The 50,988-nt window shown below is 38.9% G+C and overlaps 1 protein-coding gene across 2 annotated transcripts; it reads right to left on the bottom strand.

Annotated features, from left to right (window-relative positions):
* Positions 1-23,662: 23,662 nt before the first annotated feature.
* ANP32E (acidic nuclear phosphoprotein 32 family member E) lies at positions 23,663-38,067 on the bottom strand. 2 transcript variants are annotated; one of them, XM_027534717.1, is made up of 7 exons: positions 37,684-38,063; positions 34,569-34,718; positions 33,968-34,090; positions 33,076-33,241; positions 31,840-32,012; positions 27,204-27,261; positions 23,663-26,329 (listed from the first exon to the last, which is right to left on the bottom strand). In XM_027534717.1, exons 1-7 carry the CDS (start codon positions 37,735-37,737, stop codon positions 26,259-26,261), a joined length of 795 nt encoding a protein of 264 aa, XP_027390518.1. In that variant the 5' UTR covers positions 37,738-38,063; the 3' UTR covers positions 23,663-26,258. The 2 variants fall into 2 exon arrangements, with proteins under 2 accessions (XP_027390518.1, XP_027390522.1); XM_027534721.1 differs by lacking the exons at positions 23,663-26,329; positions 27,204-27,261; positions 33,076-33,241 and having other exon boundaries at positions 31,857-32,012; positions 37,684-38,067.
* Between the last annotated feature and the right edge of the window lie 12,921 nt (positions 38,068-50,988).

The raw sequence follows: 50,988 nt of genomic DNA, 5'->3' as shown, positions 1-50,988 counted from the left end.
TTAAGAGTTATTTTGTAGAACTTTATTCAGTTGCGTAGAAAGTCTTAGTTAAATTCTGTAATGTGCAATTATTTTAAAGCATTTAGAAGCTTTTTCTAAAAAGCAAATTACTCTGGAAATTCATTTACATATTCATTGTTAATTGCATAGCATTTTCAACTCCTCAGTGAAGGAAAATATTTCCTTAGGTTTTGATTTAAAGGAACTGTGGTGGGCAGAATAATCGTCCCACCTCTTCTCAGAAGTCCATGCCCTAACCCTCAGAACCTGTGAACATGCTACCTTACCTGGAAAAAGGGATTTTTCTGGTGGTGATCACATGAACAATTTTGAGATGGGAAGCATATCCTAGATTATCTGTCTTGGCCAAATGCAATTGCAAAGGTCCTTATAAGTGAAAGAAGGAGACAGCAAAGTCCGAAGAAATACATGATGGCAGGGGAGGTCTCAGTGAGGCAATAGCTGGCTTTGAAGATGAAGAGCTACGTGCTGAGGAAAGCGGGCCACGTCTAGAAGCTGAAAAAGACAAGAAATGGACTCCCCCCCTAGGGCCTCCAGAAGGAACACAGCCCTGCCCACACCTTGGTTTTATTCCCATAAGACCCCCTTCAGGCTTCTGACCTCTAGAACGATAAGAAAAGTTATTTGCGTTTTATAAAGTGACTAAGTTTGTGGTAATTTGTTGTAGCAGCACTAAGAAACTAACACAGGAATATTTCATTACTTTTTTAGTACTTTCAATATCTTGTTACTTCAGAGTTTCAGCACTTGAGGAATTCCCTCTCATATTACTACCATGTTTATCATTTTTAAAGTTATAGGTGCTCTTTCTCTGGTTGCTAATAACTATCATATTTTACTAAACTATACTTGCTATTTACTTTTAATAGGCCTAAATCAGCCAAAATGTGTATTCCTTGGTTTGAAATGTACGAAATTACTTTAGCTTGTGCTAAGTCACTTCAGTCGTGTCCAACTGTTCGACGCTATAGACTGTAGCCTGCCACGCTCCTCTGTCCTTGGGATTCTCCAAGCAAGAGAACTGGGAGTGGGTAACCCAGAAATCAAACGCACACTGGCAGGCAGGTTCTTTACCACTAGCACCACCTGCTGCTGCTGCTAAGTCACTTCAGTCCTGTCCGACTCTGTGCGACCCCATAGACGGCAGCCCACCAGGCTCCCCCGTCCCTGGGATTCTCCAGGCAAGAACACTGGAGTGGGTTGCCATTGCCTTCTCCAATGCAGGAAAGTGAAAAGTGAAAGGGAAGTCGCTCAGTCGTGTCCAACTCCTAGCGACCCCGTGGACTGCAGCCCCCCAGGCTCCTCCGTCCATGGGATTTTCCAGGCAGGAGTACTGGAGTGGGGTGCCATTGCCTTCTCCAGTGACACCTGGGAAGCGGAATTTTAGCTTAGCACTTGTAGTTTAGGAAAGCAAGCTTCAGAAATTCTCTTGCTTCATCTCCTCCTGTCAGGTTTCGGTATCATCTGGCCTTTCAACTTCAACCAACAGTCATTTAATATATTGACTTTTTAAAATAGTGTCTACAGAGTAAATTAATTATTACAGAATATTTTCATTATTTTCAGCTGGCATCAATTTGAGCATCAAGGTGTCCTTTGTACTAAGCAGTTTAATCTGAATTGGCAATATATGGATGACATATGTATAGTAACTTATAGATTTCATTGTAGTTCTCCTGTGTGGAATGTTTGATACTATTTTTCTCCTTCTTTGATGTGGTAAAATGCTTCTAGAGAAATTTATGCTTTATGTCTGAATAACAAGTAAACTGTGAGTTTAAGGGAAAATATTTCAAGAAAAGTAAACTCTAGCCATTTTTACCTATACTTGAAATTTTTCCTTTCTTGTACTTCTGTAATGAGGAACTGATAACTAAGGGGATTCTAAAAATCTAAACAGGCATTATAAGCTGCTGTAAAAAGTGGAAGATGCAAAGATAATTCGTGCCTTCCAGGAGTTTTCGCTTTGGTAGGGGCAGGAAGAATGATGATAAGAGACCATCAGCCATATCATGGAGGAGCTCTAGACAAGCAACCCAAGGATGTGGTCAGAGAAAGACTGTATCCCAGGGATCCATAAAAGAAAATTCCCTGATGATGGACAGGATCTTAGTGAGTAGAAATGAGGGATGTTCCAGGCAAAGGGGAAAGTTTGACCAAAACTAGAGAGATGGTATATTGTTTTCCAAGGGGTGGTGTAACAAGGTACCACAAATAAAGTGACTTAACATAACAAAAATCTATTCTCCCTTAGTTCTGAAAGCTAAATGTAAAAAGTCAAGGTGTTATCAGTGCCATGCTCTCTCTAAAGGCTTTAGAGGAGAATTTTTCTGGCCTCTTCCTAGTCTCTCGTGGTTGCCTGAAATCCTTGGCTTACTGGACATCAGTCCAGTCTCTTCCTCCATCATCACATTCTCCTGTGTGTGTCTCTCTTGAAGGTCTTCCCTGGGTGTCTGTGTCTCTTCTCCTATTCTTCTAAGATTTATCAGTCATATTGGATTAGGGCCCACCCTAATCGAGGATGACCTCATCTTAACTTGATTACATCTACAAAGACTCTATTTTTAAATAAGGTCACACTCACAGGTACTGCAAGTTTGAACTTGGACATGTTTTTCAGGGGACACAATTCAATCCACAATATGTGGTAATGAGAAGTTCAGTGTGGCTAGAAAGTAGACTATACCTTGGGGAAGAATGAAAATAACCCAGTAAAGAGTTGTAGAAGACTTTGATGAGTAAGCAGTAGGGGTGCCACAGAATTTTTTTCATGATTTCTTTTTTCTTTTTTGGCCATGCCCCATGGTTTCCAGGATCCTAGTTTGCTGCCCAGGGATCAAACTCAGGCCCCAGCAGTGAGAGTCCAGTATCTTAACTACTGGACCATCAGAGAATTCCCCTGCAGAATATTATTAAGTAAAAGAGTACTACTAAAAAAGTAAAAAAAGATTAAAAAAAAAAAGTATTAGCAATGAAATGATCCATTTGGGGAAATTAATTTGTCATGATTATGTAAAAGTCATGATAGAAAAAGAAAAAATAACAGGCAAAGTCAGAGAGCTACTTTAGGAAAAGAGTGTCTTTGTAATGCCTCAACTAAAATGGTCTCATATGGTTTATAAAGAATAGGACATACAAGAGAGACTGGTTATAGGAGATAAGAAATAAGGTAAGGCAATTTGGGAACTAGGAGACTAGTGTACAATTATTATCATTATTATGTTAATTGTATCACACTTTAACACCAATTCTTTAACAACAGCTGGGTGTCCTACAATTCAACTCTTGACACTATACTAGAGTTAATGCAGACCCCACATGTTGAGGGCAAAGTCCTTCCCAAGACTACCCCTACTTTAGACACCAGCCACAAATGTCAGGGGTCCCCCAGCCACTTGGCATCTGCCCAGCTCACTACAAATTCTCAGGTTTCTCACAGCCCCTTGGGTTTGATAGACAACTTGCTAGATTAACTCACTGAATTCTCTGAAACCACTGTACTTACAGTTTTATTATTAAAAATACAATTCAGGAATAGCTAAATGGAAGAGAAACCTAGGGCAAGGTCTATGGTGGGGGAGCAGAGGAGGGGAACACAAGAGTTTCCATCCCTTCTCCTTACGTAATCCAGTACATCACCATACTGACACATTAATGTGTTTATGATTCAGGAAGCTCCACTGAGCCTCAGGTCCAGAATATTTATTGGGGTTTCACTGAGTAAGTATGATTGACTAAATCACTGTCCACATGACTGAATCCAATTTCCAGTTGTCTGCCCTCCTAGGAGCTTGGGGCTGGGGGTTAGGGCAGTGGGGCTGAAAGTTCTAATCCTTTAATCATACACTAGGTCTTTCTGGTGTGGCCAGTCCCTCACTTGAAGTTATCTAAAGACCCAATAAGAGTCACTTCATTAGCATAAATTTAGGTATGGTAGAAATGGGCTTGTAATGAATAACATATTTTGGAAATTCCAAGTTTTTGAAGCTTGTGCCAGGAACTGGAGACAAAGAGTGGATATATTGCTTATTATACACATACTAACGTGCTGTGCTTTAGTCACTCAGTCATGTCCGACTCTTTGTGACCCCATGGATTGGACTATAGCCCGCCAGGCTCCTCTGTCCATGGGATTCTCCAGGCAAGAATACTGGAGTGGGTTGCATGCCCTCCTCCAGGGGACCTTCCCAACCCAGGGATCGAACCCTCGTCACCCAAATTACAGGTGGATTCTTTACCATCTGAGCCACCAGGGAAACCCAAGCATACTAGAGTGGGTAACCTATCCTGTCTACAGGGAATCTTCTTGACCCAGGAATCAAACCAGGCTCTCCTGCATTGCAGGCAGATTCTTTACCAGCTAAGCTACCAGGGAAGCCCATGTGTATTAATAACTAATATTTAGTAAGGCCTTGATATGGGGCTTCCTTGGTGGCTCAGATGGTAAACAATCTGCCTGCAATGCAGGAGACTGGGGTTCGATCCCTTGGTCGAGAAGATCCCCTGGAGAAGGGAACGGCAACCCACTCCAGTATTCTTACCTGGGAAATACCATGCACAGAAGAGCCTGGCAGATTACAGTCACAAAGAGTCGGACACAACTGAGCGATTAACACTTTCACTTGATAGGCAACAGGTTCGTTTTTCTGACAAAGTCTTATTTTATCATCTCCATTATACAGTTGAGAAAATTAAGCCCCAGACTTGACTGGTGGCCCAGTAGATAAGAATCCACCTGCCAATGCAGGGGACACGGGTTTGATCCCTGGTCCAGGAAGATTCCACATAGAACACTAAGTCTGTGTGCTACAAAGACTAAGCCTAGAACCTGTGCTCTGCAACAGGAGAAGCCACCGCGAGGAGAAGCATGAGCACTGCAACAGAAGAGCCCCTGCTCTCCAAGACTAGAGAAAGCCTGCACGCAGCAGCGAAGACCCAGCACAACCAAAGTAAATATACAATTTTTAAAAAAGAAAATGAAGGCTCAAGGATCATAAGACCAGTAAACAGTAAAGATTTGAAGCCAGGTCAGCTTACTCTAGAGCCTGTTCTAGTAACCACAACGCATACTTCATAAGTGTTCTTGGGCAAATCACTCTACCTCTCCAGACTATCAGTAAGATGAAGAGGCTGTGATTACCAATGTTCCTTTCAATTCCAATGTTTCCTTTTTTCATTTAAATTGTTTCCAAGTATCGTAATATTCTACTTATGAGTAAAGAATAATTTACTATTACTCTGCTACTGGATGTTTAGGTTGCTTCCAGTTTTTCCTTAGTATAATTAACCCTGCAATGAGCATCCTAATGTACTCACTATTCGTTTTGCAGATTATTTCCTTAGAATAACTTCTTAGAAATAATCCTATCTAAATATATTTCAATAATAAGGGTTTTTTTAAAAATTGTGTTAATCTAAGGAAAATTTAAATTATCATTTTAATATACCTGCTTTTAAAAACAGTATTTTGCTATAATAGAAATCTAATAAGAAAAATATAGCACCTTTTTAAACTTTATTTCATTAAAAATTTTATCACTAATTTTTAAATATCAGGTCTATATTTTATCTTCACAAAATTACATTTGTTAATAATAACAATTCAAAAGAAAAGAAAGTAACACATTTTACTTACACCTGATTACTTTTAAATTGTAATATCTTATGCACTGATGTATCCTTAGGGCTTGGAACATAGACATCAATACTTATTGAATGAATAAATTAGTCTTGCTCTTTTTGTTTATTCTTTTAGAACAACTTTATAAAATATTTTCAGTTCCCCAAAAAAGCTCCATAGGGAATTTAAATGAGAATTATATTGAGCTTTAAGTGGATTTAAGATGGCCTGAAAATTTTCAAAATGTTTAGGGCTTCCATCAAAAACTTAGCATGCCTCTTCTTTCATTCAGTGGTAAAAAACTAAAGATATTTCTGTTAAAGGGAATACCCTTTAATAGAAACATCCATAAACATCCTTTCTATTAGGAACACCCAATATTTTTTCTCTCTGCTAATAATTTGATAGTTTGAATTATATAGGTCAAACACATTCTTCAATAAAATCATGCCTATGAATTTCATTTGTTGATATAATGACTGAGATCTTTTTCATTACATTTCCTACCTGATTACTGCTAGAATAGTAGAATGATTTTTTTCCTGAGCTACTTTATTAATTCAAATGTTCAGTTCACATAAAAATTCCATCATCTATTTCCCTCTAGGATTTAAACCACTTATTCATTTACTATCTTATTGCATTGGTCTAAAATTTCAAAACAATTTTCAGTTACAGTGACTGAGAGACTAAATATGCAAGTGCATAATGGCCAGACCATATAATAAATAGAACCTTGACCCACAAGCTGCAGCCACTTGCCCAGGAAACCATCTCCTTATTTACAATAAACAACCCAGGAAGCCAGCCTGTTATGTCAGACTTGGAGTAAGCCAAGCTGCTATCTATAGCAACAATCCAAGAAGCTAAACAATAAATTCTGTAATAACTGGCTCAAAATGGCCAGGATTTGATTAATAACTGACAGTTTCCTTCATTTTGTTTCCCACTTCTGATGTGGGACCAACCATAGAAAGCCAAATATGCACTCCTAACCAATCACAAAGGATGCCCCATTTGCAGTTGGTCTGTCCACAAGTTTCTCCATGCAAATAGCCTCCAACTGGGGCACACCTGAAGCCTTCCCTGTATCCACTATGAAGCATTCCCATTTCTGCACCTGACTTTGAGTCATTGACAAAACTCAGGTAACCCAGGCTAACTCCTTTGCTATAGCAAATTCAGAAAAAAATAGCCTTTGCTTTTCTCAATTGGTTGGTCTTCATATATTTGCACAGGCAATATCAGGTTTCCTTAATTTTGCTCCTCATCTTAATGGAAACATCCTTAATTTTTTTGCCATTAGGAATAATACCATTGGTGGGACTTCTCTGGTGGTCCAGTGGTTAAGAATCTGTCTTCCAATGCAGGGGATGTGGGTTTGACCCCTGGTTGGGGAACTAAGATCCCACATGCCACATTGCACAGCCAAAAAAAGAATAATACTGCTATTTTTAAAATTAATAAACAACTACAAATTAAGACAACATTGTAAATCAACTATACTTCAATTTAAAAAGAAAGAAAGAATACTACTGTTATTTTGAAAAAGACTTTTATCGTTTGAGGTAGCCTTCTAGTCCATTCCTAATAAGTACTTAAAATAGAATATTTACTTTTATCAAATATCTTCTCAACATCTGAAAAGATCTTGTATTTTTAAAAAACTTTTTCAAAGTTTTAAAATTAGATTTTTATTGTTGAACCGTCCTCGAGTTTCTGAGATAATAATTTCTCGGTTCAGTTCACTCACTCAGTCATGTCCAACTCTTTGCAACCCCATGGACTGCAGCAAGCAGGCTTCCCTCCATCACCAACTCCTGGAGCTTACTCAAACTCAAGTCCATTGAAACAGTGATGTCATCCAACCATCTCATTCTTTGTCATCCGCTTCTTCTACCTTCAATATTTCCCAGCATCAGGGTCTTTTCCAGTAAATTAGTCCTTCACATCAGGTGGCCAAAATATTAGAGTTTTAGCTTCAGCATCAGTCCTTCCAATGAACATTCAGGACTGATTTCCTCCTTGCAGTCCAAGGGACTCTCAAGAGTCTTCTTCAACACCACAGTTCAAAAGCATCAATTCTTCAGCGCTCAGCTTTCTTTATGGTCCAACTCTCACATCCATACATGACTACTGGAAAAACCATAGCTTTGACTAAACAGACCTTTGTTGGCAAAGTAATGTCTCTGCTTTTTAATATGCTGTCTAGGTTGGTCATAACTTTTCTTCCAAAGAGCAAGCAATTTTAATTTCAGGGCTGCAGTTTCCATCTGCAGTGATTTTGGAGACCAAAATAATAAAGTCTGTCACTGTTTACATTACTTCCCCACCTTTTTGCCATGAAGTGATGGGACTGGATGCCATGATGTTAGATTTCTGAATATTGAGTTTTAAGCCAAGTTTTTCACCCTCCTCATTCACTTTCATCAAGAGGCTCTTCAGTTCCTCTTTGCTTTCTGCCATAAGGGTGGTGTCATCTGCATATCTGAGGTTATTGATATTTCTCCCTGCAATCTTGATTCCAGCTTGTGCTTCATCCAGCCCAGCATTTCTCATGATGTACTCTGCACAGAAGTTAAATAAGCGGGGTGACAATATACAGCCTTGATGTACTCCTTTTACTATTTTTCTATTTACAATAGAACCAGTCTATTGTTCCATGTCTGGTTCTAACTGTTGCTTCTTGACCTGCATACAGATGTCTCAGGAGGCAGGTAAGATGGTCTGGTATTCTCATCTCTTTCAGAATTTTCCACAGTGTGTTGTGATCCACACAGTCAAAGGCTTTGGCGTAGTCAATAAAGCAGAAGTAGATGTTTTTCTGGAACTCTCTTGCTTTTTCCATGATCCAATGGATGTTGGCAATTTGATCTCTGGTTCCTCTGCCTTTTCTAAAACCAGCTTGAACATCTGGAAGTTACAGTTCACGTACTGTTGAAGCCTGGCTTGGAGAATTTTGAGCATTACTTTACTAGCGTGTGAGATGAGTGCAATTTGCGGTAGTTTGAGCATTCTTTGGCATTGTCTTTCTTTGGAATTGGAATGAAAATGGACCTTTTCCAGTCCTGTGGCCCCTGCTGAGTTTTCCAGATTTGCTGGCATATTGAGTGCAGCACTTTCACAGCATCATCTTTTGGGATTTGAAATAGTTCAACTGGAATTCCATCGCATCCACTAGCTTTGTTCATAGTGATGCTTCCTAAGGCCCACTTGACTTCAAATTCCAGGATGTCTGGCTCTAGGTGAGTGATCACACTATTGTGGTTATCTGGGTCATGAAGATCTTTTTGTATAGTTCTTCTGTGTATTCTTGCCACCTCTTCTTAATATCTTCTACTTCTGTTAGGTCCATACCATTTCTGCCCTTTATTGTGCCCATCTTTGCCTGAAATGTTCCCTTGGTATCTCTAATTTTCTTAAAGAGATCTCTAGTCTTTCCCATTCTATTGCTTGCCTCTATTTCTTTGCACCGATCACTGAGGAAGGCTTTATTATCTCTCCTTGCTATTCTTTGAAACTCTGTATTCAAATGGGTATATTTTTTCTTTTCTCCTTTGCCTTTCACGTCTTTTCTTTTCTGAGCTATTTGTAAGGCCTCCTCGGACAGTCATTTTGCCTTTTTGCATTTCTTTTTCTTGGGGATGGTCTTGATCATTGCCTCTTGTACAATGTCACAAACGTCCGTCCATAGTTCTCCAGGCACTCTGTCTATCAGATCTAATCCCTTGAATCTATTTGTCACTTCCACTGTATAATCGTAAGGGATTTGATTTAGGTCATATCTGAATGGTCCAATGGTTTTCCTTACTTTCTTCAATTTAAGTCTGAATTTGGCAATAAGGAGTTCATGATCTGAGCCACAGTCAGCTCCCCATCTCATTTTTGCTGACTGTATAGAGCTTCTCCATCTTTCGCTGCAAAGAATATAATCAATATGATTTTGGTATTGACGATCTGGTGATGTCCATGTATAGAGTCTTCTCTTGTGTTATTGGAAGAGGGTGTTTGTTATGACCAGTTCGTTCTCTTGGCAAAACTCTGTTAGCCTTTGACCTGCTTCGTTTTGTACTCCAAGGCCCAATTTGCCTATTACTCCAGGTATCTCTTGACTTCCTACTTTTGCATTGCAGTCCCCTATAATGAAAAGGACATCATTTTGGGGTGTTAAATCTAGAAGGTCTTGTAGGTCTTCATAGAACCGTTCAACTTCAGCTTCTTCAGAATTACTGGTCGGGGCATAGACTTGGATTACCATGATATTGAATGGTTTGCCTTGGAAACAAACAGAGATCATTCTGTCATTTTTGAGATTGCATCCAAGTACTGCATTTCGGATTCTTTTGTTGATAATGATGGCTACTCCATTTCTTCGAAGGGATTCTTGCCCACAGCAGTAGATATAATGGTCATCTGAGTTAAATTCACCTACTGCCGTCCATTTTAGTTTGCTGATTCCTAAAATGTCAATGTTCACTCTTGCCATCTCCTGTTTGACCACTTCCAATTTGCCTTGATTCATGGACCTGACATTCCAGGTTCCTATGCAATACTGCTCTTTGCAGCATCACACTTTTTCCATCACCAGTCACATCCACAACTGGGTGTTGTTTTTGCTTTGGCTCCATCTCTTCATTCTTTCTGGAGGTATTTCTCCACTGATATCCAGTAGCATATTGGACACCTACTGACCTGGAGAGTTCATCTTTCAGTGTCCTATCTTTTTGCCTTTTCATACTGTTCATGGGGTTCTCAAGGCAAGAATACTGAAGTGGTTTGCCATTCCCTTCTCCAGTGGACCACGTTTCGTCAGAACTCTCCACAATTTCTCAATTGTAATTATTCTTTCAATTTACTGTAATATTTACTTGCTTGTCTTTTTATTTAAGATTTGAAGTCTGTATTTGTAGACAAGGCTTATTTTTAGTATTCAGTGTTAATCTTACTAGTTTTATTTTCGAATGGATAATTTTATTTTCAGACTGAGAGGGCATCTTTTAGGTATTTTAAAAAGATGAACCAGAATGTTGGCAGTCACTTACAATTATAAAGGAACAATAACCAAATGCCTCACCTTTAAGATTATAACAACATGGAACTTCCCTGCGGTCCAAGTGGTTCAGACTCCGTGCTGCCACTGCATGGGCTGGATCTCTGGACTGGGTACTAAGATCCCACATGCTGAGTAACCAGAAAAGAAGTAAAAAAAAACAGAGTATACAGCAATTCAGCGTATCCAAAAGTAAGGTGAAAATAAACCTACTTGTAAATATCTGCTTAATAAAATAGAAAACCATTATTTTAAGCATTGTCTTTATTTGCAAATTCTCAACTATAGAGAACCATAGCACTCAAGCGAGAGAGAGAAAATTCTATTGATATTAGAGACAAAATTGAGGCTTTTGAGAAAAATGAAGAGTAAATATACATAATGATGCTTTCTTTTAATGCTAATTGGTTCCTGTATTAAATGACAGTATATGTTTTACATATCAAATTCATATATGTTTAAAATCTGACTTCATGAATTTTAATATCCTCATGTGAATGATATTAATATTTTAAAATAATTAGATATAAGTAAAATATTACACTTAAGAATTTAATATATGCTAAAAAGGAGATATCAAATATCATCAGCAAAGGGACAGATGTGTTCATAATAAATAGTGCTAGAAAAACTAACAATTTGCGAGCAGAGAGAGACAAAAAAGAGTGTCCAAAGAATGGGCCCAGAGGCTCTCCCAGGGTGATTGATAATGAGCTGACTGGTATCTGGAGGAGCCTCATCTCATCTTCCCCCAAAGTCTCCAAGTGCTGGACAGATAGTGCTTCCAGCAGCTCTTGGAAGAACTGGCACCCAAGGTCAGGTTATATGACACCCAAATTCAGCTCCACTCACAGGCCACTCCCATGTTTGACCACAGAACACCTGGTGCACTCAAGCTAGTACACTACTCTCCTGGATGGTAAGTGCATGGCCCTTGCAGCCTGCTGACCCTTCTGTTTATGAATTCCTGCTTGAACCAAATAATGCTGGCTGATGACTGCCTGAGCCCTTTGCAGAAATGGGTTTAAACCCTGACCTCACATGATGCACTAAAACAAACTCCAGAAAGTAAATAAAATGAGATCAATAAAATAAGTTAACAAAAAATTAAAAGATCAATAAAAATAAATCAAGACAATGAAAAGCTAGAATCAAGTAGAATTAAATGATCTTCAAATCTCTGAAGGGTGAGACAAATTTCTAGGTTTCATAAGAAGACAAATCAAAAATACTAATCAATTTATTATTTACCTACATATGTTAACCATTTATGTTACAACAAAAAGGCAAAGAAGAGGAGAAATATTTTTGTCTAGTATGACAAAAGTTTAAAATCCTTATTACATAAAAATTTATACAATTGATTTTTTAAAATCATCACTGAAGCCTAACTGATAAAGGTTAGAAACCATCTACACAAGAACATGCAACCAGAACCGAAGAAATGCAAATGAAAGCAACAGCAAACACCATTTTACCTACTTTGCCCCCTACTTTTCTGGCAGCTCCTTCTTAGCGTCTTTTGCTCTTCATCTCCTCAATCTCTGTGTGTTGAAGGGCTCTAGGAATTCAATAGTATTTAGACTCATTGCCTAATGATCTCAACCAGTGTCATGGCTTTAAATAGGATCCATTTATCAATTCAAAAAAATGGGTTTTTGAGGGGCTGAGCTGGGTCTCCACCGCTGCACAGGCTTTTCTCTAGCTGCCATGAGCGGGCATTACTCTCTAGTTGTGCTGCACAGGCTTCTCATCCAACAGCGTCTCTTGTGGAGCATGGGCTCTGGGACACAGGCTTCAGTCGTTGCAGCTCCTGGGTTCTAGAACACCAGCTTAGTAGTTGTGGCACACAAGCTTGGTTGCAATGTAGTATGTGGGGTTTTCCCAGACCAGGGATCGAACCAGGGATTCTTTATCACTGAGCCACCAGGAAAGCCCCCAAAAATTTGTATCTCCAACCCAAATTGGGATATCTAGCTGCCTACTTGCCATCTCCACTTGAATTTTTTAACAACAGACTCAAACTTAATGCAAATTCCTCTCTCCCCAAAACCAGCTCCTCCTGTAGCCGTCTTCTCAGTTGAGGACACCATTCTTTCTGTTGCTAAGGCCAAAATCTTGGTACCATCCTGACTCCTCTCTCTTATATGCCACATTTCATCAGTCAACAATTTCTGTCAGCTCCACCTCCAAAATACACCCAGAATTCACTTTACTTTCCCCACCACCATCAGGGGGCTTCCCTGGTGGCTCAGATGGAAAAGAAGAATCCATCTGCAGTGCAGGAAACCCAGGTTCAATCCCTGGGTCAGGAAGATCCCCTACCCACTGGCTACCCACTCCCAGTATTCTTGCCTGGAGAATTCCATGGACTACCTGGGTTACTACATTAACCTCCAGCTGATGTCCTGGCTTCTGTCCTCTATTCTCACAAGAGTAGCCAGAGTGAAACTGCTAAAACCTAAGGCACATGCTCTCACTCCTTTGCTCAGCTCTCCAACAGCTGCCCATTCCCATTCAAAGTAAAATCCAATTCCCATTCAAAATAAAAAAATGTAGGCATGATCTACTCTCTTCTTACCCTACCTCACTCCCTATCTCCATGACTTCATCTAATATTGATATCCCTCTTGTTTACTTGGTTCTACTCACTCGAGCCATGCTCCTACCACAGAGCCTTTGCATGCGCTATTCTTTATCTGAAATACTCTTACGAAGACATCAAATAGCTAACTTTCTAATTTCCTTCTGGTCTTTACTAAAAATTTGCCTTTCTTCTCCTCTTCCCTTTCCTTCCTTTCCTGGCAATTCAGTCTTAAAAATATTCGGGGTCAGGGCAGAATAAGGTACACTGGCCCACAGGGGTGTGCTGAAGCCAAGCAGGACCAAGAGGGCACCCATGCAGAGGGGTGGCCTGGAATAGGGTGTCAGACCTGAGTAGGGTGAAGAGGTGCTTACATGCAGTGGCAGACCCATATAGAGCCTGTATTTAGTCAGAGGGCATCGAAGCAGGGGAAACGGTGACAGCAGAGGAAGAGATTATTTACACACAGAGGGTTTGATCAAATAAGTAAATACACTGACGATAAAGACAGCTAATTTCTCACTAATAGAGTATAGAGGTACAAAGATGGAAAGGGATAAAACTAGAATGAAAACTGAAGTGTTAGACTGAAAGTGAAGTAAACTCATGGTTTCCAATATACAGTATAAATATATTTATAGAAAGATAAATATATGTGCATATTGCTTATATGTATATACACAAATATTCTCAGTCCATTGAGAGTACCTGGAAGAAGGAAAATGCCACTAGCAATGAGCATACCTAGCATGCAGAGCATGGCTGCAAAATAGCATTCCCATGGGCTCCTTGGAGAAATGCCTGGTTCCAGAGTTGGGGCAGGAAAGTACAAGATAAACCTGGAACATCTTGGTATGCCAGAAAGCAAAGTGTTCAGAGAATGATGGTGACATGATGAAAGACAGAAGCTTAACTTGAAGTGTTCCAATGGGAAAGTCTAAGAACCATTTGACCACCAAAATAATGATACTAACTCATTGACTAAAACAGGAAACTATGAGCTCATATCCATTCAGTTAGTCACTCGGTCGTGTCTGACTCTTTGCGACCCCATGGACTGCAGTATGCCACGCTTCCCTGTCCATCGCCAACTCCCGGAGCCTACTCAAACTCATGTCGATCACGTTGGTGATGCCATCCAACCATCTCATCCTCTGTTGTCCCCTTCTCCTCCTGCCTTCAATCTTTCCCAGCATCAGGTTCTTTTCCAATGAGTCAGTTCTTCATATCAGGTGGCCAAAGTATTGGAGTTTCAGCTTTAGCATCAGTCCTTCCAATGAACATTCAGGACTGATTTCCTTTAGGATGGACTGGTTTGATCTCCTTGCAGTCCAAGGGACTCTCAAGAGTCTTCTCCAAAACCACAGTTCAAAAGCATCATAGATATAGACAAATAAACAAAGCTTGATGAGAAATGTGATCAAGTATGGCCCCCCACAAAATACTTAGTTACAAAAAGAAGAAGCAGAGAAGTTTGGAAGATCTCATCTAAATCAAGTGACAAAGTAAACATTATCGGTAATGGGCTAAATAGAAATTATGTGCCATCTGATAAGATACAACAAGAATACAGCATTGCTTCTGTGATATTCTTGCCAAAAACACATAACCTTAAGTCTAATCATAAGGAAACAGCAGACAAACTTAAATTAAGGGATATTCTACAAAATAAGTGGCCTGAAATTTTCAACAGTGTCAAGGTCATAAAAGTTGAAAAAACACTTAGAAACTATTTCAAACTGAAGGAGTCGAAATAGACAAGATACTAAATGCAACAACTCACAATGTAGAACTGAATCTTTTTGCTATGAAGGCCCTTATTGAGACAGTTGACAAAACTTGATGGGGAGGGCAGTTTGAAGATAAAACAGTATCAATATATCAATGTTAATATTCTTATTTTGATGGTTACGTTTTGGTTATATAAAAGAATGTCTTTGTTTACAGGAAAGATACTCTAAAGTTTTGGGGGTAGGTGGAACATTATATGGGTAAGTTACTGATTTCCAAATGGTTTAGGACAAAAAGATTTTGCTACTATGCTTGCAAGTTTTCTGTAGGTTTGTGATTTAAATTTAAAATATTTTTTAAAATTTTGTCACTTACTTAATGAGAACTTTACTAGCTATTCTAAAATGCTCCCCCGTATGAAACTTCATATTCTCCTTCTTGCTTTATTTCCTTTAGCACATATTCATTTATCTATCCAGCTGATTGTTTCACCCAGGAGGACCTATGACACCAGGAATTTTTGTCTGTTTTATTCACTGTTGTGTCATGAGTGCTTAGAACATTGCTGGGACATAGCGAGTGCTTAAATGGATAAGCCTATTAAGTAAGCGTATGAAGAAAGATATAACCATTACAAGCACAGGTAACGTAAAACTGTTATTCTCATGATCCTATGTAAAAATCCTTTCAGAACTGAAAGTCATAAAAATATTAATAATCCTTTAACCTATAAATTCCACTCTTGGGAATTCATTCTAAGTAACTATTCTAAAATATGGGAAGTAATCGCAGTGTCAAGCTTTTCACCAGAGTGCTATTTATACAAAAAATAATAATAATAAAAGAGAGAGAAATAGATATTCAAAAATATTGGATAAATTATGCCATGCCTGCTTGCATGAATGCTCAGTTGTGGCAGACTCTTTGCGACCTGATGCACTGTAGCCCACCAGACAACTCTGTCTGTGGAAGATTCCAAGCAAGAATACTGGAGTGGGTTGTCTACTCACAGATTAAAATTCGATTTCATTTGAAATTCTAATAATGTGGCAAAATGCTTTTTTATGTATTATTGCATGAAGGGAAAATACAATGTAAATTTACAGCCTATGAGTCAAACTAAATAAAAATATGTATTGTAATAAACAACTATTGCATTGTGGCAAATTTTTTTCTCTTTTCCAAACTGTCAGTGATATGGTTTTAATTTATATTCTTAAAATATACCTATAATAAATTTATTATTTATTTTAAAAAGCACATCATGAATGAAATTAGCTGGATGTAGAGAGTATTAGGGCTTCCCAGGTGGGGCTACTGGTAAAGAACCTGCCTGCCAATGCAGGACATGCAGGACATGCAGGTTCGATCCCTAAGTGAGGAAGGGCATGGGAATTCACTCCAGCATTCCTGCCTGGAGAATCCCATGGGCAGAGGAACCTGGCAGGCCACAGTCCATAGGGTCACAAAGAGCTGTAGATGACTGAAGCAACTTAGCATGTATGCACAGAACGTATTAACCCCATGAAAGAAAGTAACTGCTTGAGTGAAGAAATTAGGGACATACAAATCAAACATTCACTAGTCACACACACAATCTACACACATATTCAAATATGACTAAATATAAAAGAGGTAAAAAAAATTTTAACTTTTTTGAATAAAATATGCTAATATTAATAGAAAAAAGTGATCAAAAGACGAATTTGGCAATATCAGTCTATTACTGCTAGTGCAAAACATGTTTAATACAACAAACTGTAAAACCATCAAAAAAGTATACTCTACCGGATCAGGGTAGGTTCATCATACTTGTCAGGTCAATAAAATATCCCCCAAGACCAACAAGCAGCCCCTGTTCTGATTCTGTGCTCATCAGAGAGTCTTCTGATTATTAACTTGGCCTCCCAGTTAACCTCTTCTAGGAAAGGCATACCCTAGACTTTCACATGCTGCTGCTGAGTCCCTTCAGTCGTGTCCAACTCTGTGCGACCCCATAGACCGCAGCCCACCAGGCTCCCCCGTCCCTGGGATTCCCCAGGCAAGAACACTGGAGTGGGTTGCCATTTCCTTCTCCAATGCATGAAAGTGAAAAGCGAAAGTGAAGTCGCTCAGTCGTGTCCGACCCTCAGCGACTCCGTCCATGGGATTCTCCAGGCAAGAGTACTGGAGTGGGGTGCCATTGCTTTCTCCGTAGACTTTCACATAGCCACATGAAATGTGGCTAATCCAAATTGATACGTGCTGTTAAGTATAAAATCCATCTGAAAATTTGAAGACTGTGTATGAAAAAGAAAGTAAAATAATCTCCGTAATAATTTTATATTGACAACCTATTAAAATTAAATAGCATTTTGGATAAATTGGGTTAAATAAAATATGTTGTAAAAATTAATTTTCCTTGTTTATTTTAATTTTTTTAATATGGCTAAAAAGAACATTTTAAATTACTTCCTGGCTCACATTTGCAGATGTCATTATATTTCTATTGAACAGAATACTGCAGTCAGGGACTTCCCTAGTGGTCCAGCGGTTAAGAATTCACCTAACAAAAGGATAGGGATTCACCCATCCCCTGCCATAGCCCAGTCAGGGGATATGGGTTCGCTCCCTGGTTGGGGAAGATCCCACATGTTGCAGAGCAAATAAGCCCTCGGGCCATAACTAGAGAAAGCCTGCATACAGCAAGACCCAGTGCAGTCCAAAATAAAAATAAATAAATACGAAATATTGCCGTGGACTTCCTGATGTTACAGTGAATAAGAATCCACCTGCCAGTGCAGGGGGGATGGGTTCAGTCCCTGGTGCAGGAAGAGTCCACACGCTGATGAGCAACTAAGCCTGTGTACAACTACTGGAGCCCACACCTAGAGCCTGTAGTCCACAAGAGAAGCCACTGCAGTGAGAAACCCGTGCACCACAATGAAGAGTAGACCCCACTCACCACAACTAGAGAAAGCCCGCATGCAGCAATGAAGACCCAGCACAACCAAAACTAAATACATAAATAAAAAGAATGCTGCAGTCAACATAATTATACAATCTCCATATAAAGCAATAAGCTGATACCTGATTTAGAGGGCTTCCCTTGTGGCTCATCTGGTAAAGAATCCACCTGCAATGCAGGAGACCTGGGTTTGATCCCTGGGTTGGGAAGATCCCCTGGAGATGGGAAAGGTTACCCACTCCAGTATCCTGGCCTGGAGAATTCCATGGACTGTATAGTCCATGGGGTCGCAAAGAATTGGACACAACTGAGTGACTTTTTCACTTTCACTCTGGTTTAGAACATTAGCCTCTTGTGAGCTTTCACACGACACAAGTCTGTCCCTCACTAGCTGGCTGACTTTGACAAAATGAAGCCCTGCTAAACAGAAGATGAGACCTTCACTGAAGTGAGCAAATCTAGGTTCTGGCATCCTCTGAGCTTCCTAGGCGCAAGTCGTCAGCTCCATCATTTCTCTACCTTCCATCATTTCTCTCCTGTTTCATAATCTTGTGTTTAGACTGTGTTTTTCAAGGGGTAGAGTTGTGTATTATTTATCTTTGTTTTCCAAGCACTTATGTGCCTTAAACAAAGATATTAAAAAGTTTGTTAAATGAACATTCTTCCACACCTTATGTCTTTGATCATAGCTACAGGCCTCCTTGCCTTGAAAAGAATTTGTAGATAATCTCCTCACTTCTTCATCTGTTAATTGTAACTAATAAAGTTTGAACACATAGAAACCTGAAAGAAAGTGGTTACATTACAGCCATGAGAACTAATATAAAATATGGAGTTAAAGCTTTACAACAATCACAGCACACTATATTATCAAGGACAGAGCCTTAGAGACCGAGTACGGAATTGATATTTCATCATTATGCAATGACCTACATTATATGACCTCTTATTTGTCCCTGAACTCCAGCAGGCTGATATAAAACAGTGGTGGAAAAAGGAAAGGAGGTTTTTTATGGGATCAGTGTAAAGATTTGGCTACATAACATAGACCAGATGGCAATAACCCCTTTCTCAGCAGGTGACTACTCAATGTCCTATGGGTTGTTAAAAAAAAAAAATTCACTATCAACCTCCTCTGATAATTGTTTCTAAGTACTGCAGCAGCATCAAAACAATGCTGAAAATACACAACATCCCTCAACATAAGGAGAAATAAACAATCTAAAAACTTCTCCTACATATTAATTCCTGACAAAAGGAAAATCCTTTTCTGAGAAATGCTACCCATCAGAAAATCTTGGCTTCTAAAAACTCAAGTATATTCTCATCTTTTATTTCAAATGAAGATGGCCTTTGTTTTACCCAATTTTGTGGTTGTTTTGTAAAAGCCATTGAAAATGCCTGAGAAACTATTGGCATTAGTTTTACTGAAGTTAATTATTTATAGTTGCTACTTTTATATAAGACAAGAACCCATCCTTTAACATTTTTATAAAAATTGTGTACCCAAGAATTCATTTGCTGACACCTTCTATAGCTCCAAAAAAACTTTTCTGGTGTACAAGACAAACTGAAGGAAAAAATCCCTGAAAGGTGACTTACTGATTCCAATAAAAATATTAAAAGTATAAATTTGATGACAATTCCTCTCCAAAAGTTTGAGACACTTCAAACAAACTACAGTTCCATTACTTTAACTAAAAGCCTGCAAACTGACCTTCATAAAAGTTCCCCAATATTTCCCTTCTTCCCTTCTAGGACAGAATAAAAAGATCGTATGTTAGTTACAGCTCTTTATTTTACACGTGGGTTCCGCATCATTTTTCAGTGATTTCCCTCCGGCTAGTTGGTTGCTCTAATATTCTCCAGAATTGATTCGTCCTTAGATACCTACTTCAACTATTAAGGCTCAGATCAATCCAGCAATTCTTGCTTCAAGATAGAGAAAATGGGAATAAGAACCGCAGAGCAGGCTAGCTAGCTACTGAGGAGAAGCAAAGGTTACCACTGAACAAAGGTTATTCAAGTGCAAACTTGAAGCAGAGAGGCACGAACGAGATGGAGAAGCAAAGTGGCCTCGGCTCGAATCGCACCTAACACACCTCAGTTTATAGTCATTAAATTGGATGATATTCGCAAATGTGGGGCTAAGAGCATTCAATATTTGAAAATTAGAAAGGAAACAGAAGCTCTGTTGGCCAGGTGGCGCTAGTGGTAAAAAACCCGCCTGCCATTGCGGGAGACCTAAGACACGAGGGTTCAATCCCTGGGTTGGGAGGATTTCCTAAAGGACGGCACGGCAACCTGATCCATAGGGTCGCACAGAATCGGACACGGCTGAAGCGACTGAGAACGCACAGAAGCTCTGTAAACTCTTAAACGAGAGCTGTAAGATACGAGTGACTAAAGAAAAGGAAGGTCCTAAGGGCCGATGGACGAGCTTCTCTCCTTATCAGAGGGCGGAGGCAGAGGGACCCATTCACAGGGGACCGCTGTCGCCACGCCCCACGCATGCGCAACTCGCTGACTTAAAGCTGAGGGCATGAAGTAGCCCCAGCTTTTCTAGAGGCGCGGGGAGGAGGGCGCAGGGAGGAGGGCGGGGCGAAGGCACGTGACCGGAATGCGGCATTTCTGGGCCAATCGGCGGCGCTTCGGAAAGCGCCCTTGTAGAGCAATGTGGGTAGCCCCGGTTGGGCCGGAGTCCTGACCTCTTTTTAAGTTCCTGGCATTTCGACTTCGCTCTTGAATTTAAGAAACTAGTTTGTCAGAACTCTTTACCATGGGTTTCTTGAATCAAGTCAGGGGCACACTCTAAAGTGATTAGCGCTTTTTATTTCGTTTCCCCTGTAACTAGAGTGTTACTTGTGTAGTTTGAAGTCCTGTTGCTCTCGCCATCACGCTCTACTATTACGACCGCGCGAGATTCCAGAATCGCTGGAGGGTGTCTTGCTGTGAAAAGTCTTCTAGGAAGAGAAAGTCCATGGGCTGCAGTCTATGGGGTCGCAAACAGTCGGAGACGACTGGGCGACTGAACTGAACTGACTGAGGAAAGAAAAACTGCTTTATAGCGCAGTGGTAGAGATTAGGGAAATTAAGGTAAAAATTAAGGCAGAGACTACAACAGATAACCTCAAAGATATACCCTGAGGTTATTTTATTTCAGTATAAACATTGAAGTAAAATCTCCCGCTGATACTAGTATACGATAATCTGCACGGTGTGGTTAGTTCGCCCCAGAGGAGTGTGGCGGGAGACAGGCTTTAGAGAAACTCAGCCTTAAAGCTGGAGTCCGCAAAGTAAGAATGGCATGGGGTAAAAACAAGATGAATGGGGCTGAATTCTAGGGTTCTAATCCATCATGAATTGACTCCTACAGCCCAGGAACCTTCGCAGTGGGGAATCAAGCAGTACTGCAAGAGGATAAAATGCCAAATATGTCAAAACAATTTTAAATTTCCCTACACATATCCCAATATGGACAGCGTGGTAAGAATAAGACACACACCCACCCCACCCCCCTCAAATGTGGAATCCTATTCAGAAAGATTTCACTCATTTCCTACGAATAATAAATCCTCAACACTGCACAATTGAGATTGTTCTTAACTCAATATTTTCAGAAAACGGGGGCGGGTGCACCGCTAAAAACGACCTGCACTGGTTTCTCAGCTGGAGTTGCGCTGTGATGGTACTTGCTTCCCTTGCAGATGCTAGCTTCCTCTGTTGCTGCTGTCATTAGTTTAAAAAATATAAAAGTTGCTCCAACTCCAGTTCGTTCCATAATATTTATAGATTCTTCTACCAACCCCAGTATTCCTCAGACATAGCTAGTCTTTATAAATGGCCTTGAGCTCCATTGAGCACAGTTACTGACTTCTTCGTGCTTAGAAGAGGACTGTGGGAGAAAATGCCTCCTAGTGGAGAAACCCTGTAGCCTCTGTTAATTCTGGAGCTGTGGGAGTGAGTCTATCCAGGAAAAGTTAACAACTAAAATGGAGGGCGCAGGTCATGGCCTTCATCTGCAAGATGGTGCAGTGTGAGCATTGAATAGGAGATTGAGAAATTAGGCAACTATTTATGGGGTCAAAACCACTTCTTGAACAGCTAGAATGAGTTTTCACCAATGTTTTATGCCTAATTTGGTGGCCTGCAGATGTGTAATGGTGGACATGTTCATTTTATAAATAACCAGGTACAATGATGCTTTAACAAAAAAATAATTTGCAAATATTCATAAAATTGAAAGCCATTAACTTGGCTCACTTCTGATTCTTTCTCAAGCAGAACTGCTGTCATGGGATAACCACATGGTCTTACCACACAGAAAGGTGGTGTGTGTGTCCTACTCTGCAACCCCATGGACTGTAGCCTGCCGAGATCCTGTCCGTGGGGTTTTTCCAGGTAAGACTACTGGAGTGGGTTGCCATTTCCTCCTCCAGGGGATCTTCCTGACACAGGGATCCAATCTGTATCTCCTACTTTTGTGGTAAAACCTGTTCTCCATGTTAGGGCTCTTCATTAGACTAGTAACACAAGTAGCTGCCTAAGACCAAATTATCCAAGCCAGGTTCTCAAATCTTAGGCTGATTAGTACATGAAAAAGGAATGCAGTAGTAGAATGCTATTATTAAACAACAGCTGCAAAATAACATTGCATCCAGTACTAGGAAGAACAGAGGGAAAATTTTCAGCCATGGGAAGAATAAATGTCACATGTTCCAAAGCCTCTTTAAAATATAGAACAAGGAATGAAGTTGTGTTTGTTAGTTGCTCAGTCATGCCTGACTCTTTGCAACCCCATGGACTGCACCCCAAGCTCCTCTGTCCATGGGATTTTCCAGGCAAAGATACTGGAGTGGGTTGCCATTTCCTTCTCCAGAGGATCTTACCTACCCAGGGATAGAACCCAGGTCTCCTACACTGCAGGCAGATTCTTTACCAACTGAACTATGAGGGAAGGAATAAACAATACTTAAGTGTTTTGAATCCCATTCTCTCAAAGAATGGCTTCATTATCTAACATCTCCACCAAAAACTAGTGTTATTACTACCATCATCTTTAACCTAGAAGGGATAAGTTTTGAATTGTTTTAAGCCATAAAACCAGAAAATACCATACTAATTTCAATAATCCCTGCAGTTGAAATGTACTTCACTATTTTCCATCTCTCAGGAGGCAGAGTTCCATAATTAAAATACATGAAAACATTACTTAACATTATACTTGTTTCTTGACTTTATCAAATTCCAGAGTTGCCTACAAATGAAACTTTTAAAAAACCACTTATCACAAGAAAACCAAAATGAGAGCAGATAAAGTTTGTTTCAGGTTGGATTTACTCAAACATGCAAGAATTATTTGTATTTATATTATCTAAGGACTCTGAAGATAAACATACAGTACTAATGGAGACTTTAGCCTCATTTTAGAAAACTATTTGCTGTACAAGAGGTTTATAATCACTTTGGGTATCTATAAACAATAGTTACTTCAACTGTAGATATTAAGTTATTACTTCAAATCAAAATACAAAAAGTACTGGCTCAGTTTGCAATCCCTTGGGAAAAGCTAATGAGTTAAACTATTACACTGTATTATCTCATATCACATTCGTGTTTGAATGTTAACTTTCAAGCTGATTCTGTTTTAGGAAAGACCTTCAAAGCCCCAATGGTGATGTTCAAAAAATGAATGTCATACAGTGAAACTAATCAGTAACAACTCTTCAATTTATTTGAAGCAATTCACTTTCAAAAACTTTAAATTACAGCAGTCACAGAAAAAAACAAGGGTCAGAAACAATAAAATAATAATCAGTACTGACTTTTTTTGTTTGTTTTTAACACTGTCATGGCTTTATTCAAAACACAGTTGCACAAAAGTATTAACTTCAAAGTTTTCAAGGAGGGTCTTGAGGAATTTAACACACTATATACATACTGCCATACAAAGAGCATTAAAATAGGACCAAAAACTTCTACAAAATATAAAACCCACCCTTACTTATTTGCATGAAAATATCACCCACAAAGCTAAATAACTCTTAGAAAGTTATTTGGAGGCTCTAAGTGTTGTTTTCAAACCAAAGAACTCTAATTTTGATCATTTCGATTGCACAGTAAGATGACTGATAACAAAGTCAATATATAGATTTAACTTTTAAAGTATCTTATAATCTGGCATATTATGCAATAAGAATTCTTAAAACAGGGTATTATAATTGTTAAAAAGGAGTAAAATGTTAGCCTTTTGGAGATTCCAACCCCCCAACTAAACTTATCCCAACAGTTTTATTTCAGTTATGCAGCTTTTTTAGTTTATCCAGAAATAACTTTGTAATTTTTTACTTTAAAACCCTGTCATACATTTTAAACTAAGAAAGAAGTAATACTATTCTTAGTAATTTAAATGTGTCCCAGTATGAAAGTGTAACCAACTAATTTGCTGATACTTTTTAAAAACTTACACATATTCAAAACAAAGGGGAAAAAATTTTTAGCTAGCCAAAATTAAGAAAGCAATTTCCTTGAACATGGAGCCTCCACAACAACAAAAAAGATGTACTTGCCTACTCATAATATTATATTTAGTAGTTGTATAAGGAAACACACACTCGGTTATCCCAAATGTTTCTATTTTTAATAGACATCTACCTGAAAACAAATCTTAATATTGATTTAGTTTCAAATATTTTCCCAGCTGTCCAGTGTATTCCAATTAAATGCTATAACTGGTAATAATGCTTTAAAACTATACAAAGAATAAAGGTTCTGCTCAGAAAAATTAGAACTACTTTGCAGTGTGTGCATTCTTAAGTCGGTTCAGTCATGTCTGACTCTTTGCAGTCCTATGGATTATAGCCACTCAGGCCCCTCTGTCCCTGGGATTCTCCAGGCAAGAATAATGGAATGGGTTGCCATGCCCTTTTCCAGGGGATCTTCCCAACTCAGGGATCAAACCCGCATCTCTTATGTCTCCTGTACTGGCAAGTGAATTCTTTACCACTAGTGCTACCTGGGAAGCCCATGCTTTGCAAAGTGGTATCTAAATCATTTGGAAAGCTAATCTGATTTGAATGTCTCATTATTACCAGGCAATTGTTCTGACTTTCAGAGAAGGCAATGGCACCCCACTCCAGTACTCCTGCCTGGAAAATCCCATGGATGGAGGAGCCTGGTAGGCTCCAGTCCATGGGGTCGCAAAGAGTCAGACACGACTGAGTGACTTCACTTTCACTTTGAGGAACACAGTGCTGCTTCCAAGAGTCTCCTCTGTTCTTTTCTTTCTCCATCTTCCTAAGTCTGTATATCTTGTCAAGAAAGATTTACAGTAAGCAGAGTCTGTTGCATAAAACTGTATTGATAATAATATCCGTATTTCAGAAAATACTCAGTTTCTTTCACTTAGCTTGTTTAAGACTGACACAGGTCTGAAAAGGTGGTTGAGGTATAAAACAGTCATCCTGGGTGTCCCTATTTCCCAACTGTTTTTTGAGAAGAGGGAAGGGAGTGAAACAAGAAAGGAAGGTGATCATAAGAGAATCACTGAGAGGAAAACAAGAGTGCACACTTAAAATAACAACCGTTGGCAGGCCATGATCTTCAGCTGGAACAAGAAAGGGCTCACCTACATGTCTCTCAACTCAGTATAAGCAATTTTTCCTTGAAAACAAAAATCTTAGTCACCTAGCTTAAAAGGTTTTAGAAGGCTCCACAAATGCCATGAACTATATTGTTGAATAGAACCTTTACTATTCTGCTCCTACTTTCCAAGCTATTCGTGTGACAAAAAAGCACTCAATTACCCTCAGCCCAAAAAAAGGCACTGCCTTCATACTAAAGATCTCCGGGTTGCCTCTAAAAAAATAACCAACTTAGCATTCAAGAGACTATTTTCATTCCAGATTTCAGCCAACTGTGATTTCAGTGAATTTATAAATAACTTTAAAACCCTATGAATGAAATGCACCGTACTATGCCTGTGTAAAAGCGATATTTTAATTATGCTAAAAATGACTAATACAATGAGCTTTAATTAGAAAATTTAAGATTCTAAATAAACTGCTAGGGAATTTCACAATGGGGGGGGGTCAATGAAAATTTTTCTCTACATACAATATGATCATTAACAGACTAGTTAATCTTATTTGGAATGATAAGGCAAAAATAGTAAAACCACACTTTTCCTATAAAAAGTTACAACATTATATTCTGGAGGGATAGCTATCATACAAGAAGAAACAAAGAAGATGTGATCACTCTATTGCACACCCAGGAACATTAGGAAATCTGGTCTTAGAATGATCTAGTCATCTTCTTCCTCTCCATCATCTTCAGCATCTCGTTTCCTCTTTTCCCCTCGAAGACCTTCTTCTTCTGAAAAAATAAAAGGAAAACTGTTCATAATACTTAATTTTAAATGAATATATGTTAGGCTACAAAATTTTGAATCTATCTTAAAGTTAATGGCACAAGAAAATTATAGGTTAGGTTTCCCCTCTGCATTACTTTTAAGTTCAGTATTGAAACAACCTTAATAGACTTAGAAATCCATAAATGATGACAGCTTGCTATGCACCCTTGTGGCCAAATCATGAAGTACAGATCAAGAAACATTAATGGAACTGTTACTAAATTTTTAAATTTCTTGAAAGACCTAGGTAAAGAGAGTGAAGTGAAGTGGAGTGGAGTTACTCAGTCGTGTCTGACTCTTTTCGACCCCGTCGACTGTAGCCTACCAGGCTCCTCCCTCCATGGGATTCTCCAGGCAAGAGTACTGGAGTGGGGTGCCAGTTCCTTCTCCAGGGGATCTTCCTGACCAGGGATCGAAGCCGGGTCTCCCACATTCCAGGCAGACACTTTAACCTCCAAGCCACCAGGGAAGCCCAATGAGAGGGCAAATCTAAAACAGGCATTATCTGGAGTTCAACTGCTCTTCTCTCATAAATAAGGTTTTACCCTCTTCAAAATGAAAGGCTATAAAAAAATAATAAATTGAGCTTATGGTCCCATTATCTCTTCATTCCTGTTTTGAAACAAATGTTATAAGCTGTTTTTTTTTTTTTCTTTTAAATGGAATTAATGAATGTCCTGAGAAAATTCCTCTTTAAAAAGGTTTTATACCTTTCAAGGAATTGTGTGATATGTTACCAATATCAAAGAGATCAGTGATAATTTGAATTATAGACACAGTCTTTAAAACCCATGAATAAAGGCTTTTTAGGATTTTTGAATGGCTAATGTAACTCACCCTCTTCTTCTTCTTCTTCTTCCCCTTCTTCAACATAGTCATCATCATCTTCTTCATCCTTGAGAGTCAAATATTCAGTTTGAATATGACACAAATAAACTTATTTAAAAACAGAAATAGACTCACAGACACAGAAAACAAACTTATGGTTACCAAAGGGGATGAAGGAGGGATAAATTGGGAGTTTGGGATTAGGAGCTATAAACTACTATATACATAAAATAAACAAACAACAAGGTCCTACTGTATAGCACAAGGATCTAATATCCTGCAATAAACCAAAATGGAAAAGATTATGAAAAAGTGTATGTGTGTGTGTGTGTGTATATATATATCTCTGAATCACTTTGTTATATACCAGAAACTAACACAACACTGGAAATCAACTATACTCCAGTTAAAAGAAAAAATTCAGTTTGAGAATAAACAACCCATGACATGGGCTTTTCACCCTGTGATAACAATATATTCCAACAGGAAAAAAATATATGGTCATCCTGTGTTCTAACAACTTCTGCCTAACTTACAGAGGTCTTTTTAAAAGCCTAACTAAATCTAGTTTCTTCATGAAAATAAGTTATGGTTGAGAACAACAATGTTCAAAAGAACTTTCTGCAAAAACGGAAAATGTTCTGTATCTGTGCTGTTCAATGCAGTAACCACTGGTCACACACAGCCAACTGAACATCTGAAATGTGACCAGTGCAAATGAGGAACTGAATTTTATTTTAACTAAATAAGCAAATGTACCCAGTGGCTAACAGACAGAGTAATTATTGACTATTTCAAAGATAGTCTTCTGTTTCATAGACTGAGGAAGGAATCACCTGAATTGTAGCTCCAACACAGTTATACGTATGGAGTAAGTCACTTAATCTCTCTGGACCTCAGTTTTCCAATCAATGAAAGAAGTATTCATCTAGAAAGATCTCTAAGTTCTTTCTACATCTAAAAATCTACATAGCAAAATAGCAAATATCAATAAAAATCACAATAAAATTTGATCTCTAACTTTTGTGGGAGTTTTGGATAACTAAGATTTAAACACAGCCTTCAAACATCATAACCTTTTTTTTTTTTTTTTTAAGCAAATTGGGATAAAACCTCTAAAATGCATTGCACACTTCTACCATTTTATGCTAAACCTTTTCCTTGAATTATCATAGTCACCATTTTGACGGTGAGCAGTATACTAATTAGTATATGTCAATTTCCTCAAAGACTATTAATATATGTAATATGGTTTTCTCCTTTTTAAAGTGACTCTTGGCCTCTACTTTGAGTTGTATCTTTTCCTAACGCCTGCTCTTTTACAGTTACTTACAATGTCAATTTTAATCTGCTATGGATTCAGAAACTAGATCAACAAGCTTACCAAAGAACTGAATATAAAAGAGAAAATAGGTTTAGAGTAACAGCTTGAATATTCTCCCACAAAGAAAACGTCTTTTGTTACTTAGACCTTTTACACTTTTACATTTTAAACATTACTGCCTTGTGCTTGGTTGTGTTCCAGATGGTTAAGTTCTAATATATATTTTTAAAAATGCAATCAATCTAGGGACCCCCTCCAATCTCAAAACAGTGTACACCTCCTTAAAATAGTTTAAAATGGCAAATGTTAAAAACTGCTTGGTAGCTAAGAAAAACTTGGATGACCACCTTTTTCAAAATAACCACAGCTCCATTTGTATCTAGAAATATTAATCAGAACCTATTTTTCCCCCATTTAGCTTGAAGCCCCTGAGAAACTAAACTGCATGACACATATCAGAAACCGTTCTCAGTCAATTCAAACCTTAAAACACGCCATACCAGGACATCCAAGCTACAAAAAGCATAAGCAACTGATGCAGTAGCAAATAAACTAAGCAACTATAGTAAAAATCAGGAAAATGTGTGGGCTTATACTCACATAAAAAAGGAAGAGAAGCGGGTAGAGGAGAGAGGGGAGAGAAGAGTAGGGAAAGGGAGAGGAAAAGGAGAAAGTAAAGAACATTTTTTTAAACACTTCAATCTGCAAGGAATGACAAATGAGGGTATTTAAATATTTATAAATTAAAAAAAAAAAATCAAACCATTTGAAATACTAATCACATGTATTCCATGGTAATTTAGAAAAGCTGAACTTTAAAAAGCAAATTATTTCTCTGGATTTTGTTTTATACAAAACATGATTAATCAATTCATGTTTTTATGCCCTTTTAAAAAATATATCATCTTTTTATGCCTTTAAAAAAATATATATCATCTAGAGACTTCCCTGGTGGTCCTTTGGCTACAACTCAGCGCTTACAAGGCAGGGAGTGTGGAGTTCAGAAAACTAAATCCTGTGTGCTACAATGAAGACCCAGCACAGCTAAACACACACACGCGCACACACACGCGCACGCGCGCGCGCACACACACACACACACAAAATCTATTAGATTACCAGATATTTGCTCTGTAAAGATTATGGTCTTTTCCTAATTAGTGATTTATAAAATGTTTCCTCATTTGTGTTAATACTGTGAATAGTGCAAAAACACGGTAATTCCCAGTTCTCCTAAATCCTCCATCTCCATTTTTAATGAAGTATACTACATATTACTCCTTCTTTATACATATTAATTCCTTACATCTGAAGAGCAGCTGAAATAGAAATAACTCAAACAAAAAAGTAGCTAATCAAATATCATTTCTATTTCCTTCTAATTTTTTTTTTAATCTTACTTTCTGAAGGTTCTCTGGCTCTTAGCTTCTAAAAACAAGACTTCATTTTAAAAAACACCCAAATTACCTCATCATGATCGATAACTTCTGGACTCAGCTACCTGGGTACCACATTGACTTAATGTTGTATATATTATCTTAAAGATGTTTGCTCTATACTTCACCACATCATTTTTAGTTAATATTTCCCAATACTCAACAGAAGGATGAATATAAACATTCAAAGTTAGCTGAAGGTCATTTTTAAATGACTTAATACTATTTAAAGAAGAATTATTGGCACAGAAAGTAAAAGTCAACTGCAAGGACTGGTGGTTTAGTGGTTAGGACTCTACTTCCACTGTAGTAGGGGCATGGGTTTGATCTCTGATCAGGGAACTAAGGTCACACAAATGGAGCAGTGCAGCCAAAGGCAAAAAAAAGTCAAATTACAAAATAACAAGTCTATTATTTTACTAAATAAATTAAAACTTATGGGGAAAATATTCAAGTTGTATGCTGATAAAAACTGAATAGGTTGCCTTTCTCCCTGAATACTTACAAGTTCTATTCTTCATTATTGTAAAGATCCTAACTCACTAAGGCTCCAAGCAAATTTAAGTGCCATTTTTTTCCTACACTAGTTTCATATTTAAAATGGTATCAGAGAAAAATCATCATTAATCAGTGATACTGTTTAAGTAATGTAAAAGTCATTAGGAAAACAAATAAAAATACAATTTCTAATCTAAATAAGAGGTTATTTTTAATAATAAATATTAAATTATGAATGATGAAAACAAAACTCAATAATTTTACATTAAGAGAAAACTTAATAACTTATCTAAACTCCCAGCAATTACAGATCATTCATTCTAGTCAACTGACATTTCCCGTGAACCTACTATGTCCCAATCAATGTATTAGATGCTGAGACACAAAGATGAATACCCCTTCCCTAAAGGAGCCATCTAGTAGAAAGTGGCCAAATAAGTTTTTACAAAATGTCTACAGGTTCAAAGGTAAAAGAGGAAGGAGTTGTCTGTCCCTTTAAAATTACAGAAAGCTTCAATAATGAGGCAACTCCAGAGCTGAATGTTTAAAGGATCATGAGGCACAATGTGAGTAGTGGTTACACAAGTGTGTACATATATAATATTTCATGGAGTTGTACATAAAATCGGTCCACTTTACATGCTTTAGTATATTGATGTTTACCTGAGAAAAAGAAAAGTTCATTAGAAGGCATGGCTAGCAAGTCGTTTCGGATAAAGTAAACAATGTGTGTACAGAAAGGCAGTAATAGCTTCGTGTGATGATTTAATTCGGTACTAAGGGAGATGAAGCTAGAGAAGGAAGCAGAGGCTAGATAATGGAGGGCCTTGTATACCGTGGTGGTAACAGGGAAACATTAAAGGGTTTCAAGCAGGCTAGTGATACAATCACATTTGCATGCAGACCACACAGGCAAGCACTGCGGAGGATACACCTAAGTAGTAACGCTGTTCTCAGAGAGACCATTTAGAAAACTACTGGAAAAGCATAAGCAAAAAATAATTAGGGGAAAGGAAAGTTTCCATGAGTGCCTACAACGTGCCAGCAACTAGGTACTTCACACGTATTAGTCTATTAAATCCTCAACGACTCTGAAGTTGGTATAAATCTCAGTTGTATAAATGCATAAAATGGGCTCAGAAACACTTGTAAAATGTTTCCACTATACCATGCTACTGAGGGAAAGATGGATTTGAAAGATATCTGGGAGGCAAAATCATAGGGTTTATGATTATCTGGATATAGTATGAACTGGGGGGCAGTGGGGAAAAAAAGCAGGTGGATACACAGAGCTGTGAAAAGAACTCTCAAATTTCTACACAACTTACTTTTTATATTAATGCTATGCCTAAAGAGTTAATTTTCTCTATTCATAAGGTCTATTCACCTGAATTTCTTCTTTCATCAAGTATGAGAGGCCCACCTCCTCTTCTCCCTCTCCCAGTTCTGAGCCTGCTTCATCTTCATCCTCATCCTCCTCTTCTTCTTCCTCCTCTTCCTCATATCCTTCAGGTGGACCAGCTTCATCTTCTTCTTCCTCTTCATCATCTTCATCTCCATCTTTTAGAATATTTTAAAAGATGAGCAAACGTCTGGGCAAATATTTTTGCTCTGGCCCCTCAGATTCTTAAGCCAATGGGTAGAAAGTATCTCAGGGTGATTTTTTTTTAAGATTTCTCTTTTATAACATCCCTATTTACTATTTGAGAAATACAGTATCTAAACATTAAAATTTTCCCAATGTATAGATTCTCTTAAAAACATACTTCATAGTCTTTAAAACCTGTCAATCATTCCATCATTTTGTAACACTGTTTATCCATCAAATTTCTTCTTTCAAGTGAATTACTTTTCAACCAATAGCAACAGTGTCCCATCACTAACAACAGCTGTTCTGTCATCTGATCTATTAGTCACCCATTGATCTGAAAATGTTCAACTCCTAGAACATTTCTATCACCCCCTACAAAAAAAAAACCTATATCCATTAATAGTCACTCACTATTCTCCTCTCCCAGATCCCTAATAATCATTACTCTACTTTCTGTCTCTATGAATTTGCCTACGAATTTGAGGCAAATGCCACACATATTGTATGACATTTCATATAAACAGTGTCACACAATATGTGGCTTTCTGAATATGGCTTCTTTCACTTAGCAGAATGTTTTCAAGGTTCACACACATTGTAGCATGGATCAGTACTTCAGTCATTTTTATGGCTGATTAAGATTCCATTGTATGGATATATCACATTTTGCTTATCTGTTATATACTTGTTTCTACTCTGTGACTTTTATGGATAATTATGTGATGAATGGTTTTTGGTTTGTTTTTAATACTATTTTAAAAGTTACCCCCCCCCAAAAAAAGTTACCATTTTACTGAGTAGTGGTGAGGTTTACATAAATATAAAATTTCATGGAGCTTAATATTATAATAACCATTAAATTCCCCAAAGCAATCAGAAATCTGAACAAATACAGGACTAGGGCTGTGGGTTTTAAGTTTTTCTTGTCTTACATATTTTATTCCCCACACTTAAATACCCAAGTCCAATCTAATTTACTAGCTAGGGTAGAGGCTATAATTGTGACACATTTATAGTATTAAGAATGATTACCCTCATCATCCTCCTCTTCTGAGTCTGGTGCTTCATTATCCTCCTGGTCAAATCCATCTAAGTATGTGATTTGCTGCAGCAGTTCAAAAATACTTTCTCTGTAATCTTCCAGGTTTGTGATCTCACAGTTAAACAAGTCAAGACTCTTCAAATTTTTAAGATTTTGCTAGAAAGGTAAAAAGTAAAAAATTACATTCACGATTTAAAATCTCATGTTATTCCTTTTTAATTCATGAACCAGAAAATGTATAGAACTTGAAGTCAAGAGAATTCCAGATGTTTAGAATTTTCTAATGAAGGGTTATTATATCGAGCACAGTTAATTCTAATAGGCCCTCGCAGGTAAACACCACAAGAGCAGGAACTCTCTTTCGTTCACTGCTATCTCTAGCACCTGGCTTAGTGCTTTGCCTGCAGTGGCACTCAATATACTTTGTTGACTGAATCTGTGCATAAAGAGGCAACAACAATAACATGGTTAGTTTAAATCCACAATCAACTTTATTTTCAACAATTTCAACCTCCCCCAAGCTTTTTTTTTTTTGCTAAGTTTTCAGAGTTTCACTTCTTCTCCTTTCCTTCCCTCATACCAGGAAACTAGGAGCAAATAATGAAATAACTCAAAAAATAATCAAGAAAGAAGGAACAGAATTTAAGAAAATACTGGAAATTTTACAACCAGATATTCAACTCCTGAAGTTGATGATAAAATAAATTTCCTACTGATTTAAACATTTATCTGAATGTTTTATAATATTCAGATAAATCACAACATATAATAAACTCAAAAGTTTCACAAGAGTGAATTACAAGTCAATAGGATAAAACTCAAACAAATATCAGAAAATTCAACCAAAAAAAAGCAAGTCCCGAGACAAACCTTTCCACTTACCAAAGCTTCTACTGTACTGAGATCTTTGATTTTGTTTCCACTCAAATTGAGGTAGGTAAGATTTGGGCATTTCTCTGCCAGGACTTCCAAGCCTCCAGAAATTATATTGTCACTAAGTTCCAACTATATATTCAACATGAGAAGAAAACAAAGAATGGCAAAGGCTTAGGACACATTAAACATTTCTAAAATATTATCAATTTAAAGAAGAAAACAACTGTCATTCTCTTTGCCTTCAAGAAAGACTTTCAGAAGTCTTTAATTTCCAAATTCCCATCTATGATTGCCAAATAAAATATTAGAATCTCTACAGACTTCTAACCAGGTTTGGTTGCAGTTGTATAATAGTTGTATTTTACGCTTCAGAGAAAAACATTTGGTAGGTGTTAAATTCATGTCATAAAGTGATTTCATTATTAAATTTCCACAACCAAAGCAATATTACGGTGGATTTCAAAATGCTAAACAACCCATTTTCTTACCTCTAGAAACATAGAGGCTTCTAATTAAAAGGCAGAATCATCATTTCATGTGGGAAAAAATGTGCGTAATAGCCCTTGCCATCAAAATCATGATACTCTCATGCCTAATGCCAACTTACCTTCCGAAGTTTATTTAAGCTGGGCAGCCGGGCCAGTGAACTTAGTTCCACATTAGCCATACTCAGAAACTCTAGTTTTTTAAAAGTATCATTCAGGCCCTCAATTTCCCCATTGACACAGAGGCAATTATCAAGGACCAATTCTGTTACCTAGGAGAGAGAATATGAATGATTCTTCAGTTTGTTTAGCAAAAAGACCTGGATCCTGACACTCTGGAAACATGAATATTAAAACCACCAATCCCCTTATATAGATCCTTTTCATTCTCCCCCAAAATCGAAACACAAAGTCTGATATCTTAAGTTAATTTTTTAAAATTTAAACTTGGGCTAAGACATTCAATGCCTGCTTCAAATCACTAATAAAAAATTTTTTTAATATATATTTATTTATTTAGCTGCACTGGGTCTTAGTTGCAGCATGTGGTATCTAGTTCTCTGACCAGGGATTGAACCTGGGTCTCTTGCATTGGGAGTACAGAGTCTTGCCCACTGGACCACCAGGGATGTCCCACTAATTAAAAAAAAATTTTTTTAATTGCATAAGAAATAAAGCTTTGAAAAAAGTCCCATGTGAAACTTGTTTCTGACACTTGTGAAAAGGACCCTCAACATCAGGGCATATATTTATGCAGTAAGGAGACACCGAGGTTACTGAGAAAGGATTTAAATAAGCCCTAAAATGGCAGGGAGAAGAAAGGCAATTGTTTTATTCCCTCTTTCACTTTGAAACCCCCTTATCTTTGGTTGTCACCATAACTCAAAAATACGTTGTTACCTTTGATGAAGAAACATTAGAAAGCTCCTTCTCAGACAGCCCAGCTTTCAGATGTTCTTTGTTCTAATATCAGTATCACCCAGAACAACACATCCTTGACTAAATGTTATTTTCCCCTGCCACCCTGGTAGAATTTCTGTAACTTCTCCCCAGTCGTGGAAGGGCAGATGCTGGATCCTCTATCCCGTCAGAGTTGGAGCACAAAACTTTCTGGTGTGGGCCTAAATGTACTTAAACCTAGAAGGGAGGCAGGAAACCTTGGCCCTCCATTCTCAATGTAAAAATATGTTTGAGATATTTTGAGAAATAAATGTTATCAACTAGGAATGCCACCTTCTCTATTTGAACATGACATGGTATTTCAGGAAGCAAAGGAAGGCATCATAATCTGTTTAGAGCGGAAGAAGTCAAGGCCTAGAAGGTTAGCATGACTGCCTGGGGTCAGTCACAGGTGGGGCAGGGCTGTGCCTGCATTCAGTCTGAGACTCCTAGTCTAGCTGAGTGGAGGAAAGGGCCACTAGATTTGGTGTCAGAAAACCAGTTTTTCCACTTGAGTAAGTAACTTCACTGCCCTGAGACTCCGTTTGCTAATTTGGATTCTAAAACAATACCATCCACCTTACAAGTTGGTCGGAAGTAGTAAAGTAAATAACAAACTCGAAGAGTGCTTTGTAAACTGTAAAGGGCTATTCAAATATAAGAGACCGTTATTACACCACAGGGGAAGGAGAGGCTGCAAAAAAGTGACATCCGGGACTCCCCAAAACTGGCGAGAAAATTACTAGGGATAGAACAGGTATAAAAGTGGGGGAGGAGGGGCAAACCCACTTTTCCAACCAAGACATAAAAGCCCATTCGAAATGTGTGCTTCTGCGAGACAGCTTTTTAACTTTGATTTTGTTTTTTCCTTAAGTCCTTAAAGAGTAGGCCCTAGGAAACTTCAAGTTATCTGTGGGATGATAGTAGTGACTCTTTTTCCTCCTCCCTGCCCCCCCACCAATTTTATGGAAAGATATTTTCTAAAAAGTACGTAAAGATCTCGGATTCCCACTCCTCACGCCGTTACAACCTACCGAAAGGACCCTACGCTGGTACGCACAAGCACCACCTCTACCCCTCCCGAAAAAAAATATACCCCTTATATTGCAATTCTAGGGTTTATTTCGAAGGCTGCAATTAGCAAGACTCTAGACGTTTTCCACTGAGACCAGAAACGCGAGGTTCCTCGCTGGCTATGGGCCCCGCTTTCGCGACCTGCCGCTCCGACCGACGGGAAACCCCAGAAGGGGCGGGGACTCCCCAACGAAAAAAGGGGTCGCCCCCCAGCCCGCGTTCCCCGCAGCGCCTCTGCCCCGGGCGGGGAGGACTGGGTGAAGTCGAGAAGGCTCCCTCCAAAAAGGAGGCGGAAACGCCTTCCGCCCGACCCCCGAAAAGTTGACCGCGACCCGCCTCACGTGGCCCCTCCCAAGCCTGTCTCTTTAACTAAGGCGACAGCAGCGAGAGCGCATCATTTAGTTTCGCCGAACCTATCTTTAAGACGCGAAACTTCTACGACCCATTTGTTTAGTTTTGTGAAATCGTCTCCCGGGATGAAAACTGGAGTCGCAGCCTCCACGACACGACACGCCGAGCCGAATTTTGTTACACCGCGGGAGGACGAAGGGGATAAAGTCTCGTGTCCCCTCCCCACCTCCGGTCACTACGACGAGTCCCAAAACTTCCTCGCGGCCAGAGAACCAGCCGCTGACCCAGATTCCGCCTGGCGGCGGTCGGCGCGCGCCGCTTCCCGGGGGAGTGGGCGCCGCCGGCAGCCCGCGGTCCTCCCGACTACGCAAACGACCCCAACCAGCGCCCGGCGCGACGTCGTCGAACGCCCAGGGGCCTCGAGGCCGGGGACGCCCCCTGGCCCAAAAAAAGTGTTGGCAGCACTGCAGAAAAGTTGGACTAACTTCTCAGGCGACGATGGCTGCGGCAGAGGCGAATGGGACTGAGGGGTCGCGCCCACGCCGCCGGCCCTAAGGAGCAGAAACGTGGGCAGCGAAGCCGCTGAACCATCCCCAACACCCCGCTTCCCGCCCCCACGAGGCCACGACGCCTGACTCGAGGGGAGAAGGGGCTAAGCCCCCAAGCACACACAAAAACGCCCCCTAGAAACTTAAACCCTTCGCCATTTTAAGATTTTAATGATTTAAAAGTTAAAATTGAATATCTCCCTCCAGCCCTACCCAGATGGGGGTTAATTCATTACCCCTCCCCACACACCCACCAGGACCCCCAGAAACCCGATCCTCCGAATACAGGGCTCGTAAGGAAGGGGAGGGGGCTGAGTCATCTCACCTCCTCCGGGGCTCTGTCCCTTAACTCCAGGTTAATCCTCTTCTTCATCTCCATGTCCTCCTCCTGCTCTTCTGCTACTACTCTCCTCCCTTACCTTTTCCTGCTTTTCCTACTACCCCCAACCCTAAATTTTTAAAAGATTTGGAAATGAATGAAAAGAAAGGCAAATATAAACGCCCACCACCACCAGATAGGTATGGGGAAGAAAGAAGAGAATCGCAAATGGAGTCCAAGGAGTTGGGACTCTAACTCGGCTGCCCCCACCTCCTTGTCCACACACTCGCGCGCGCACTCACACGCACACACATACACACACCCTCAGTTCCTTCCCCTTCAATGGCTGCTCGGAGACTGAGCCTCCATGACACGGCACCGCCAACCCCCTGGCCTACACTCCACCCACCTCCCGAGTGTATTGGTGGATTCTTCGGCATCTCACTACTCGATTGGGTTACATAAATGTCTATCAGTCTTTAGGGCGGACCTGAACCAGAAACAGTGTGTTTACTGGCTGCGACCAAGCGCGCAGTTAACTCCGATAGGTCCAGGAAGGTGTTCGTCCCGGAGAAATGATTTTGAATCCCAGCAGCCCCCCTCCTTTTCTTTGTGTGATTGGCGCGCTTTCTCTAGGCTATCGGACGGTTCTGAAGCTTGTTGGATTTCTTTTTGTTTTTGTTTTTGTTTTTGTCTTGTCTGTTTTTAATGTTAAAGGAAGGAAGAAAACATCCTTCTTACGGGCGGAAGTTGTGAGACAGATAATTCAGCACACTGCACCCACTCGCTCCTGGCGGTTTTAAAACGCAGCTCTTGCTTTGCAGCCAAGGTGAACAGCAACGTGCTCACCACGTAAAAAGCATGCCTTCGTGGCAATGTCCTGCAGGAGACAGGCTTCTGGTGCAGAACCAGAACAGGGATAAAGATGGTAGTTTTAACTTTCAGCATGAAGGAAAAACGATTTTGAAAGTAGTTGGGTGAAGTATGATAAGTTAGGCACCTTTAAATAAAACTACCCTAGAGGGCTTGTTCTTAAGGTAATTGTTGCTGTAATAAACACTAAGACCTCGGAGGGAAAACAATGCTGGCCTAACGAAAATCAGATATCAATGCGCATAGAAATAGTACCGCAATGCCTCTCCTTTCTAAAATTCCTTTGGTCGGTTTCCAAGGAAATCTGTAGTTTAAATGTGCTTTTAAAAGTCTGTCAATGTGGAATATAAAAGCGGTATAAGAATGATTTTTTAAACTTTTGTCTTGAGAATTTAGCCTTTCTTAGTTCTTGCTTAAAATCTGTTCTTTCCATTCCCTTACACCTTTCTCAGGATAAATACCCAAAGAAATTCCCGCTACTTTGGGGAAGGAAGTAGGTGACTTAGTCCAACTTCCAGAACTGTTTCTTTACTATTTTTCCAGCTTTTCGGGTTAGAGACTTTAGGATTTCCTATCAGATTTCTAACGGCTCCACATTGCCCCACCTTCCATACTTCTCCCTAACAAGATACACAGCTCCTGAAATAGGCTTGCATTTAAAATGTAAATATTTGGAATTTGTCACGTTAAATAAAAGAAAACAAAATAGTAATTGCCTTTTCCTTGCCAAGTGTTTCCTTTGAATTCCCTGAAAAGGAGGTTTTATGAAGATAAAAACAGCTGGAAGAGGGAGAGATTTTGGTATAAAATGATATGACAGGGGCAGGTATTTGGAGTTAGTCTTTGTTTGTTTGAACACAGGCCAAAGGAAGTCAAGATGATACAAGAATGAATCAAAATGAACTGAGGAACAGTTCAAGAAGAGTTTTTTTTTTAAGACAAGGAAAAAGGGGACTATAAAGAAACACATTTTAGTACCAGCTTAGGAAGTTCTGTGTTCTGATCCCACTAGCCATTGCAATCTGAAACTCCTGAGTGGAATCCCAAAGACAGTTCAGGGAAAGAGTCAGATTAGGGAGTCATCCATATATGAATGATAGCTGAGGGCATGAGAACAAAATAAGATGTCCACAGAGAATGTATATAAGAAGACTTATCAGGCAAAGGAGAGCAAAGCATGGTTGAGGAGACAGACGTTACGTTGTCTACCAAAGCTGTCAGAGAAGCTAAGGAGCAAGAAGAAAAGAAGGAAGTGAATTTGTAGGGGGGAAATGTATGCAAGCCAAAGAGTTTCAGGGGATAGATGATTATTAGAGTTAAACAGTAGGGCTTTTTTATCAGAACACAATAGATAGACTGGGAGAGTGGGCTAGAAATAATGAACGTGAGGAAAGGCCATGGTAAGCCTAGACAGGGATTTCGAAAGTGGACCTTACCCCCATACCCATTATCCCCTCCCTCATATCATTTTTTATCTTCATATCTCAATACCTTGAAACTTTCTAGTCTCAGTCAAGAAGCTAGGATAAACAAGATGCTGGAGAGGAAACACTCCCCATAAGGCTGGCACACAGAAAGAAAGGTGCCTAGGAAGGAGTTGAATGAAGAATACCACCAAGCTAGCGGATAAGTGCATGGAGCTTAAGTGAAGGATAAAAGAATGAAATACAGTCAAACATGGAAACAACCTAAATGTCCATCAAAAGATGAATGGATAAAGAAGATGTATTTTATGTGTACATAATATAATGGAATATTACTCACCCATAAAAAAGAATTAAATAATGCCATTTGCAGCTACATGGATGGACCTAGAGATCATCATACTAAGTGAAGTAAGTCAGACAGAGAAAGACAAATATCACATGATATCACTTATATGTGGACTCTAAAATATTACACAAATGAAATTATATAAAAAACAAAAGCAGACTTAGATATAGAGAACAGATTTGTGGCTGCCAAGGGGTAGGCAGTGCAGAGGAGGAACGGATTAGGAGTTCGGGATTAGGGGATGCAAACTATTATATACAGCATGAATAAACAACAAGGCCATACTGTATAGCACAGGAAACTGTATACTCAGTATCCTATAATAAATCACAATGGAAAAGAATATAAAAAAAGAATATATTTGTATATGTACAATGTAAGTGAATCACTTTGCGGTATACCAGAAACTAACACAACGTTGTAAATCAACCATACTTTATTTTTTTAATTGTAATTTTTTAAAAAAATGAAGGAAAGGACTTCTCTGGTGGTCCAGTGGTTAAAAATCCACCTGCCAATGCAGGGGACTTAAGTTTAATCCCTGGTCCAGGAAGATCCCACATGTTGCAGGGCAACTAAGCTGGTGTGCCACAACTACTGAGCCACAACTCTGTATCCATGCTGTACAGCAAGAGAAGCCACCACAGTGAGAAGCCTGCACATCTCAACAAAAAGTAGCCCTCACTCACTGCAACTAGAGAAAGTCCATGCACAGCAAGAAAGACCCAGTACAGCCAAAAATATAATTAATTAATTTTTTTAAAAAGGAATATAGTTAAGGAAAAAGCCAAATTCATGAACTAAAATACATTTTAAGCTGAAATAATGAGGCAGACATCACCTAGAGCCAGACCTCCTGGAATTTGAAGTCAAGTGGGCCTTAGGAAGCATCACTATGAACAAAGCTAGTAGAGGTGATGAAATTCCAGTTGAGCTATTTCAAATCCTAAAAGATGATGCTGTGAAAGTGCTGCACTCAATATGCCAGCAAAATTGGAAAATTCAGCAGTGGCCACAAGACTGGAAAAGGTCAGTTTTCATTCCAATCCCAAAGAAAGGCAATGCCAAAGAATGCTCAGACTCCTGCACAATTGCACTCATCTCACATGCTAGCAAAGTAATGCTCAAAATTCTCCAAACCAGGCTTCAACAGTACATGAACCAAGAGCTTCGAGATGTTCAAGCTGGATTTTAAAAAGGCAAAGGAACCAGAGATCAAATTGCCAACATCCGCTGGATCATGGAAAAAGCAAAAGAGTTCCAGAAAAACATCTACTTCTGCTTTATTGACTATGCCAAAGCCTTTGACTGAGTGGATCACAACAAACTGTGGAAAATTCTGAAAGAGACGGGAATACCAGACCACCTTACCTGCCTCTTAAAAAATCTGTATGCAGGTCAAGAAGCAACAGTTAGAACTGGATATGGAAAAACAGACTGGTTCCAATTTGGGAAAGGAATACATCAAGGCTGTATATTGTTACGCTGTTTATTTAACTTATATGCAGAGTACATCATGAGAAATGCTGGGCTGGATGAAGCACAAGCTGGAAACAAGATTGCAGGGAGAAATAAATATCAATAACCTCAGATATGCAGATGACACTGCCCTTATAGCAGAAAGCAAAGAACTAAGAGCCTCATGGTGAAAGTGAAAGAAGAGAGTGAAAAAGCTGGATTAAAACTCAACATTCAAAAAACTAAGATCATGGCATCCAGTCCCATCACTTCATGGCAAATAGATGGGGAAACAATGGAAACAGTGACAGATTTTATTTTCTTGTGCTCCAAAATTACTGCAGATGGTGACTGCAGCCCTGAAATTAAAAGATGCTTCCTCCTTGGAACAAAAGTTATGACCAACCTAGACAGCATATTAAAAAGCAGAGACATTACTTTGCCGACAAATGTCCGTCTAGTCAAAGCTATGGTTTTTCCAGTAGTCATTTAAGGATGTGAGAATTGCACTATAAAGAAAGCTGAGAGCCAAAGAATGGATGCCTTTAAACTGTGGTGTTGGAAAAGACTCTTGAGAGTCCCTTGGACTGCCAGGAGATCCAACTAGTCCATTCTAAAGGAAATCAGTCCTGAATGTTCATCGGAAAGACTGATGCTGAAGCTGAAACTCCAATACTTTGGCTACCTGATGTGAAGAACTGACTCACTGGAAAAGACTCTGGCGCTGGGAAAGATTGAAGGCAGGAGAAGGGGATGACAGAGGATGAGATGGTTGGATGGCATCACTGACTTCATGGACATGAGTTTGAGCAAGCTTCAGGAGTTGGTGATGGACAGGGAAGCCTGATGTGTTGCAGGCATTGAGTCTCAAAGAGTCAGACACAACTGAGCAACAACTGAACTTAAAGAGGTGGGGTTTAAGTGGCCAATGAAGAGTGAGATTAAGTATTTAGGAGCAAAGGAGTGGAATGAATGAGAGGGTGGTTCAGACACTTCTTTAATCCACCAATAAGAACCATACATCAGGATATTATTTAACTCAGTATGTCTTTAATGTTCAAAAACTAAAATTATCAGCTGCTGAATATTTTGTGTTGCCTCTCCAGATCCACTCTTCACCCTTCTCCATACTGCTCTGTGACCCAAAACCACATAAACTGCATCAAGTCCTATGACTTCCTGTATTTGGTCCATGGGGGAGGGGTGCTGGCAGGAAATCAAAAGTCTGGAAGAGAGTAAGGCTGAAGTATTTTTTGGAAGTTGGGGCCTCTGAGGAAGCCCAAACTAACCCATGAGAGAAATCACATGGAGAAGCCTCCAGCCAACATGAAGAGGTGAGAGGTACCCAGCCAGCCCTCAACTTCTCCAGGACCCTATGTTTCCAGCTCCAGCCACTGTCTCATTGCAATCACAAAAGAAATCCTGAGCCAGAACCACCCAGCTGAGCCCATCTCCAATTCCTGTCCCACAAAACCATGAGAAATAATAAAATGATCATTACTGCTTTAACCCTCCCAATTTGGAGTTGTCATACACCAATAGTGGCTTGAACAACCCCCTCTCTAGCTCTAGCTCAGTTGTGTCCAACTCTTTGCAGCCTCATGGACTGTAACCCACCAGGCTCCTCTGTTCATGGGTTTTCCCAGGTAAGAATACTGGAGTGGTTTGCCATTTCCTACTCCAGAGGATCTTCCCGACCCAGGGATTGAACCTGTCTCCTGTGTCTCCTAGATCAGCAGCTGGGTTCTTCACCACAGAGCCACATGGGAAGCCCTGAATAATCCCACAGATCACATTTTTCTGATCAAGTCTCACTAGTATCCTTTTGTTCTGTACAGCTGATAGTCATTCTACTCTTTTTAGTTTTGCTTAGGCTGATCTTCTGCGCTTTCCTTATAGTTCAGTTGGGAAAGAATCTGCCTGCAATGCAGGAGACCGGGTTTGATTCCTGGGTGGGGAAGATCCCCTGGAGAAGGAAATGGCAACCCATTCCAGTATTCTTGCCTGGAGAATCTCATGGACAGAGGAGCCTGATGGGCTACAGTCCATGGGGTTTCAAGAGTCAGACACGACTTAGCGGCTAAACCACCAGGCTTTTCTCCTACTTTAACCAAAAAGATTTTACCTCCCCTGAATCATTAGAACTTATTAAACTACTTATTCAACATTTATCCTATGCAGCCTTGTAAGTCATGTCTGACTCTTTGCAACCCAATGGACTGTAGGCTCTCAGGTTCCTCTGTCCATGGAACTTTCCAGACAAGAATACTAAAGTGGGTTGCCATTTCCTATTCATGTGCTGTGCTTAGTCACTCAGTCATGTCCAACTCTTTGAGACCCGGTGGACTGTAGCCCGCTGGCTCCTCTGTCCATGGGGATTCTCCAGGCAAGAATACTGGAGTGGGTTGCCATTTCTTACTCATAGGCGTTATTTAATTCTGGTTTGCCCAACCAAAGTGGAATTTCCTAGAGAGAAAACAAGTCAATAGGTCAGCTTCCTCTGCCATCACTCACAGACTTAGCACAGGGCTGAGCACAAGGTGGGTCCTCAAGACATGTCTAGTAATTGACTATGTCTCAACCCGCAGATGGTAATTTAAATTCATACTTCCATTAGAAAATAAAGAGTTTGGTTAATGCCTGCTTGGGGCATAGGTGACAGAGTAGAAAGGAGTTAAGGATGACTTCAAACTTCACTTTCTCTTAACTTTTTCCCTTTCCCTTTTCCAAACTAGTTTACTTGCAGCCTCAAGACAAAACTAAGCTGGTACAACCAATGCAAGTGCATTTTCTCCAGAGTGCAGACTAATTTGGAACCACAAGAAATTTTTCCTGTCCATACCTGTGAAAAATTTCAGAAAACCATCCAACAGGGTCACCACTTCCCCTCTTGACAACAGCATAGATGATGAATACTGAGAGAACATAATTCTACAATGCCCAGCGTTTTGATATTCTATGTAAAGCTTCCAGGTCAACACGCTCCAAGGAAAAGTAAGTTGTTATATATATAAAGAAGTTCCACCATGCTGAAGGAGAGAGAGGCCGTATATAGAGAGAGGCCCTAGAGAAAGAGAGACTATAAAGAGAGAGAGCCCAGACATCCCTCAGCTCTCCTAGCCCAATGGAGGCCCCAGCCATGTGAGTGAAGCCATCTTGGATCCTTCAGTCCTTGTCAAGCTAACACCATATGGACCAGAGATGAGCCATTCTGCCATTCCCTGCCCTAATTTCAGAATCTTGAGTAAATAAAACATGGCTATTGTTTTATTTTTTTTCCAGCCACGGAATGTGGCTTACAGGATCTTAGTTCCCCTACCAGGGATCGAACCCAGGCCCGGCATTGAAAGCAGGATGTTCTAACCACTGGACCTCCAGGGAATTCCCAGCATGGTTGTTATTTTAAAATACTCAGTTTTATGGTGATTTATTAGCAATGGATAACTAAGCAATAAATAACTAAAACTAGGGATATACCCAAGGTCTTATGATTAGTGCTTCATGAAGATGAATCCCAAACCCAGTTCCTCTGATCAAACTTCAAATCTATTTTCAAAGCTAACCATTATAATTATGTTTAATTCATGTACACAAAATATTCTGTTCCCTAAGATATCCTTACCTACCATTGATGCTCAAAATGCCACACATAGATATTCAATTTTATGACGCCTGTTGAGATGCAAACACTACAGGATAATTAATAAGTATAGTTAATTATTCTATTAAAACTTAGTTGAAGATATTTATCAGACTTTTTTTTTTTTTTGGTTTTTTTTTTTCAGACTTTTTTGAGAAGAGGTTTTGATTAGCACCATGATTACTATATAATGTTTGAACTACCATACATTCTCTAGGTTTTTCTAATCACATTCTTTTTTAAATTTAGGGTTCTTTTCTCTGTAGGGATTATCAGTGAGTGGCGAAGAGGGAAGCCTACATATCAATAAATTCTTGACTACTGCTATGTGAATACCAAATTCTGGAAATATCTGCAACAGATTAAAATTCTAGGTTGAGATTTCCCAGTTTGAGTCACTTCTTTAGATGCTAAGAAAGTACAAACCAGTTTTAACATTAGTCAAAGTCAAACAAAGTTAGGAGAGTAAGTTTCCTAAAAATAAATCCATAATGTAAATAGATTCGCAAATAGAAATGATTTAGAGATTTTGCACTCTAAGAATTATTGCATCACTGCATTTCTCCAGTAGCACAGATAATAAATATTTGCCTTAAAAGAAATATGTAACCTCAATAACAAGGTAACATTCAAAAAATAACTTTAAACTTGTAGTTAAACATGGAGAATTTAATACAGTACCTGCTTAACTCCATTCCTTCCCAAATCTATTAAAATGACTTTAAATGGATAAACCTAAACCCAAAAGAACAAAAAGACTGATCAAGGAGAAAAGAGTTGATGAGAGAGCGCAACAAAATTTTGGAATCTGTAAAGCTGATGGACCATGTAGTTCAGAAATGCGTTTTCCTCACTTCTGAAGTTTTCCTTCTTGGGACAAAAAGAGCTCAGTTAGTGTAGCTGGGCCTCTCCCAGCCTTCTATTCATCCACCCTCAGTGGACTGTTCCACTTCTTCCATCCTCTGTTCTCCTGGGAGAGGGAGCTTGTTCATCAGCACACACACATTCTGCTGTGCTCCTCCACACTGAGGTCTGCCCCAGTCCAGGCTGCCTGGCTCTGGGGAACAGTTAACAGGCCCACAGACTCTCACACTAAGCTGCACCCTCCAATCTGGCCTCTGACAGTAATAAGGCCTCTAAAAGTAATAATTGACCTCCATATTTACTTCTTGCTTCATTTCTCAACTTGTTCAGGAATGTTCAGGAATGCTATTATGGGGATCCCCCTTAGAAATCCCATTAGACTAGAGGTAATTGCCCTAGCAGAAAGGAGAAAGTTGAAACTTTACTGTCTGCAGGAAATTGAAAGACAATCTGATTTACACTGTAGAACCTGACAAAGATGCTGAATTTGGAAACACTAAGAACCCTTGAAGATGAGGGTGAATGTAAGGCTAAAACAGAAGAAATGGCAAAAGGTCATGTTAAAAACAACTAAATTCCCTTCCCAACTCTGGCCCCTAGAGGTCAAAATAAAATACTCTAAACTCAGAGATACCAGGTATAACTAAGGTAGGTTAGATGTAATGAAAACCAGCAAAAAAAAAAAAAAAAAGTGAAAAATCTATATTTCAATGAGAATTCTCCTCGAAAAATCAACCCCTTTCTTTTCTCCATCTTACAGTTGGATGCAACTCCAGGTAAAAAAATTAGAGATTTCCTCTCTGGAGAAACTGATTAGCCTAGGACACAAGTCCAGACATCCTGACAAAATGGTAGGAAATGGCCAAATACCTGTTCCATCCCCTCACCGCCATGCAGTCTACCAACTTTCATACATGATTACACATGCCTTTTAAGTGTTTTTTATGTGCCTCACTCTTAAATGTGAATGGATAGGTAAAGATCACAGATATTTTAGAAAGCCCCTTTACATGAAAGAAAAGCCAAAAATAAACAGGAAAAAGAACTCAAGAAAACAGGAAAGGATACAGAAGAAACCAGGTTTCAAAAGAAAGCTTAAGTTAATATCATAAAGGATAATGTATTCATGAAAATAAAAGAAAATACTGCTGTAAGAAAAACACTCTTGGGACTTAACCTGGTGGTCCAGTAGTTAAGACTTTGCCTTCCAATGCAGGGGGTATGAGTTTGATCTTTAATCAAGGAGTTAAGAACCCACATCCCTCATGACCAAAAAATCGAAATGTAAAACAGAAGCAATACTGTAACAAATTCAATGAAGACTTTTAAAAAAAAATCCACATCCAAAAAACAAATCTTTAAAAAAAAATGACATTCTTAGAAGAGCTTGTAAAAATTAAAAATATGAACACAGAATGTAATAATTCAAAAGAAAGGAAGAGATAACGTTGAGGAAACCTCCCTGAAAGTAGAACAAAGAGCAAAGAAATAGAAAAATAGAAGAAAAAAGTTAAGAGTGTTAGAGATCAGTCCAGAAGATTCAACATACCATTGACAAGCACCTCAGATAGAGAACATATAAAACAAAATTTTTAGAGAAATAATATGAGAAACTGTCCCAGAGCTTAGGTATATAAGCTTTTAAACAAATGAGCCTATTGAGTATCCTTGCAAGAAATAAAAAAGACCAAGATGTGTTAAGATGAAATTACAGAAAATCTAGGATAAAGGAAAGAAATTAAAAAGCTCCCAAGAAGAGAGAAGCCAATCTAATTCAGAATCAGAGAATGGAGGGTTCAAAGAGGAAAATTCTTTTTAAAACATTATGATAAATTACCTTATATGTTTGAACATAATGAGAAAGGCGTTACACTTTCAACAGTGAGTTTCGAGATGAATAAGCAACTAGGAAACTAAACTAAAAGGAAAAAAAATCATTATCAGTTCAAGGGAAGATTAAAAGTTGTACAAGAAAGGAAATATAATACACTCCTTGACACAACTGTAACTATTGATGATAATTTAAATGCTAAATGCTGATTTAACTACAATTGTGGTTTAATAATTGGATCAGGAGGACAGGGTAAAAAAAAGTGTATAGGGGAGAGACTGTTGTGTAAAAGAGGTAAATCCTTATCTTTCATAGTTGAAAGCGCATAGATAATAATATCTAAAACTGAAAAATCAAGAAATAGCTCTATAAACGTATTTTTGGAAATCTAGAGTTGTAGACTAAAAGAAATAGTTTAAAAGTTGCAGTGATTGTCTCTAGGAAGTAGGAACTGGACATGGGGAAACAATGTTTTATTGTGACTTTTACTGATATATTTGACTTTTAAAACTGTGTATCTTACTATTTTGATAAAAATAAAAAACTAAATTTGCAAATAATACAAGGTAGCTAAGGACTGACTTGTGAACTATCTAGAAACACAACAAAACATATTGGGCAGATCAGCTATCTTCAAACCAGTATCCGCTTTTGTTATTCTGTGGTAGAAGATAAGAATATAGGTGTATTTTGACAGTGATAAGAGAGCAGACTCTATGATTTCAATACTTTCAGACCATTAAATTTTTGTGCCTTGCTTTACATCCCTGGATATGTTCTAGTGTCTCCTCATTTATAGTGTATGGGAACTTTAATAGAATTTGTATCCTGCTGTTCTGTGAAAATTGTATAAATCTTTATTATGTTGAATAGGTTCATAGTGCTTTCCAGGTCTACTATTAATATATCCTTCTACTTTTCTGTCTATTCTTTCTATTAATTTTTGAGAGTTTGATATTGAAACTCCAACTAAAAGTCTCAATTTATCTACTTAAAAAATAATTGTAATATATAGTAGAATTATATGTAATTTTGGGGGCTTTCCCCACAGCCCAGATGGTAAAAAATCCACCTGAAATGCAAGAGACCCAGGTTCAATCCCTGGGTTGGGAAGATCCCTTGGAGAAGGGAATGGCAATTCACTCCAGCATTTGTGCCTGGGAAATCCCACGGACGAAGGAGCCTAGCAGGCTACATCCATGGGGTGGCAGAGAGTCAGACACAACTGATGAACTAACACTTTCACTTTGATACATAACTTTGTTCTGTGTTTTCCAAGTGTTCTGTAAATGAGTTATCATACTTTCATAATTGAAAAAATAAAAAAGAGAAAAAAGAATATAGGCATATTTTGCTATGCAGAAATTTAGATTGCTATATCTAAACTTACAGTTACAAGATAGAGAACTTTGGGCAGGATGCTGGTATACTCTTCTGCCATGTGTTTCAAAAACTATGTTCTTTTGTTTCTTTATTTTTTTAATACAGTTTAGATTTTTGCCAAGGCCATGCTTGTGTTTCTATTTAACTTTAGCTCAATCAAACCCATGGCTTTCACAAAATATAAAAATCTTCGTAATCAAAGAGTTGAATGCAATTCTACTGAAATATATTGAAATTTGATAGAAGCTGGGTGACTGGTGGAATGTGATTTATTTAATTAGCATCTTCTCTTGCTTGCTATTTTGACCAGAAGTGTTTGCATTAGTATAAATTTCTATAGTATTATGATTTCTTATAGCATGATGGGTATTTTCAATATGTGTATTTGAAAAGCATGCTACATCACTAATGTAAACTTTACTCGTCTTTAAGCTAAAATTTTCTCCAAATGAGCACATCTCTCACTTTATACTCAAAGTCCATAAGAAGATAGGATTCATTGCACAGAAATTTAACCATGATACAAGTGAAATTTATGTCTGTGTGATAGCTAAAAGGTCACAAGAGAGGGAAAAAATACTGAATTTTTGCCGAGTTGGGGAAGACCAATTGCAGGGTCCTTTGTTTATCTCTCCAAAAAAAAGAAAAGAGTGACAATTTGTGTCTGTATCTCTGGAGGAGTATAACTTTAATGAAGCCAATACGGCAATAAATATAGCAAGAATCCTTAAAAAGTACACACCCTAAATTAAAACCAAAGTGAAATATCACTACACACCTACCAGAATGGTTACTCTTTTTTTTTTTTTCAACTGATTATATCAAGTGCAATGGAAACAGTGACAGACTTTATTTTCTTGGGCTCCAATTTCATGGCTCCAAGCCATGAAATTAAAAGACATTTCCTTCTTGGAAGAAAGCTAGGACAAACCGAGACAACGTATTAAAAAGCAGAGATATTACTTTGCCAAAAAAGGTCTGTATAGTCAAAGCTATGGTTTCTCCAGTAGGCATGTATGGATATGAGAGTTGGACTATACAAAACTGAGCACCAAAGAATTGATGCTTTTGAACTGTGGTGTTGGAGAGGACTCTTAAGAGTCCCTTGGACTGGAAGGAAGGAAATCAAACAAGTCAATAGTAAAGGAAAATAATCTTGAATATTCATTGGAAGGACTGATGCTGAGGTTGAAGCTCCAATACTTCGGCCACCTGAGGTGAAGTACTGACTTGCTGGAAATGACCTTGGTATGGGAAAGACTGAAGGCAGGAGGAGAAGGGGATGACAGAGGACAAGATGGTTGGATGGCATCACCAATTCAATGGACATGAGTTTGGGCAAGCTCTGGGAGATGATGAAGGACAGAGAAGCCTGGTGTGCTGCAGTCCATGAGGTCACAAAGAGCTGGAAACAACTGAGCGGCTGAACAACAGCAACAGATCAAGTACTGGAGCAACTGGAGCTTTCATACGTTGCTGGCAGGCAACA

Source organism: Bos indicus x Bos taurus, chromosome 3 (assembly GCF_003369695.1).
Source record: "Bos indicus x Bos taurus breed Angus x Brahman F1 hybrid chromosome 3, Bos_hybrid_MaternalHap_v2.0, whole genome shotgun sequence".
NCBI lineage: Eukaryota > Metazoa > Chordata > Mammalia > Artiodactyla > Bovidae > Bos > Bos indicus x Bos taurus.
Note: the sequence above shows the minus strand (reverse complement) of the source record. Positions and strands in the feature narration are given on the sequence as shown.

What these genes read in the sequence shown, in the direction of transcription:
- ANP32E (XM_027534717.1), bottom strand. Translation starts at nt 37,737, where the DNA reads ATGGAGATGAAGAAGAGGATTAACCTGGAGTTAAGGGACAGAGCCCCG. An exon ending in GGGACAGAGCCCCGGAGGAG is followed by an intron (nt 34,719 to 37,683) that starts GTGAGATGACTC and finishes TCTCTCTCCTAG; the next exon opens with GTAACAGAATTGGTCCTTGA. An exon ending in AGAAGAAGAAGAAGAAGAGG is followed by an intron (nt 26,330 to 27,203) that starts GTGAGTTACATT and finishes TTATTTTTTCAG; the next exon opens with AAGAAGAAGGTCTTCGAGGG.